Below are 72,089 nucleotides of genomic sequence, written 5' to 3' on the forward strand. Positions count from 1 at the left end.
AGAAATCTGCAAGAATAGTTTGAAATGTTTAAAAACAATTAAACCCAGAAAGTCACTAGCAAATCTATTCCCTATAACATAATCTCTTCATATCTTGGCTTCACATAGGTGCCTTCTAATTGTAACAGTATCACAGGGAACTTTACTCCTTCTTTCATCTTCCTGGAGCTGATCATTGGCCGCCGAGTCTTTGTCAGTTTGGATTTTCTTCTCTCCATTCCAATGGTCGCTTTCAGTTTTCTTCCACGTCTCTCAGGTTTTGGTGTCATTTTAAAGCATTGGAGATCATTTTGAGCAGCCTTTTATTTTCTGTACTTCTTTATATGTTTTCCCCTCGCCAATCAACATTTTTTAATCAAAAGTTTGCTGAGAGAAATGCAGTAGAAGCAGCAGCACACCATTTGCTCCTTCCTTCCTTAAAGGGATACTGTCAAGGTCAAACATGTTTTTTTCCCCAAAACACATCAGTTAATAGAGCTGCTCCAGCAGAATTCTGCACTGAAATCCATTTCTCAAAAGAGCAAACTGATTTTTTTATATTCAATTTTATTAAATCTGACATGGGGCTAGACATATTGTCAATTTCCCAGCTGCCCCAGTCATGTGACTTGTGCTCTGATAAACTTCAATCACTCTTTACTGCAAGTTGGAGTGATATCACCCCCTCCCTTCCCCCCCAGCAGCCTAACAACAGAACAATGGGAAGGTAACCAGATAGCAGCTCCCTAACACAAGATAACAGCTGCCTGGTAGATCTAAGAACAACACTCAATAGTAAAATCCAGGTCCCACTGAGACACATTCAGTTTCATTGAGTAGGAGAAACAACAGCCTGCCAGAAAGCAGTTCCATTCTAAAGTGCTGGCTCTTTCTGAAATCACATGACCAGGCAAAATGAGCTGAGATGCACCTACACACCAATATTACAACTAAATACACTTGCTGGTTCAGGAATGACATTTTATATTGTACAGTGAATTATTTGCAGTGTAAACAGTGTAATTTAGAAATAAAAACTACACCATAAAAATAATGACAGAATCCCTGTAAATAAGGGTCGGAACTCCTGTTTTTTCACAGAAAGAATGAGCTCAGTAATTTAAATCCACATTGATATGATTTGGAAGAAGCCTCAGTGGATGATGACACAGAATCAGTATAAATGACATGACAGTTGGGTCTGTAGGTTGCTATTACTCTACTAGACCTACTAGTAAATTATTTGCCATATAGAAATAGAATTTCTACCAAGAACAGTGATTGGTCAGGCTAGTGATGTTGGACTGCTATTATTCTGAACAGAACTGTAGACAGAACATAATAGATAATCTCCAATGTCTCACCTCACTAAATTGGCTGCACATTGGGCTCCTTATTGGATAAACTAATCATCTGATATCCAATATAGTCCACAGCTGCCTCCCCTTCTCAGACCTCCAGCTCAGCCACATTATTGGCCAGATTTTGTTCCCGACGTGGGTGGTGTAACTGGGCTCCACGCTTGTTACTCCAGCTCAGCAGGTACTCACAGTGTCACTCAATCTGTGTTTGTATTCACTAAAGAGGCTGCTCTGATGTTCTTCTGCTTAGGAATAAAATTAGAAACCTTTCTCAAATCTTTCCTAAGCAGAAGAACATCAGCCTCTTTCTTTCTCCTGACAACTTCCTTGACTACTTGGTGGTCAGACTGGTGGGAAAATGACCAGCGGGTGGCGCTGTTGTAACACAATTCATTCATATTAACAGTACATGTATCCCTTAATATCTTGGAATAAAAAATAAGTAAATGATGGATGTATATTGCAAAAGTGCTCAGAATAGCACTCTCATCAATTTTACATTAATTTATTTTTAAGGTTTACTTATCCTTTAAGTCTACTACTAATGATTGATTCAACGTTAATTAAACCCATTAGGGTTGTTTTGCCTCATAAGTATAAATTATATATCTTTGTTGGGATTGCGTAGAAAGGTTTTATTATTACAGAGAAAAAGGACATTTTTAAAATTTGGAATTTCTTGATTAAAATGGAGCCTATAGGAGACGGCCTTCCTATAACTTGGAGATTTTTGGATAGGTGTTTCCGGATAATGGATCCCATGATCAATAAATGTATCATTCCAATCACAAAGTTAGGTAGTGTAAAAACAACTTTATTATGGACGTCCTTCAGTGGTGAGAGGCTACAAATATTACAAGTCTTCTGTTGTCTGGTCAAGGACAGAAACCATCGCAAGTACACTAGCAATTTTAACCAGAACAGTAAAACAGACGGGGATAAAAATGTTTTTTGTTATTTTTCCTGCAATTTGGACATTTTCAGAGAATTAATGCCATTGGGGAAAAAAACGCCTTTAATATAAAAAAAAAAAAAAAAGTTCAGCGTGAGGAACATTTTTAAAAAATAGTAATTATCCTTTTGAGCCTATCGTTCATCTTAAATAAAAAGTGTGGTACTAGAAACTCATTCATTGAATTTAAAAAAAAAATAAAAAAAATGGTACTACCCAATAATAATACCATATCGAAATCTGGCCACTTGTAATGTAAACAAAAGATGATTTGTTAGTGCATTGAGTAGTGAAGAACAATCCAGAAGAATCATGAGCTGGAATGCAACAGCCGTTCAACAGACATTTTTGTTTTGTTTTTTTTCTGGTTGGCATAGATGATTGAACTGCATAGGCAATGCAACCCAGACCTTCACCCCCCTCTCACCCATTCACAGTGGGCAGCAAGGACAAGGCGACGTCCCCTCTGCCGGCGGAGTCAGGAATCCAGTCCAGAAGAACAAATATGTCAGTTACAAAAAGGGACCTTTTCCCCCCCTTATCTCGAAGTGTCTCAACAAAAGTAGAAATTTTTTTTACAAAGAGGGTAATAAAATAATAGTGCCACAAGGTTAGTGGTTATTGAGCAGAATGGCTGGAAAATTTAAAAAAAAAACCCTACTGTCAACAAAGGTCCCATAACCCAACCTGCCCAATCCAAACGTAAGCTTCTTGAAGTGGGTGGATACCAAGTCTTTTCCTGGAAAATCTGCCATCTTGACCTCCATCCTTCTAGTTGCTTTGAATGTCCTCAAGTCAACTTGCCACGCAGCACAGGACTTATCATAGGTGAGAAGAGGACCCTCCAGGGCCAGCACCAGGATGGTAGGGTGGTACAGACATGTACATGTAGAACAGATAGCCCTTGAATGTTGGCAAGAGATGGTTGTAGCCTTAATGGCCTTTATCTGTGAAGGCAATTATTGCAGAGATGGTAGGAAGAGAAGGGACCATGGATTGATCAAGTTTTGTACAGTGTTTATCGGCTCCTGATACTAGTCAACCATTGGGCACACCGGTATTGGAAGAATGAGCTACAGTTCCCATTTTTCTTGTACAATCCCTGTTTTAAAGAGAGTAACGGAGCATCGTAGATGGAAGATGCAATAATCCTGGGTTGGTGCATCGCCAAGGTGGCATATTGTTGTCTCTAAAAACCAAGTCATAAGTAGAGACCTAAAAGTCCCCACTGGAAGGAAAGATGTGCAAAAGGAGCTTTTAGAACAACACGTTCCACCACCCTTTTCCTTTAGATCTCTTTCCACCTGCCCAGTGGGTCATGTCTTTCAAACCGAGGTCTCTGATTGAAGTCTCATGACAAACTTATGAGACTTTGGGTCCACAAACTCCTCGGACAGCTTAAAGAAGGGGATCTTTTTGGTGCTGACCACGAGGCTAAAGTCTTGGCGCTTCAATTCGAACACAACGCCATCCTTCAGACCATTGGTGACCGGTTCCTCGCTGACTAATGTCCACTGCTTTGCCAGCCAGCGGTCTTTGTGGTACTGGATAGTTGGGCCAGGGCCTAGGTAACGCTCCAGAAAAGCCTGTCCGGGATAAACAAAAAGTAGATCAGTCAACATAATCTTGATGCCATTCACAACTAGATACCAGGTAACCCCTCATCTAGAACCACTTAACCATCATTCTATTTGTATGTGTCACATTGTCAGACTGGCCAACACTATCTACTAGCCGGACTGGCTCCAACCTGGAACAATTTCATATCAATCCATGCCTGTGTCCATCATGGGGCCCTAATAAAAACATATACAATTGGGCACTAGTGTTGCATGGGCTGGCCAGAAACATGAGGGTCAGGCAGGATCAGACTACCAAAACACTGCCTCGGAGTGTTGCAGATGGGTGGTGTGCCGAACCCCCATTCTTCCATTATAAGGATATGATTTGTAGGATCCTGCCAGCTCTTGTGTATTACATACATATATATTTCTATGGAGCAGTTGTATAGTGTAACTTTAAAGCAGCACAATGGGTTGTTAAATGAGCAACAAAGCAAAGAGGGAAAAATAACATTAACGCCGCCACCGAAACGCACGTTAAAGGTTTACAATCAATTCTATTTTTCAGAAGATGTGAGGTTATTGAGCTTCTCACAACCGTCTATTAAAGGCCTGGGGGTACGATTAACATGCATCTGCTTAACACAAAGCTCAGAACGAACAGAGAAGCCACAATTAAATATAAATGAGCACAATGAATATTTAATGAAATGTATCAGCTCGGCGTACAGTAAAGGCTGGAACAAAAACAGCCCTGGAAGTCCTTACAGGAGCGGGACAACAGCTCTGAAACTGATCTGAGTGGACAGCAGGTGGCAGCCACACGCTTCTCTAACTGCCGCCCGGCGGAAAGTCTTGTATCAAGTTACAAGCGGGAAGACGTCTGATTAACGAGGTTCTGCCTGTAAACCACAGCTTAAGAAACGTGGCCTACATCAGCTTAGCACCTCCATGGGAACGTTTTGATAGGGCGAGCCAATAGGCATCAGCTGGCAATGACACTCACACAAAATTCTTAGGCTTAAAGGACCAGTAAGACCAAATATAAAAATTATTACTTTGACCTGACTTACTGTTTTTAAATTAAAATAATTACATTATTTATCATTTAATGCCTCCCACAGCCCGTCAGTACTCTACTACTCTACAGATAGGAAGAACTATGGAATGCAAAGTTATCTTTATTGAATAATTATAGAATGCAATGGTATCTATATTGAATGAGACTTCTATAACCGTTCACAACCTGTTCTACTTGCATAGTTATGTGGAATCCCAACACAATTTCTACAACTCGGTTAATTTGTGTAGGCCTTAAATAGATTATATAATACACTAGAGCATTACAAATTACCAGTCCACAGATCTCAAAAGGTCACATACGGGCCAATAAGCTGCCGACTCGGTCTGTGTATAGGGACCTAAAGGGTGGCCATACACTGGCAGATTAAAGATACAGATAGCAGTCCTTTAGACCAATACGGCAGCTTATCTGCCCATGTATGGGGGTTCCGACGGGTCTCCCCGATCTATATCAGTTGAAAAATTGTCCAGATATCGATCAGGCAGGTTTGATTTTTCCTGCCATCAAGGACTTAATCGCTAGTTGCTGCAGTCCTACGACCCATCGGCGCCCATTTCCTTCGTATAATCCGATCGTTTGGCCCTAAGGCCGAATGCCCGATTTAACCCAATATCGCCCTGCCGTTGGCGGGCATATCGGGGAAAGATCGCCAAACGAGCGGATCTTCTAGTTTATGGCCACCTTAAGGCTGCAGTTTAGGGTTTGCCTATACAGAGCTCATTATCTGCCATGGGCAAAAAACAACAACAATAATAATAATAATAATAATAATAATAATAATAATAATAATAAACAAGAAAAAGTTACTTCTTCCTGCTTGCATATCATATCATCTGTGCCTCTACTTTTTTCCAGTCATTCTAGCTTGAGTCACATGACTGAGAAACAAACTAGACAAGCCCCTGAAATTTGCAAGCAGGAATTAGCTAGAACTTTTCCAAAAGCATATTTAATAGATTCATCCAACAACGCTACTCTTTTCACATTTTTTCTGGCAAAACAAAAACCCCTTTTTCTGTATCCCTTTAAAATGTAATACCTATTCCCTAGGCTGCTCAACAGGACTGTATTTAGGTCCAATGCTGCCCTAGGCACCGGACCTAAACATGCTCCCACGGTGGGCGATTTTTTTTTTTTTTTAAAGGGATACTGTCATGGGAAAAAATTTTTTTTCAAAATGAATCAGTTAATAGTGCTGCTCCAGCAGAATTCAGCACTCAAATCCATTTCTCAAAAGAGCAAACAGATTTTTTTATATTCAATTTTGAAATCTGACATGGGGCTAGACATTTTGTCAATTTCCCAGCTGCCCCTGGTCATGTGACTTGTGCCTGCACGTTAGGAGAGAAATGCTTTCTGGCAGGCTGCTGTTTTTCCTTCTCAATGTAACTGAATGTGTCTCAGTGAGACATGGGATTTTACTATTGAGTGTTGTTCTTAGATCTACCAGGCAGCTGTTATCTTGTGTTAGGGAGCTGCTATCTGGTTACCTTCCCATTGTTCTTTTGTTTGGCTGCTGGGGGGGGGGTGATATCGCTCCAACTTGCAGTACAGCAGTAAAGAGTGATTGAAGTTTATCAGACCACAAGTCACATGACTTGGGGCAGCTGGGAAATTGACAAAATGTCTAGCCCCATGTCAGATTTCAAAATTGAATATAAAAAAATCTGTTTGCTCTTTTGAGAAATGGATTGCAGTGCAGAAATCTGCCGGAGCGGCACTATTAACCGATTCATTTTGAAAAAAAATTTTTTCCCCATGACAGTATCCCTTTAAATTTAAAAAATAAATTTAGAGACACCCGAGGGCTGCCCCCCAAAAGCTTCCGCCCTAAGTGCCTTAATATAAATACGCCCCTGCTGCTCCACTGGGTGCCTGGCAGCATGCTGAAGGATCTTTTTGGACCTTGCCTAAGGGTTTCAGACTATTACATTTAAATACAACTGGCCCACTGCCTTCCGTGATGAAGTGATGAAATTTACCATGGCATACTAACCGAATATACATCTAACTCCAACCATGCCAAACTGGCTCTGAGAACTCAGACAACTAACCTTTGGAGTCATGTCGTGGGTGATGCAAAACTCAAGGTGTTGAAGGATGCTCTCCATGGTGTGGTACGGCTGCTGTTTGGTGGTCCGTAGGTATTTCTGCATGGCTCTCGCCATAGAGGCAAAGATGGCCTGAGCTGCCTCTCTAGGGTCCATGATCTCTCTGGGGTTTTTTGGGTCTTCATCTTGCAGCCGCTTGATGTGTGTGAAAGCCTCCTCCACCGCTACCACCAGCCTGGAACAAACAAGAACAATGTATATACAAGCCTAGCAGAACACAAACTGATCTCACAAAATCTTCAGGATTAAAGTAAAGTGTTTGTTGGCCTCGGATTTTGGAGAAACAACATTGGAAATATTCTCGCAACTCTGAATCCGTTAATATTCGCTCTTCTTCTTTGGCAGAGAGTGTTATTTTAAGGGAGAATGCCACAAGCCTAAGCAGAGATTAGCTCTGATGGATATCTCCTGACAGCTTGCCCCGCGGGCTTCGGCACAAAGTCTAATTGGCAAGAAAGCCCTGTCAATGGGAAAGGCCTCATTAGAGGGAGAAAGAGAGAAATGGAGAGGTCAGCGGTGCGGCTGTTTGAATGGGGGGCCTTTGTGGCGAATGGTATAAAAGGGGGAAATTTAGGGAAAATGACGTGCTGGGCCCCATGCAAGTTGTGGTTCAACAATAAATGGCAACCCACTGGTAGGAACAAGAGTGAGCATCAATTCAACTCTGTTTCCAAGATTATTATTTGAGAAGAACGAAGGGGGGGAATCAACAATCTCTTCTTTTTAGTTTTCACACAGACAGACAGAAAAAACCGACGACACGCTGAAGCCCCATTCCCGATCTGCCTGAGAAAGGTCTGAGTAATGCACCAAGAGAGACCAGTGTCTATTCAAAGCTTGTTCCACTACTGGATTCAGGAAAGCTCGGTCTCTATACTTGGCTGTTTAACCTTTCTGCATTCTGTGAATCTAGGGTTATTCACCCTAGCAGCCTGAGATCAGCCTATTAAAGGGATACTGACACTGGAAAACTTTTTTTTTTTTTAATCAGTTAATAGTGCCACTCCAGCAGAATTCTGCACTGAAATCAGTTTCTCAAAAGAGAAAACAGATTTTTTTTTATATTTAATTTTGAAATCTGACATGGGGCTAGACATATTGTCAGTTTCCCAGCTACCCCCAGTCATGTGACTTGTGCTCTGATAAACTTCAGTCACTCTTTACTGCAAGTTGGAGTGATATCACCCCCCTCCCTCCCCCAGCAGCCTAACAACAGAACAATGGGAAGGTAACAAGATAGCAGCTCCCTAAAGGTGGCCATACACTGGCGGATAAATCTGCCGATATTGGTCATTTAGACCAATTTGACAGCTTATCTGCCCGTGTATGGGGGCTTCCGAGGGGTCTTCCCGATCGATATCTGCCCACGATATCGATGGGGAAGGTTTGATTTTTACCCGACCCGTCCGAGGCCCTCGGCGTATCGTAATCTGATCGTTCGACCATACGGCCGAACATTCGGATTACCCCTGATATAGCCATGCCGTTAGTGGCATATTGGGGAAAGATCCGCTTGTTTGGCAATGTCGCCAAACGAGCAGATCTTTGAGTCGATAGCCACCTTAACACAAGATAACAGCTGCTGTAGATATAAAAACAGCACTCAATAGTAAAATCCAGGTCCCACTGAGACACATTCAGTTACATTGAATAGGAGAAACAACAGCCTGCCAGAAAGCAGTTCCATCCTAAAGTGCTGGCTCTTTCTGAAATCACATGACCAGGCAAAATGACCTGAGATGCACCTACACACCAATATTACAACTAAATACACTTGCTGGTTCAGGAATGACATTTTATATTGTAGAGAGAATTATTTGCAGTTTAAACTGTGTAATTTAGAAATAAAAACAACACTATAAAAATCATGACACAATCCCTTTAAGTTTCTAAGCTGCTTCATCCTCAGGGGAGCCCTGTGCCTCGCTGATGTCTAAACTCTAAATACAGGAGGCATTTAGACCACTTTGATTATCTACTACATCAGACCAAATGCCCTTACCAGCTGTCACAGATTCCAAAACATAAAACCAACCAATAAAATTCAAGGGAACCACTCTGCTGGCTGCATTGGTGACAACCAGTTCGACTGCCATAGTTCCTTCATGAGACACTGGTATGGTCAAAACATCACGCCAAAGTCCTAAAAACGCCATAGTCACTATGATTTTTGGGTTATCGGACAAGTTGAACCATGTTAAAGTCAATGGGATGGATGAACACACCAAATTATGAGGGATACAAACTCACCAAGACCCAGTGGGATGGCAGGGTGGTCAGTAGAAAAGTCTGCTATTGTCCCATACACTTAGCAATGGTCACACCCGAATGCCAAAATCTTTCTCATATCATATACAATATGCCCACTTTGACCCAACAACTGCCCGAGTTAACTGAGAGGAACAACTTGAGCAATACGGTCAAACCTACTTGATGTATCTAAAACAAAATCCCACCAGAGTCCGGTTTACTTACCTGGCTTTCCTTTTTCGAACCCGCCGCTCGTGCTCAGCCTCCTCATAGTAATACTCGTTGTGGCTGTTGTCTCGTCTCCTTGCGGCGGCGGCTATTACAGCTCGAGACTGCCCCGTTGAGTTATTGGTGTTGTTTTCTAAAAGCAACATTAAAGTCTTCTGTTAATAAAGTGAAGCAGCCAACTGCAATATGTGATGGAAGATGCAGATGCTAGAATCAAGGGGCCTGTTTTATATCTACTGTATGCACGAGTCAGCCTAATAAAGGGCAATTAAACGAAGCAAAACAAAATTGCCAGCAGTCACTAGTTCTAAAACGGGTACTGGGCAATCTTGAAGTGACCATTTTGGATGTCACAAGGGTGTCAATTACTTAAAGGGATACTGTCATGGGAAAAAAAAATTTTTTTCAAAATGAATCAGTTAATAATGCTGCTCCAGCAGAATTCTGCACTGAAATCCGTTTCTCAAAAGAGCAAACAGATTTTTTTATATTAAATTTTGAAATCTGACATGGGGCTAGACATTTTGTCAATTTCCCAGCTGCCCCAAGTCATGTGACTTGTGCTCTGATAAACTTCAATCACTCTTTACTGCTGTACTGCAAGTTGGAGTGATATCACCCCCTCCCTTTTCCCCTCCAGCAGCCAAACAAAAGAACAATGGGAAGGTAACCAGATAGCAGCTCCCTAACACAAGATAACAGCTGCCTGGTAGATCTAAGAACAACACTCAATAGTAAAATCCAGGTCCCACTGAGACACATTCAGTTACATTGAGAAGGAAAAACAGCAGCCTGCCAGAAAGCATTTCTCTCCTAAAGTGCAGGCACAAGTCACATGACCAGGGGCAGCTGGAAATTGACAATATGTCTATCCCCATGTCAGATTTCAAAATTGAATATAAAAAAATCTGTTTGCTCTTTTGAGAAATGGATTTCAGTGCAGAATTCTGTTGGAGCAGCACTATTAACTGATTCATTTTGAAAAAAACATGTTTTTCGATGACAGGATCCCTTTACTTAAATAAGAACAGCAGCCTTACAAAATGAGTCAAACCATGCAGTATTAGCTAAAGATTCAGTATGGCAAAATGTTTCTAAATATTATTTCAACTACATTCCAAGATGGCTGCCCTATAACCTGTTGCCTAGGTAATACTGGGATGTAGCTAAGTGAAATGAAAGATAATAGTGGAAAGAGCTGTAGTAGAAAAGTAAGTCAACAGGGGCTTAAAAGGAATTCATTTTAAAGTTAGCCTGCAGCCTCCACTTATCCTACATGTCAGCGGAGAGATAAGAGCAAGGAAAAGCTTTGAAGTGGCGGCTAACAATGTTCTGATACCCAACACACACTGCCCTAAAGCTGCAGAAAGAATTCACTGGCGCCTGCTGGTAAGAGCCATAAAATGGGGACATGCTCCTCCCTAGTGGTTTCTTCTCCATGTGCAATGAGAAAATTAATGGCCGCCTCCGACTTCGATGCTGGGAACGAGGTTATCTGGAAAAAGTAACGTCAATCTAAAAACTACTTTAATTCATAGGACTATATTGCCCCTAAATTTATGTGGCCATTTGTTCTGTATCCATCTTTTGGGCCAATCAGTAGGACAATGTGGAGGATCAGCAGTGTATGGTCAAACATCATAATAAGTTGGTTGTCCTACAATAGGGTTGTCCTACAATAGGGTTGTCCTACAATAGGGTTGTCCTACAATAGGGTTGTCCTACAATAGGGTTGTCCTACAATAGGGTTGTCCTACTTGGTTGCACTTCTCATTCCTAAACTTAGAGAGTATTGTATAAACGCCAAAAACAAGCAAGAGAGACAATTTATATACACCGGGGTGGTATCGAAGGAAAGGACGGAAGACACAAAGGTAAATCTAGGAGAAGACAAGGCAAGTCAGAGGAAGAGCAGAGCATCTCACCCTCTCCGAGGGAGTAGACCTTGAAGCCAGACATTTTCTTGGACAGGATGGATTTTGGCAGGTTCAGGAGAGCAGGGTTGTAGACAGGGAAGTCGTGATAATAGTTTTCCAAAATCCATACGGCAACTCGCTGGATACTGTGAGAGGAAAACAAACAGGGTAGGGGGCATGGGGGAAGGGAGAAACGTAAACAAGAAACAATATATCAGAAATAAGGAAAAGGGTACAAAATAAAGGAGCACAAGGCAGACACAAGGAGAGCACAGAAGGACGGCGGGCACAAATAAGGACCAAAGCACACTACACCAAACGTTATATATTGAGAATATCCTAATTTACTGCTCATGTAGGCTTAGGGTCAGGCCACACAGGGCGTTTTGGGGAGATTTGGCCGCCTGGCGATTAATCGCCTCGTTTTTGCGGCGACCAATCTCCCCAAACGCCTTCCCTGAATACGTGCCGGCTAAAATGAAAAAATTATGCGGCGATTCGTTTTCCGAAGTCACCTGAAGCTTTCAACAACTTCAAGCGACTTCGGGAAAACGAACCTCCGTGTGTGATTAGTGCCTGCGTTTTTTTCATTTTGGCCAGCGCATATTCAGTGAAGGCCTTTCGGGTGGCCGCAAAAACGAGGCGATTAGCCGCCAGGCGACCAAATCTCCCCAAAACTCGCTGTGTGGACTTAGCCTTTACCAATATAAAAGTCTTAACTTATTTACCCCAGGAGGGGCAGGAGTGTATGGAAGCCTTAATGAACCCCTGATACACCAGGAGTGAGACAACGGTGCACTTGTGCTTGTTTTCTACATTGTCTTTTGCCCTGGCACCTTTATTCTTTTATCCTTCCCTTTATTTTACCTAATAGAAAAACAGGTGAATATTTAATCACCCCCATGAATAATAAGAATAATCCCATACCAAGGAGACCAAAAATGAGCCATGACTCTGGGACACATGTAGTGGAGAATGACCAGCAATAGCAACTCCCTTTAATGATGCATGGAGTCCATGAATCAACCCTTTAAATTGCATGTACAGTAAATCAGGAAACATGGTTGCAAAGCAGCAACACACCTACAATACACTCTACTGTACTGTCTAACTTGCAACTACAACTCATGTATAAATACAAATAGGGAATGCTATGGGCACACAATAAGCTATAACCTCAAACTGGACTATCAGTGCAGACGAATATGGCCGCAAACACCCATATATTGATCAAAATGAACTGGCGTCTCTTACCTTAGATGACCAATGTTGTAGAATCGACTTGCTCCATCTGTTGACCGTACAACCTTGATGGTAAACTGAGGCTGGAGCTGCCTCAACTCCAGAAGGACCACAGCCAAATAGTGGACAAAAAGCAGAGCATCCACCAGAGACACCGCGTACTGTACAATTCCCTGGTAGTTCTTGTCCCGGGACTCCAGTATTCGTACTCCATAAAAGAGCCAGTAGGAAACCACCAGGAGGAAGACAAGCACCATGAGAAGGGCTCGAAAAACAAACACCCTTGGGAAGAAGGCTTTTGGGCGACGGAAGAACAGTGCCCAGCTGCCCAGTAGAAGGATGAGGAGCTTGAAGGCCACAGAGATGAAGAGACCCTCGCAGGCTGTGCCACATTGCTCCAAGTCCTCCCTCCATAGGATCTGGGGCAGCAGCATGAAGGCAATTGGGGTCAAGAACGAGAGGAGGGCCAAAGCCCCAGCAATAACAACCCCAAGGTGTCTAGAGCAGTCCAGCTTGGCGCTGTCCTCCATGTCTTTAGTGATGCGTGTGATATCATCATGGGATATACTGTGCTCTGAGGTTCCTGTGACAACTGTTGTGGTTTCCCCCCAGTTATCATCCTGTGGTGCAAAAGAAAGAAGCATAAATTCAAATATATATGTAATGTGGTCCAAGCACATCTGGTTGCTTATGTCCTCATCCTAAAACAGAACAGGACACCAAAAGTAGGTGCAAAACTGCACCTAAGCAATTATTTTTAAAAATATATACACATTGGGTGAACTAGAAGAAGCTGTTGGGCAAGGACTACATGGTCCTGTTGATGTGCTCTTCTCTCTCAACTGGTCTATATTGCCCATTAATATATGATTGTTTGGGACCCAGGCCAACAATCTGATCAGTCGTATCTGGCCCACCCTGTTTGGACCCCAACTCTTTCTTTATCTGGCATATAGGTATAAGGAGATTGGAGTCATCGGTTCTAGGAGGTCCAATAAAAGGTGAAGAAGAAACAACCATCTAAAGCCATATCCAGTTAGCCTTGGAGGGCCACCCAGATAATTTGTAACTGGGTTTATGCAAGTTAGCACCTATGTGAATACATTATCAAGAACATATTATATGCTGATGCCATGCTCTGGGCAGGGAGGAAGCATACACCATAAGCATGCCTTTCATTGGCATACACCTCAGAGATGAGCTCAGCAGCAACTCCCGCCCTTGACATGGCTTGGCAACAGTGACATCACCGGGCACCAATCACAAGGCCCCACCAATTATCCTTGCTACATGAGCAGCTTTTGTAGTGTTGCTGGCTCTGAGCCAAGACAGTAAAGGCCCAGGGCACATCTCATTTACACACTTGGCTGGCTAGCAGCATCATTAATGCGGCATTGTGGCAGCGACGGCACCTTTTAGGCCGAAGATGCCGGGAGAGCAGATAAATGGTGCAGGAATCAATAAGCTTTCTCGTTAATTACCTCTGCAGACACTCGCGGAAAATAATTACCTACAAGACCTGTCACAGCATCTCGATATCTGCACAGTTAAGTGTGAGTTACAGAGACGCCCCGGCGCATTCACTATAAGGATCACGGGAGCAAAGACAGGATCAGTCAAAGATATTACTCCCCTCGGAAAATAAACTAAACATTTTAGATCAAGTGAGATGACTGATCCTGCTGAATTGTGCTTAGTACAGGGGAATACCTATGTTGCCATAGTTTTATGGGATCTCTCTGTACAGACTATGTGCAAACTTGGGAATGTTCCTGCTGAATTGTGCTTAGTACAGAGGAATACCTATGCTGCCATAGTTTTATGGGATCTCTCTGTACAGACTATGAGCAAACTTAGGGGACTGTTCCTGCTGAATTGTGCTTAGTACAGGGAATACCTATGCTGCCATAGTTTTATGGGATCTCTCTGTAAAGACTATGAACAAACTTAGGGGACTGTTCCTGCTGAATTGTGCTTAGTACAGGGAATACCTATGCTGCCATAGTTTTATGGGATCTCTCTGTACAGACTATGAACAAACTTAGGGGACTGTTCCTGCTGAATTGTGCTTAGTACAGGGAATACCTATGCTGCCATAGTTTTATGGGATCTCTCTGTACAGACTATGAGCAAACTTAGGGGACTGTTCCTGCTGAATTGTGCTTAGTACAGGGAATACCTATGCTGCCATAGTTTTATGGGATCTCTCTGTACAGACTATGAACAAACTTAGGGGACTGTTCCTGCTGAATTGTGCTTAGTACAGGGAATACCTATGCTGCTATAGTTTTATGGGATTTCTCTGTACAGACTATGAGCAAACTTAGGGACTGTTCCTGCTGAATTGTGCTTAGTACAGGGAATACCTATGTTGCCATAATTTTATGGGATCTCTCTGTACAGCCTATGAGCAAACTTAGGGGCTGTTCCTGCTGAATTGTGCTTAGTACAGGGAATACCTATGCTGCCATAATCGTAGGGTTATCTCTTTGCATTTCCCCTTTTCCCTATCAAGCAGCCCTCCTTCTTCACCACAAATACCAAGGCCATTTTTAGAGAAGTACCAACCGTACCCTGTCTTCTCCTCTCGTTGACTCATTATCCAATAAGGGTTCCCCTGGCGCTTGGATTGTGACCGATTTATCACCGCGACTTCCTTCTCGGCTTTTAGATCGATGCCGCTCCCTCCGATCTCTGCAAATGTAAGAATTTCAATCAGATTACAATAAGCTGCCGGTTGTCTTCTCAGGTCTTCTTAGTGGCTCAACCTTTGATCAGGGTCCCCTTAGCCAATTACAAGGTCACACCTATAGGAAACTATTATCAGAGTTCCAAGAATATCTATGATATCAAAGGGGTTTCCTCCAACTTTTACCCTACTTGACCTTCAAGCTGGTCTTTCAGGTGTAGAAGGGTCAAGAGACATTCTACAAAGATTTCACCTTAAATGGCATCTAGACTGAGCCCCCGACCCACGCTATCGACTCAATCCCCCCCTCCCCATGGGTAGACCAGCTTCACAATTTAGGAACCACTGCAATAGGTTATTTGTATTTTACCGAGGATTCTGGGAACTGGTCAAAAACGGCTGCCAACCTGAAGGTTAAACTATCCCCTTATTCCAAGAAATCTTGTTAAATAATTAACATCATCTTTAACAGCCACAAAGCAGCAAAGTCTCTCCCTTGCCTGAACTTTCCCCAAGGAACTGGAATTAGATCAAACTTCATGTTAAGTCTTGTTATAGGAATGTTTTCCCTTAATATCATGAGCTAACAGGTGAGAGAAGCATGAACCACTGACAGGGGGAGTGATCATAAGGTTCAGAAACACTAGTTCCAGGGGTACCCAGGGTACAAATAAACACTCACCCCAAATCTCCCCCTGACCTTCAGACTGGGCCCCCTTAGCTCATAACAAGGTTACAGATATATAGAAACATTGGGGTAACAGTCACCCTGCTATAGTTCCAGGGGTACCCAGGGTACAAATAAGCACTCACCCCAAATCTCCCCCTAACTGACCTTCAGACTGGGCCCCCTTAGCTCATAACAAGGTTACAGATATATAGAAACATTGGGGTAACAGTCACCCTGCTATAGTTCCAGGGGTACCCAGGGCACAAATAAGCACTCACCCCAAATCTCCCCCTAACTGTCCTTCAGACTGGGCCCCCTTAGCTCATAACAAGGTTACAGATATATAGAAACATTGGGGTGTTACCCTGCTATAGTTCCAGGGGTACCCAGGGTACAAATAAGCACTCACCCCAAATCTCCCCCTAACTGACCTTCAGACTGGGCCCCCTTAGCTCATAACAAGGTTACAGATATATAGAAACATTGGGGTGTCACCCTGCTATAGTTCCAGGGGTACCCAGGGCACAAATAAGCACTCACCCCAAATCTCCCCCTAACTGACCTTCAGACTGGGCCCCCTTAGCTCATAACAAGGTTACAGATATATAGAAACATTGGGGTAACAGTCATCCTGCTATAGTTCCAGGGGTACCCAGGGTACAAATAAACACTCACCCCAAATCTCCCCCTAACTGACCTTCAGACTGGGCCCCCTTAGCTCATAACAAGGTTACAGATATATAGAAACATTGGGGTGTCACCCTGCTATAATTCCAGGGGTACACAATCACTATTCTCACCTGTGTTTTCGGGAACTCCTGGACTGGCCAGACTTATAGGAGTAGCCCGAGTACTGGGAATCATTGTCCATGTTTTCGGAGTACCGGCTTTTGTGGCGATCCAAGTTGGCGGGTTTGGGTCCCCCCGACCCCTGGGTCGAAGCCAAAACTGCAACTGCCTCTTTCAGCACAGGCTTCTTCAGGCCAAAAGGCACCTTCAGAAAGTCAACTTTAATCTTTAGCGACTCTATTTTGATTGGCTGTCTGGTCCCCGCTCATAAGAAAATCCGATGCCTGAGAAGGAAGGAAATGAGAGTATTAAGGGAAGAATTGTGGGACTGATGGTTGTGCACATTGTGTTGGTGGTTTATATAATTAGCAAAATAAACAATATAATTACTGATCACATTGGAGGAATCGTTAGCTGAAATAGATATAAATGAGGCAATAAATGGATAATGGATTGAGGGAGTGTCAATAGGCTAATCTGTCTGTGCTGATTGGCTGCTAATGGGAAGCCGGAGAGTGATCTCTGGTTAATCAGCCCCAACCTGGATGAGCAGGAGGAACAGGGTCAGTTCAGTTTGGGAAGGGGAACAAGGCTGGCGAAGGCAGGGCCCCAATACCATACCTCCCAACTGTCCCTGTCCCATTTTTTTTGAGGGACAGTCCCTCTTTTAACGGCTCAACCCGCAGTCCCTCGTTTGTAATGGAAAGTCCCGTTTTTCTCTGCACTGAACAGCCAGAAAAAGAAACAAAGTTTCTAACTTAATTGGCTTTTGGCAGAGAGCCCAGAACAGCCCACAGCTGCAGATCAGATACTTTTGTAACAATTTTGAGATAAGCAAATAAGTAATTGTAACAATATAAGATAACAGGTCCCTTGGGAAAAGTTAGACTAACGGCTTAAAGGGCAATTCACCTTCATTAGCAAAACTGTAATAACTGGAAAAAAAAAAAACCACAGAAATATGTTCAAACTTTCATAACCTGCCACATTTTGTAAAATGAACATGGTAATTAGGGGGTGTGGCCACAAACATGGGCGTGGTCAGAAAAATTTCAACTTTTTTAGTCCCTCTTTTTATTTCCAGGAGGTGTGTCAATAGTGGGGGGAGGATGAGAAGGCAGGGCCCCAATAGTGGGGGGAGGAGGAGGCAGAACAACAGGGGGCACAAGTGGGTGAGTAGGGTGAAGTCAGTAGCACAGGAATGGGGGGGGTGACCGGAGAAACGGGGGGGGGGCAGACGTCAAATCCCTGTACATGAGACAGGAAAGTTAAAGTCCCAACAGCTCAGTGTTTATTATTATTATTATGATTATTATTATTATGATTATTATTAATAAATAGGGATGCACCGAATCCACTATTTTGGGTCTGGCCGAACCCCCGAATCCTTCACTACAGATTCGGACGAATACCGAAATCTAATTTGCATATGCAAATTAGGGGTGGGAAGGATAAAACAATTTTAACTTCCTTGTTTTGTGACAAAAAGTCACAATTTCCATCCCGCCCCTAATTTGCATATGCTAATTAAGATTCGGTTTGGCCGAGCAGAAGGATTTGGCCGAATCTGAATCGTGCTGAAATCGGCCGAATCCTGGATTCAGTGCATCCCTATTAATAAACCCCATGTGTCTGATACAGAGCAGAATTGGGAGTCTGGGCGAGGGAGGGGCCAGTAAGTGGGCGGATCCCTCTGATCTCTCTCTCTGCCCCAACTTGCCTCCTCCCCCCTCTTCTATTTCAGCATCACACGCCGACAGTTGAGACTCATTATCTTATTTCCCAATCACCCCCGGGGCAACTTTCTGTTTAAATTTCTCTGGCACCAAATGAGACTCTTTATTTACCTGCCACCCACACTCACCTTCTTAAAGGGGCGGTGCACCTTTAAAAAGATACTGACATCAGAAAATAACCTTTTATTATCTTTCAGAACTAAATTTAAATAAATTGAATTATATTTATAATTTTGCCATAAAAGTAGTTGCCTGATACTTTTACATGACCTTTCTTACCCCCATGTTCCTCTCTGCCATATTTTGCAGCCGGAGTCCATTAGCATTAGAAGCTCTAACTGGCAGCTTTGGAAGTGACAGTCAGTTTTACGAACTTCAAGTAACAATTATTTACAAAAGCAGAACTATCAGTGAAAAACGATCAACATGACCTATAGGCAACTTTTAATGTAGATTAATATTTTTAAAATAAAATTTTTTATAGTGACAGTATCACTTTAAAGTGAGCTTTGCATATATTATAGAATGGCTAATTCCAGACCAGAATTTTTCAATTGGCCTTTTTTATTTTTGTCGAATATTTTGCCTTCAGCTTTCAAATGGGGGAGGTCACTGACCCCATCTAAAACCAAATCTTCTGTAAGGCTACAAATACAGAAGTTAAATTAACTTGTGTGTTATAGAATGGCTAATTGTAAGCAACTTTTCAATTTGCTTTTATTTTTTATAGTTTTAAAATTAAAGTTTCCAGCTCTGTAAGGCTACAAATTGTTATTGCTACTTTTTATTACTGATCTTTTCTATTCAGGTCTCTCCTATTCATATTCCAGTCTCTTATTCATATCAGTGCATGGTTGCTAGGGGAATTTGGACCCTAGCTACCAGAGTTAATTTAAAAGAGTTGCTGAATAAAAAGCTAAATAACTTAAAAACCACAAATAATAAAACATGAAAACCAATTGCAAATTGTCTCAGAATATCCCTCTCTACATCATACTAACAGTTAATTTAAAGGGGAACTGAAAAGGAGAGCAGGCAGCAGTATCGCTCCAGGGGTTGGCATTTAGAATATATCTCAGGGCACTAAAATTGGTGACACTGACCTTTTCAGGGCCGGCAGTTTTATTATATATCGTCTCTAGTGAAGGTTAGTTACCCTTTATTTTGCAAGGCTTCCTGGAATTCTGAGACAGAACATTAAGACACCCGACACCTAGTGAAATGGGCTTTGATCCCACAAAGAGAAAGCAGTGGGGTACATGGGTGCGGGTCTTGTTTAGGCCGGGTCGCCATGGAAACACCGTTTTTGCAGCATAAAAGAGACAATCCCGTCCTGCATTCTCCCAAAGAGCCGAGGAAGAGACGGGGTCGGGATGCTGCTGCTGTCAAGGCTTTTGTCCTGAATGTCGGATTTTTTTTGCCTCTATTACCATGGAAACACAAAGGCCGTCTTCTCCTTTCTTCCCTCCCCATTTTCTTTGACCACTTGTTTCCAAGGCAATAGCTTTCGGGTCTGCAAGTATTCTCCCCAGCCAGAGAATAGGAGGCAAATCTGGGAGGAGAAAGTTGCAGTAAATGGGTGTTGGGGGGGGGGGAAGAGACTAAAAAAGAGAATAAGTAAAAAAAAAAAAAAAAAAAAAAAAAATCCCATTTTTGTAACCTCTCTCCTTTTGTTCCATGGGTCGGATCAGATTTCTCCAGGGAACGTGAATATATAAAAAAAAAAAAAAAAAAAACACCATCTCCGAGGACCAAAACTCACCCAAAACCCAGCTACGCCCTAAACCCCTCCAGGGGCCACAGAGACGCTTTGTGAGAAGCTTTTAATTGCACAAAAAGGTTTATTATAAATCTTTTTTTTTTTTTTTTTTTTATATATACGGCCTATTTTTTTTTTTTTTTTAAATCCTGAAATTAATATAAAAAAATGGATCTACTTTCAGCTGTAGAGACAGAAAAGTAAAGGCCGAGTTATGGCCGGGTAAAGGCCGGCTAATGGGCAGAGTAAAGGCAGAGTAAAGGCAGAGTAAAGGCAGAGTAAAGGCAGAGTTAAGGCAGAGTTAAGGCAGAGTTAAGGCGAGGCTGAGTAAAGGCTGCGGTAGTGCTCCCGAGGCTGGGATACACTTCTTTCAACCCAAAACAGCTGACCCAGCCCAAAATCCTCTTCTACTTTATGACCAGCAACCAACCCGATTCTCTCTTGACGACTCGTATATAAGAAGGATCAGTCCCTGTTATAGAGGGGACAGCACCATTACACAGACAAAGTGCTGGGGGGCCCTGCTACCATCCTGAACCCCCACCAGGGGCTCCGCTTTGCCGAAGCTGCCGAACTTACTGCTTGGTAAAGTCAAGAAAGCGTTCCGCCACCACCAGAGGCAGAAAGTCATTAAAGGAGTTGTTCACCTTTAAATTAACTCTTTGTATGATGAAGAAAATGATATTCTGAGAATTTGCAGTTGGTTTTCATTTTTTATTATTTGATGTATGTAGCTTTGTATCCAGCAGCTCTTCAGTTTGCAATGTCAGCAGTCTGGTTACCAGGGTAAAAAATGACCCTAGCAACCATGCACCGATTTGATTGGCAACTGGAGAGCTGCTGAATAAAAAGCTCAATAAGTCAAATAATAAAAATTGAAAACCAACTACAGATTGTCTCAGAAAATCTCTCTCTACATCATACAAACAGTTAATTTAAAGGTGAACAACCCCATTAAAGCTCCAGAGGGAAAAGAAAATACAGAGAGTCCCCTTTAGGGTCAGTCCACACGAGCAGATTCGGGGAGATTTAGTCGCCTGGCGACTAATCGCCTCTTCTTCTGGGCGACAATCTTCCCGAACTGCCTTTGCGTGTCTTCCTGACCACTTTAATAAAAAGTTGCCTGTGCTAAAGCACACGCGACTATTCGTTTTCCCGAACTTGCCTAACGAGGAAACTTCGGGCGACTTCGGAAAATGGAGCGCCTCGTGTGCTTTAGCGCAGGCGAGTTTTCATTCTAGCGGACTGGAAGACACGTGAAGGCAGTTCAGGGAGATTGTCGCCTAGAAGAAGAGGTGATTAGTTGCCAGACGACTAAATCTCCCCAAATCTGCTCGTGTGGACTGACCCTTAAAGGGGAACTTTACCCAACAACTGTTCTATTACATAATGAATGAAAATAGAATCAGTGACAAGTTTTTGTGTGTAGTTCCCTTCGAATGGCCCTGACATACAAAGCTTCCCTGGGCAGCACCACACAAGGTCTTGTGATTTCACACTTTAAATATACAGTGGATAGGGATGGGCAAATTTGTCCCGTTTTCGCTTTGCGAAAAATTTGAGAAACGCCGGCACCCATTAAAGTCAACGGCACAGATTTCAAGTCTGGCAGAAATAACACTTTGCACTGGGACATGGTCTGAAAGGGAACTGGAAATACCAGTTTTGTCGTTTCTTCCTGCTACAAAGATCACATTAGGAAAAAAAAGAAAGGCAGAAGTTTCTGTCCCTCTTTCTATTTTCCAAAATGTCGGGAGGTAAGCGGCAATGTCCGGGCCTCCCAGTCTGTCCCTGTTCAAGGTACAACAGCACCCCTAACAATACCGCTAAAATGACTCCTTATTGCTTATCATTCAAGCCATTACCTGGTTGCTAGGGTAAACTGGACCATAGCAACCTAGATAGAAACAGAAGTTCCAACCAGTAGCCCCAAACCACTGGAGACCTGATGAACGAAAATATAAATAACTGAAAAACCACCCATCATGACCAACTGCAATTATTTTTTTCAGAATATCACATCATCCTAAAAGATAGTTTAAAGGGGAATTACCTCTTTAAAGGGGTGGATCCCCTTTAAGTATGTTGCACTATTCATAGCAGCATTGCAATTGGTTTTCATTATTTATAGTTTATGAATTATTTGCCTTCTCTTTCTTCGGACTCTTTCCAGCTGTCAAATGGGGGTCACTGACCCCATCTAAAAAACAAATGCTCTGTAAGGCTACAAATGTATTGTTATTGCTACTTTCTATTACCGTATATACTCGAGTATAAGCCGAGTTTTTCAGCCCCCAAAATATGCTGAAAAACTCTACCTCGGCTTATACTCGGGTCAAGCGCAAAAACGGTCGCCGGCGCCTAAGAATAGTCATCCAAAAACGAGATTGAAACTTACCAGAAGCTGCTGCATTTCTCACCCTCGGCTTATACTCGAATCAATAAGCTTTCCCAGTTTTTTGGAGGTAAAATTAGGTACCTCGGCTTATACTCGGGACGGCTTATACTCTAGTATATACGGTACTCCTCTTTCTATTGAGACCTCTCCCATTCATGTTCCAGCCTCTTATTCAAATCAATGCATGGTTGCTAGGGCAATTTGGACCCTAGCAACCAGATTGATGAAATTGCAAACTGGGGAGCTGCTGAATAAAAAGTTAAATACAGCGCTGCAAAATATGCTGGCGCTATATAAATACATAATATATAATAATTAACAAAAACAGAAATAATAAAAAATGAAAACCAATTACAAATTGTCTCAGAATATCCCTCTGTACATCATATTAAAATTAATTTAAAGGTGAAGCACCCATTTAACGTGACGTCAGTGGGCGTGTCTGGGACAACAGTGGGAGGACCCGTGACGTCAGTGGGCAGGACTATGACGCAGCGATCAGCCGATCACCGTGTCAATCAAGGGAATCCTGCCCGGTTTTCGTTATTTGGAAAACCGGGCAGGAAGTATAGACCCGGGCAGCCCCTCAAAATACTGGGCTGTCCAGGTCAAAACCGGACAGGTGGCAAGCCTAGACAACAGCTATACTTATGCCTTAAAAGGGTGGTTCGCCTTTAAGATAACTTTTAGTATGTTATAGAATGGCCAAATTATTTGCCTTCCAACTTTCGTATGGGGGTCACTGACCCCATCTAAAAAAACAAATGCTCTGTAAGGCTACAAATGTATTGTTATTGCTACTTTTTATTATACGTCTTTCTATTCAGGTCTCTCCTATTCATATTCCATTCCAAATTCATGGTTGCTAGGGTAATTAGGACCTTAGCAACCAGATGGCTGAAACTGCAAACTGGAGAGCTGCTGAATAAAAAGCTAAAGAACTCAAAAACCACAAATAAAAAATGAAAACCAATTGCAAATTGTCTCAGAATATCACTTAGGAAGCTGTCAGGTTAGAGAACTCACCCAGTTAGACATGCAGGAAGTGGGGCGTATGCCAATGGGCTTAGCACATCTCAATGCTGATTGGCTACTTGCGAGACGGAAAGCAGTGCATTGTCCTGTGCGGCTCAGCATGGGGGTTCAACAGCAAAGAAGCCATTCAGGGAACACGTCACACCTGCAAAATTTACAACAGGGATTAATATAAATTTAGAGAAAGGGAATGTCCTGGGCACATACTATTTTATCTAAGGGAAACAATATGGCAGCTTCAGCTTATACATAGAACAAATATACTGTAACTAGATGCTTGATCCTATTTCAATCAGAAAAGCCAGATAACCCCTAAATAGCCCCTTTATGAAATGAGACAGCCACACATATAGCCCTAAGCCAAGCTCATTGCTCATCCGTGGATAACATGGCACCCGCACGCTAAATAGTTGAAGAGCTGCAAATCCAGGAGACAGACGGATAACTGCACGTAAAATCCAGAGAGTCACAGGTTGCGCAGGAAGGGGCCCTGGTTTCCAGCAGATTTCGGAGGAGCCAGGGATATGCCGAGCCTTTGGCTCAATTTGAGGCTAATCGTTATTAATGACTTCCTTGCTCTGGAAAGGGAAGCAAAACACTGGAAACTCTAGACTTCGAGTCCCACGCTCACACGCACCCGTTACCTCGGCTCAACCCCTTTCACTGCACAGAGTTGTTACTGTCATTTCATACTGACTAACCGAACTGCTCACTATCTAGAGTCCAGTCCTGTCTGGCCACGTAGTGAACGGAAAGTGGCCTTTCCAATATACTGTACATAGACCAGCAACAGGCAGATCTCAGCCAAAATGCTTGGCGAGAGTTTCCAAGATTCACCTGGTATCACTCCATGGGGTGCTTTTCATTCAGTGGTATCAGGCTAAGGCCACAATGTGCCCAAAATCAACCAGCTGGTATCACAGGCCTATTTCAGCCCCTTACCAGTGTAGAATCCTCCTTTTTTTGCGTGCTGAACCCTTGTGTCGGCTCTGGCACAAACACACCGGGCAGATTTCGGCACAAAATGCAAAGTCTCACGTTTCTTCAGAGAAGTCCAGCGAGTGTGTTCGCACCGGAGCTGACACAAAGGTTCTGGACGTGAATAAAGAAGAAGAAGGATGATGATAAAGGCAGGGGCTGAAGTCGGCCTTCGGATATTATCAGGCTGAATTCGGCCCAGTGTGGCCCTAGCTTTAGGAGTGGAGATCAAAATGCCTTTATAAGCCGACCACATTTGCCACTCAAGGTTTCAAGATTTCTTGGTGACTGGTAGGTGTCTGCTTTTGGCACATCTTTCTATATAAAGCATAGGCAGCCAAATGTGCCATGGGCCTTAAAGGAGAAGGAATAGCATTTTACACTTGGGGATACCAAAAGTTAGGCACCCCCAAGTGACTACTTTTACTAAGCGGACACCCCAGGCCTGCACTCCGATCAGCAGAATATCGCACCAGCCAGGGGTTCTTCTAGCGACCACCATGGAGAGATCCTATTCCTGCTTCTTTGGGTATTCTCACAGTTGCACATGGATCGGAAAGCCCGGAATTCTAACGAAAAAGCCGGCTAATTCGATATACTGCGCATGCGTCTGCCCCGGGAAATTTGAAAACCGACGAAGCATGAAGAAGATCTCTCCGTGGTGCTCACCCCAATTGTAAAATGCTATTCCTTCTCCTTTAAGGGTAATAAGGGAGACTGTGAAATTCTCTCGCTGAAGCAGAAACACTGACAGATCCATATATTTCAAGACAGGGTTGGGTGCCTTTTTAGCAAGTATTAATACTCAGAGCAGTGTTACTACAGGTACCATAGTTTAGGGGGCCATAGTGGTGCTCATAGCTGCCCACCTAGCAATTTCTCAAGATGTTTGTCACATGGACTGTATTTAAGGAATTGTGCAGTATAAAAATAAAAACTGGGTAAATAGATAAGACTATGAAAAATGTATCTAATATAGTTAGGCAAAAATGTAATGTATAAAGGCTGGAGTGACTGGATGTGTAACATAATAGCCAGAACACTACTTCCTGCTTTTCAGCTCTCTTGCTTTCCACTGATTGGTTACCAGGCAGTAACCAATCAGAGACTTGATGGGGGCCACATTGGTCATAACTGTTGCTTTTTGAAACTGAGCTGAATGCTGAGGATCAATTACAAACTCACTGAACAGTTATGTACCATGTGGCCCCCCTTATAGTCACTGACTAACTCAGAGTTAGAGAGCTGAAAAGCAGGAAGTAGTGTTCTAATTATATTTTTATTTTGCACAGCATATTTTTACACCAAATTGTTTCTTTAAAGGGATACTGTCATGGGGAAAATATTTTTTTTACAAAATGAATCAGTTAATAGTGCTGCCCCAGCAGAATTCTGCACTGAAATCCGATTCTCAAAAGAGCAAACAGATTTTTTTATATTCAATTTTGAAACATGACATGGGGCTAGACATTTTGTCAATTTCCCAGCTGCCCCTGGTCATGTGACTTGTGTCTGCACTTTAGGAGAGAAAGGCTTTCTGGCAGGCTGCTGTTTTTCCTTCTCAATGTAACTGGATGTGTCTCAGTGGGACATGGGTTTTTACTATTGAGTGTTGTTCTTAGATCTACCAGGCAGCTGTTATCTTGTGTTAGGGAGCTGTTATCTGTTACCTTCCCATTGTTCTGTTGTTTGGCTGCTGGGGGGGGGGGGAGGGAGGGGGTGATATTACTCCAACTTGCAGTACAGCAGTAAAGAGTGATTGAAGTTTATCAGAGCACAAGTCACATGATTTGGGGCAGCTGGGAAATTGACATGTCTAGCCCCATGTCAGATTTCAAAATTGAATATAAAAAAATCTGTTTGCTCTTTTGAGAAACGGATTTCAGTGCAGAATTCTGCTGGAGCAGCACTATTAACTGATTCATTTTGAAAAAAAAAATTCCCATGACAGTATCCCTTTAAGGTGGCGAGGGACACAAACAAGCCATACAAATCGACGGCTTGTACCATTTTCGGACCATGTGTGGGTTGTCTCAATATTTTTCATACCATGGTGATCGGTCGTTTAGTCGCTCAGACAGGTTAGAAGATTTGTCAGCTAACGATAATATATCTACATGTATTGCCTGACTATATCAATGGGTCACTTCTATCTGTCAGACAGAATCTTCGTATGATTGCGGTCACAGCCAGAACATCGTCTGATTTGTTCTTTTACTACTTTATTTCATCTGAATTGTTAGTGGCAGGTCGGTAGATCAATGAACGATCCTTCGTCGTACAATAGAATAAAATCTGCACGTCCATGGGCAGCTTTAAGGCTTCTTTTTCTGGGAAACCATACACTTCTTTTCTTGTAAATGGTAGAACGCTAATTTTATTTAAAACGTATGTACTTAATGATTTTTAATTTTCCCCTCTGGATTCTCGTGCTGGCTTTATTTGCATGAAATAATTGACACTTCTGGATACGTTGAGATAAGCCAGGCTCCTAACCCTGAAACAGACCTATTACTAGGTAATTACTACTCGCATGTCATTGTATTACACAGGGACCTCTGAAGCATGAAAGGGATTAAGAATTCCTAGTACGGGGCTAAAACAATGGTCTATTATTCTCCAACTGCCAGCGCTGTAAACAACCGGAGAAGGAACTTCAGGTATGGGACCCAAACGGACAAAAAGAATATTATCTGTGAAATGCCCAAGCCAGAGCCAACGAGCCTGCCACGGGTTACAAATCACAGCTCTAAAGGAAAGGCTGCGTGGGAAGCCTGGTGAATTTGAGTAACAGGCGGCCATTGTGAAGAGGACATTCCAGGGACCTCCAGATCATTTGTCGACAAGCCTGAAAATATGTTGCTAAGAAAAAGATAAGGCCGGTTCAGTTACAAGTAGTCACTCGGCCAAGTTGGGCACAATATCTCAGGTACCTCATGCATGTAGTACAAACACAGTTGTAGAACTGAAGTCATTAGTTTGTGTGAATAGACAACACAACCTCTATACTTTATTCTCTTCTACAACTAGACTCATTTCTTGATCACTCTTGATGTCAAGGAAAGGCTGCCTTCTGTCCCTTCAGCTTTTTAAGCCTGATCCTGACCAATATTTATATTCTATGGATACCGGCAGGTTTGAGAATTCTGTTTGCCATTGCAAAATGTCCACTAGAATATTATGGACAGAGCATGAAGTAATGGAGCCTTCTGGTTTTTGATCACTGATTGAAAAGAACAATAGAAAGTTGGCCATTCCATGTGTAGCTCCTTTATGCTCTACGTTTGCTCAGTTGGAGAGCGTTCATGATCAAGTGCCTTAACACAATTTTCCTTAATGAATTTCAAGGGCTACACGGAAGACAACACAAAGCAGCTAAAGGTTGACTGTTTAGTCCATACAGTTTCCATAGGCCTGTATTCTTCTACAGGTAGATTCCAGTACCATCTCATCCTAACCTAAGAGTCCTAAACTGTGGGGCAGCACAACCTTGGAGACTCAGGCTAAAGGATAAGTAAGGTGCAAATATATTCTAGGCTGAAATCATCTCAACAGTAGGAAAGCGTGAGTTGATGAATATTGTAGCTCAGCAAGCTAGAGCACCAAAAAGGTAGACCATCTCTAACTTAAATCAAAATACATGTGGCCTTTCACATTTCAAAGGGGAGCATGACAGCAGAAGTAGGTCTACAGTTCCAGATTGTCAAGCTCAGTACTTGCTCAGGAACCAACCAACCTTCAGTCACGCAGCTTCCACTCATTGGAATAAGATATTATACACCAGAGGCTAATCTAACACAAGCTATGCCACCCAATCAAAAAAGTAGAACTAACCTTTGATTTCTAGTGGCATCCAAATGCATTTCAATGTGTGGAAGGGTTCCCACAATTCCAAGATGGAGATACAACAATCTTCTAGTTCTGGTGAGTCTGGACCCCTTTGTTAGGAGGAGATACACACCACCCTGGACATAGTAAACCTACAAACCTTAGCTGTCAACACATCATTGTCACTCTTCCATCAGAACCATGGGAGACCTTCAGATCTACAGAGAGGTCTTCTCTGAAAGTTAGTGGTCTGCAGTGAACCAGATGTGTAGCACCAGGGAAGACCACCCTGCAGATCAGATAGTGTCTATAGTGGTGATGGAAAAGAGAGAGACTGAGAACTGTCTGCACCAGCCATTTAAACAGAAATTTAGTGAAGGTAAGTGAAGAGGGGAACAAATGTCTGCTATTGAATATACAGAATATGTGAAGCAAACAAACATAGGCTTGGGTAACTCATGGAAACCATTGTGAATAACTATCATTATATTCACCGGTTCCTTACTCAACCAAACTATGCTGGGACCAAATTGGAAGGAGCTGAAAAAGCACAAAGTGAATTTATCTAATTCATTAAAGGTGTTTCTTTATGAAATTCAACTTTAAAGCTTTCTGAAGAGCAATCATTCCATTTAGCGATGACAAATTCATTCTTTCCCACAGAAATACTGGAGAAGTTCCCTTTTTCATTCAGTTCTAACACGAGACTTCTTGGCTAAACACTCCTTCCTGACGGTGATGAAAGCCCCAGCCGAGCTCTCTGCACTCCATAAAATTTATACACAACTCTTAAGGATCAACTCAATAACGTCGCAATTGTTTCACTGTGTTTTCAGTAATCACAGGGGTCATGAGAATTTGGAAGTGACAAGCCTTCAGGACCATTGTCAAAACCATCATTGTCAACTCAAGGCAAGATCTGCTGCTGTCCTGGTTGTCTAGGTTCCCACCACACAATGTTGCTTATACAACAAAGATCTACCAGGCCTTAGAGACCAGTAACGGTAGGTGAAAAGAGCAACTGAGCAGTATATATATACTGAGCCCAAAGTAACACCACCAAAGCTGGCCAAATACAGCGAGATTGGCTTGTTTGGAGCGATCACTACCTGAATTGGCCAACTCCCCGGTGAGCCAAATCGGGCTGATCAGATCACTAGGGACCTACTAAACAAAGGCTATATCAACACAATGAGATTTTATAACCAGCCTATTAGATATGTGCACCAGATATCTGGTGGGCAGGCCCTCTCAAGGACCCCATACATGGTCTTATAAGCAGCCAATTTGTTCTTAAAAGCCCAAGTATGCAGCATTTATCGGCCATACATGACCACTTACATAACCCTTTATTCAACCGCTGTCAAACCTATGGTCCTTGTTGTTGAACCACGAAGTTGTCAAGCATGCTGGGAGCTGGAATTAAATAAAGGCTGAATGGTCATAGGTTGGTCGGCGATGTTATATCCTACATTGAGGACATCAGCCCAACCAGAAGTGACAAGAGCAAAAATGTCTTGTTTTTCTTGACATCTTCTTGTCCCAGCTGGACTACACAAGCATCACTAGATCATAATATAGCAATTATATTTATGATGTCATAGTCGTTACAAGAACGTTGCACTTTATATGTAACCTGCAGACAGTGTCCGCCAATGTAATGTGCAATATGACTTCCAGTATGTACAGAAACACCAGAATGAATGACATTGAGGTCCACCTTCCCGTAACAGTAGAGCTGCTTCTCCCAGAACGTTCTCTTATCTAAATACAATCATCTGTAAGAAATGACATTTCTCTCCCCCCCACACCACCCACTGTCTGGAACACACGGCAAGGAGATTTATAAGCATGGAGCGCGTCTACATGTGTCTGTTGTTTACGCCTTGCCTAGCGTGTGAAGACATTGGGGCTCTGGGTATTTCAACCAGATTTTAGCGGCTGCACAGACGTGGCCTTTGTCCTTGGGCGCTGTTAAGAGATCTGTAGGTCAATACATTATTTAGAATGCCAGGGAATACATTAGCAAGGCCTGAAGGAGAAGAACAGAATCTATTATTTCCTATTAAACACGGCGCTTATAATAATGCGAGAACGCAAGGCGCCTCAATCGGCGTGTGGTGTATTATACACACATCAATGTTTAGGCAATAGGCCTACAATGTGCGGCCACTCTCCAAAATCCTAAGGATAAATTCTGGCCTTAAAGGCCCATTAACAAATAAAAAGAGAAATGGCTCATTTGACTTGCCGTACAGTTCACTTCTATCCGGTATATCAAAATATTTGTGCAAAGGGGATATGGAGGATTTTTTTTTTGAATTGCATAATGTTTTTTTTTATCAGCTCTGCAGTGTTCTGCCATTGTCCCTAAGCAAAGCTCCACCCTCAATAGTAGCTAAGATATCCACCATCAATGTGTATCTTGATTCAGAGCTTTATACAAAGACGTTGAGTCTGAAGGTGCAATAATTTAAAGGAGAACTAAACCCTAAAATGAATTTGGCTAAAAAGGCCATATTTTATATACTGAACTTATTGCACCAGCCTAAAGTTTCAGCTAATTACTAATCAGCCTTATATTGTGACATTTCTATTCTATGTGTACTGTATATTGTGAGTGGGTCCCTAAGCTCAGTAAGTGACAGCAGCACAGAGCATGTGAATCAGTGAATCAGCAGAAAAGAAGATGGGGAGCTACTGGGGCATCTTTGGAGACACAGATCTTTACTGCTAAAGGGTTGTGGTTGCCTTGGGCTGGTACAGAAGCACAAAACATCATGTACAACATTTCTAGCTACTTCTTTAGTTAGGCTTTAGTTCTCCTTTAAAATAAAAGGACGCCAGAGACTCCGCTTCATCACCCGAATATAAATCTTTTTTGCAAAATTTCCTGGGTGCTCAGAAATTATTATTTTGCCCTGATCCATCGGTTCCTGACCTCCTGCTTTGATTCTGACTTTGTTGCCTGATTTTTTTTTTTTTGCCTGGAACTTTATTAATCCTTCGGATACATGCGAATTGGACTTTGCCGCATACAGTTCCTCCGACTCAACGAACAAAAGCCGTTAGACCTCGACAGAAGAAAAGTTAAAGGGAAACTTGACTTGTCTTGACTGTAACTGCCAGATAACAGGATATTGTACCATTTGTCTAAATATACACATACAAATTGTATTAAGAGCAGAAGTCATCAGCAGCTGACCCAAAAGTCTAGACCTCAGTTTTCCCAGGGCATTAGGCAACAGATAAGATGCTGCAGACACCAGCCATAATAATAATAATTTTACATAAAGTAGATAAGGAAAAGTAAAATTTCCCCCGAGCAGAAATAAATGACCAGCACTTGCAGTACTAAGTTCCATCACAATATTTTGATTTAATATGACCTCATAATGACATTGAATTTAAAGGTGAACCTCCTTTTCCTTCTACCTTGAAAGACAAGGAGAATGATCAGAGACTGAGCAGGAGATAAAATATGCAGTATGGTCTCTCCCCCCTCCTATGGAAGACATGGAAGGGGAAAGTGACAGATAGAGCCGCCAGGCAGATGGGACTATTTGGTGGAGTCATGGAGAGAAGATGAAAGAGGTACAGGGGGTGATTTAAGGGATGGCAGCACCGCTCTTAGCGAATAGTAGAGATGTATCGACCAATAGCGCGAGAGAGGGAGAAGGAGAGAGAGAGAGGGAGGGAGGGGAGGCAGATTTTTATGATGGGAATTTACAGACCTGCAGCTTTCTGTGCATAATAGAAGTAAATGGCAGCCCAACCCAACAGCCTTTGTTTCCTTTATTATACATATTTATAGCATCATATTCTTTTACTTTCCATTTTGTTTAAAGGGGGATTTCAGGTTAATATTTACTGTCAGTGTGATGTAGACAGTGATATTCTAAGCCCATTTGCCATTGGTCTTCTTTGTTTATTTCATGTGTTTTTGAATGAATGGACGAGCGACCGTAGCAGTCTGGAAGTTGGTGGTTTTGTTCCACCTACGAAACACAAAGTCTATAGAATGTTTGAGTTTGCCCTTAAGTAAGGAATACATGCATATTAAGCAATGCAACATGGGTCAGGAGGGTTTGGGCAAACCAACTGCACCTTTGGAGGGTCGGGGCGGGTGATGGGCACGTAACGGTACTGAAAGAAGTATCTACCAGGCTGATATTCCATTCTTTGCACTGCTGGTTCTGATTCCCAAAAAAAACCTAGCAGAAACAATCCGAATAATAGCCTTGGAAGGGTACTGACTTCTGCTACATTGCTTCAGAACCAGAATAACTTTAAAAACACAGACATTTAATAATTGTATTGGAAAGTACAGCAGATTTGACTGCATTTTATACAAAACAAAGCCCCGAGTGTCTCCTAGAACAATATGGAGCCAGAACCACAAATACTGTATTAAAGTAATTAGTTCCAGATCCAGGTACAACAATGACAAGACGAGATCTGGTGGGCCAATGAGACTACTGGAACGCAGTTACGAGACATTCAATTAAACACAGAAATATATTGTAGCACATGGTGTTTGGCACTCGCGAGGCAGACAGGATCCATTCAACATTGTTCTACCAGACTGCTCCTTCCAACACCGAGGGGGTATGAACCTTTCACCCTTATAGAAACCTTGCTGGCAGGATCTGCACATGATTGGAAAGAACAGCATTTTATAGGCCTCCTGGCACACGAGGGCACAATAAAATAAAGAATATGACTGTTCTTAACTGTAGTGCAGAACTACTGGGTTTAGTTGGGGTGGTAACGGTACCAGGCTCTTATTCACAGGAGCACTGGCTGCCGGTCTTGTGCCGCTCTCTGGGCTGAAGATTAAAACTCTTGGCTGAGGAGGCCACTCACACACACTAGTGGTCAATCTTCCCATGGGCTGAACAGATAAACCATATGGGCAGCTCTCTATTCTTCCCTTCAATGAGGCCCATGGACTGGACAATGGGAACTATAAGGGCACCACTCAATTGTTTCCTTCAATGAGGCCCATGGACTGGACAACGGGAACTATATGAACTACACAACTCATCTGCCGACGCATCATTCTCTGGAGAATGGTCAGGATTATTGACCATTGATCAAGACCTAGGTGGGTGTGTTAAGTACATGCTCTTCATTGGGTCCTGATGAAGGAGACTAGAAGCCCACTTAGGAGCCTGGGTGGCGTAGTTGGAGATGGTTGTCTATGCAGGATTTATAACAAAGGGTAATTAAAAGGAGGCTTCAATCTCAGTGACTATCACGTTTTGTCAATTTAACATAATCTCAAGGCATGTTGGTATTGTATGCAGCCCAAACCCTATGCACCCAAGGAAAATTTTCAACCTCAACCCATCTTCTTTGGGAATACATTTTAGGTGTTAGGCAATGTACAGGGAAGAGATAGAACCAGGAGTAGGTCTGGTCTTGGCTAAGCTCCCACGCAATGAGCATGACAAAGGTAACAAAGAACCAAGGGCAAAGTGATTCTACTCTGATGCCCCACTGAGCCCACCAGCTGCCATCAGCACAGCAGAACCATCCCTAGCAATCCATCACTTGCCCATTTCTTTCCAGACATCCGCCAGAGTTTCGAGCCAACCTCGGTCCCCCCACCAATCAAGCTCTCTCCCAGGGATTGTGTTCCCACATCGCTGTAGCTCTGATACACACTAGCCTGGATGAAAGATGAGACTCAGATGAAAGGTCTTCCCTTCCCCCCTAGACAAGAAACTGTCTTTCCATTATACAAAAATACAAGCCTTATCACGAAACACAACAGCCTCTCCTCTGCTTTATACTGTGCGCATATATTTTCCTACTGGGGCTTATTAGAGGCACACACACATTTCTTGCATGCTAGAAATGTTCACTCTTGGCTTTCTAGGTCTACAAATTCCATCATTCACAAGAAAGTCATCAACCCACCTGCCCTGCAATGAAAGTCAAGTCTAAAGCTGACCAAACCCGGCCAATAAAGCTCAGCTTCTCCATACAGAGTTGGCAGCTCCTTGATAGTCCTCGAAGGAACTTACACTGGCCAAAAATCATCCAGACGTCTAGGAGACAGTTGTGTTGATATTGTACTTGTCTGACGGGTCTCCACCTTATGATCCAGTCCTTGTCTGATGGGTCTTCACAGGTCTACTTTATGAGCCAGTCGTTGACCCAAGAGCCAACAATATCATCAACCCAGTTTGGCCCAGCACCTGAGTGGTCCAATAAGAGAGATGCGATCATTTGGTGACCTCACCATATATGGCCAGCTTAAAGTTCAATCATATCCAGGCCAGTTACAATCGTTTCAGCTCAATTTGGCCAATCATTTGGGTTTTGCAATTATTCAAGAGTTTCCAGTTACATGATTTATTTAGCTAAGGAAACCAATATGGCAGCTCCCAACTATAGGCATAAATACAAACATACAGAGATGTGTATTTAGGAATCTATACCCTCGTGCTATCCTGTCTGACAAGACAAAATAGATACAAACATTTAAACTGTTATGATGGCAGCAACTCCAATGAAATCAATACTGAACCCACCTAGTAAATTACTCCAGCAAAGGCAACTGTGACTTGTTCCCATGCTGCACTGGAAAAACACCCTGCACACAAGCCATTCCTGTCTGGATATTCAGCAGCGTGTGTAACCCACCCCAGCCAAAGAGCATAGACAATAGTTGGAGGCTTATTTACAGAGTCAGAAATGTTAGATGCCGGGAGAATTTCCTGGTTAAAGGTTACAAAAGCCAGCGCGGCAATGAGAGACGTTAGGAAATGAAGGTGGGGACCCAAAGAATCTCAGGCTATGAATTCTCATGTATTATAAGTGATAATGTACCCCCTACTGTAAATGATAAGGATATTAGAAGTCACTGAGGGGTTATGTGACCATATAAATGCACAAGGCTGCAGGCTGAGTTATACAGGGAACTCCGAGTATCACTCATGTATTATAAGGGATAATGTACCCCCTACTGTAAATGATAAGGATATTAGAAGTCACTGAGGGGTTATGTGGCCATATAAATGCACAAGGCTGCAGGCTGAGTTATACAGGGAACTCTGAGTATCATTCATGTATTATAAGGGATAATGTACCCCCTACTGTTAATGATAAGGATATTAGAAGTCACTGAGGGGTTGTTCTGTGACCATATAAAGGCACAAGGCTGCAGGCTGAGTTATACAGGGAACTCTGAGTATCACTCATGTATTATAAGGGATAATGTACCCCCTAGTGTAAATGATAAGGATATTAGAAGTCACTGAGGGGTTGTTCTGTGACTATATAAAGGCACAAGGCTGCAGGCTGAGTTATACAGGGAACTCTGAGTATCACTCATGTATTATAAGGGATAATGTACCCCCTACTGTAAATGATAAGGATATTAGAAGTCACTGAGGGGTTGTTCTGTGACCATATAAAGGTACAATAGGGGGTTCTTGGTTTGCTATATAATCTTAATAAATATGAGTAGAGCTAATGTGCAGCTCCGTTCCAGAGCCCCATTATTGTTACATAGGGAGTCCATTGCCTGTGGGTGGAATGAAGCAGAGGATTAGGGTTCCTTTGAAGTTAAACATATTCTAACAAGGAAATCCTATTACTAAGTGAATGGATCTCCCCCGCCAGATGGCCTGAGTGGGATATTATTTTAGACTACACTGCCAGAGAGAGGGGTCGCACTGGGTTCCCTCCGCATCTCTCTCTGCAGTAACAGGAGTCCGGCTGCTTGTGTTGGTGCCTTAATGAGACAAATAGGCTTCTTTCAGAGGGGAGAATGTTCATTTCCAAAATGCTCATTTACTGCACAAGCTCGGTTACCAGAAGAGGAAAAAAAACAGCTTTGTCTTTAAAACATTAACATCAGAGGCTCCCAGCTGTTTTAGGCCTATGGCAGACAGGGGGCCACCAGAGTGCTTGAGGATTTAGTGACACCAAATGCCCTAAATTGTCAGCTCCTGGGGATAACATACAAATTAAAATGTCTAAAAATTCAGCATAGACAAAGTCACAGAGGCAAGTGGCACGTCATGGGCATATAGGCACAAGCACATTTGGGAATTGCATTTTTGCAACCGGCGAAAGCAAATAGGTCCTTAAAGGAGAACTAAACCCTAATAATTAATGTGGCTAAAAATGGCATATTTTATTGCACGAGGCTAACGTTTGAGCTTGTCAATAGCAGCAATGATCCAGGACTTCAAACTTGTCACAGGGGGTCACCATCTTGGAAAGTGTCTGTGACACTCACATGCTCAGTGGGCTCTGATTGGCTGTTGAGAAGCTAAGCTTAGGGCTCGTCACTAATTATCCAGCAGAAAATGAGCTTCCCTGGCTGTAATATAAGCTGATGCAACAGGTTTGCTGATTATTCAATTCTGATGCTAATTGCACTGGTTTCTGTGCTGCCATGTAGTAATTATGTGTATTAATTACTAATCAGCCTTATATTGTGACATTTCTATTCTATGTGTACTGTATATTGTGAGTGGCTCCCTAAGCTCAGTAAGTGACAGCAGCACAGAGCATGTGCAGTGAATCAGCAGAAAAGAAGATGGGGAGCTACTGGGGCATCTTTGGAGACACAGATCTTTACTGCTAAAGGGCTGTGGTTGCCTTGGGCTGGTACAGAAGCACAAAACATCATGTACAACATTTCTAGCTTCTTCTTTAGTTAAGCTTTAGTTCTCATTTAAAATCACCCCTAAGGCTAATGGTACATAGAGTTGGCTCAGATTGACTTTAGGTTGCCATTCACTTGCAGATTCTCTCTCCACATTGTTCCTTAGATTTTTATCTGTAATGACCAACATGTGCCCCAGCCAGGAACTCCCATGTCTGCAACTGAAACGACCCCCTTCTGGGATTCCAGAGTCTCACAGCACAAAGTATAAACACAAGGTGAGAGCAGCTGTAAACACATATCACAACTGGGTGTCCTGCTCTTGCCTTTGAAAGGAGAAGAAGAAGAAAAAGGAATCACAATATCACCCCATTTGGCTGCTCACCACCTGTCTTACACCCTTAAAGAGCCAGGAACCGCAAATATTGTGTTGACATGTAAAGGTTACGGCTGTTTGTCAGCCCTTATTAATAAAGTATTTCATGGCGGCCTCACTGCCATTTAATATGAGGTTTTGATCCTATAGACGTGCAGCCGCAAACGACATTTTGACCCCTGTTTATCTCCACTTAACGCAATAAAAACACTGTAATCTGCTCGTGGGTTATCTGCAATGCTAATGTGGCTCTGCACTGACAAGGCAACCCCCATGGCTATGGACATCAATTTTATTAAGAGCTTCGGATGCAAACACACCAGTGCAAACGAATATTGCTCTTTAGTGCTACTGGCCCTTTAAGCCAAAAAGACACCCCAGCAGTTAACACCCATCTCTGGCTGCTACAATGACCTCCATGTAACCAGCATGATGCTCAGAGCTCAAGTTCAAGAGCAGACAGAGGGCCCCTCCAAGAGGCGTCCGACCAGCCCAGTGCACTATGGGAATGCATTTGGATCCCTCTCAGAGGACTCTGAAGATAAACTGGATATTAAGATGGGAATCAATACACAAGGACAAAAAGTCAATGGACTATATTGGATTGGATGGATGAATGAGACTTATATGCAATTATAATGAAGCACGGAGATGACTATGAGGAATATCCTACTGACTACCCACAAGTAAAAATGTAACCATCATTATTCATAAGCTACAAGGGAGAACATTATGGAGGATGGAAGCCACATGGGCAGCCTGAGCTGTGGCCTTCGAGGTGGACTTAATCTAAGCCACTCAAAGACTATAGGTGTTCTCTTCCCCCATACCGTTAAGCTAACCACAACAATTTACAAAAGTCATCATTCACAGCAAGTTCTACAGTCCATTTGCTTATCCACTAAAGAGCACCATACATGAAAGATGTTGGCTCTCAGCTTGGACACAACTGACCTCTATATAGGCTAAAGTGATGGACTCCTACAAATGCTCTTATTGGAACTCGTTCAGCTGTCAGCAGTGAAAATTGAGATATCATGTGAAATCTGCAGGGAACTCTTCTATGATCCAGTGATTGGACCAAGGTCTAAATGATCAGTTCACAATTTGGTGAACCACCACTGAGAGCCCATCTTTCCATTCATGGTGAACTTGTACCTCTTCCATATGTAATCTTTAACTCAGGGGTCCCCAACCTTTTTTTGCCCATGATGAGTCACATTCAAGTGTACATAAGCAAGCAAAAAGTCCTTGGGGTGACAAAAAAGGGCTGTAATTGGGTATTGGCAGCTCCTATGTGGACTTGTAGCCAACAGGAGGCTCTGTTTGGCAGTAGGTACATATGCAACTAAACCTTGCCTTTAAGCCAAGAATTCAGTAATAAACACCTGCTTGGAGGTCACTAGAAACAACATCCGAGGCGTTAAAGAGCAACATGTTCCTCACAACCCACTAGTTGGTGATCACTGAAGTTTAACTCATAGATCTGAGAATGTTCCAATGATCTCCAACATATCCCAAAAGCCCCATCTTCATGGCCAGGGCTGCAGAAAATTAAGGTGTCTCAAGGTGGCCATAGATACGATATTTAGAGCGTGTATGGGGGGAGATGAGCCGACCGATATCAGCAGAAGATTTGGGTAACTGTCAGCTCGTTAGGTTAGTCGGAACATTTTTATCGGGCGCCTTTGAAGGCACCCAAACATCGGCCATTGTTTTTGTGCTGAATCGTCAGATACAAATAGAATTCTATTGTTTCTACCTGTATATCTGATGATTCAGCTCTACACGTGGAGAGATAATTTTCCAGGAAAGATTGTAATTGTAACATCTATGACCACCTTAAGTTTGTCTTCAGCAATGGGCTTTCCAAATGCAACAACCAAGAAAAAAATGTATTTCACACCACAATATGGTGTTTCCACAGAGTCTGCCAGAAAGCGATAATTTATTCACCTCCCAGCGAGGCACATCTAATGACTTGATAATTTAATTAATTACAAATAAAAAAAAAAATTGCGAAAGGTCCCCAGAGACACATTGTTCTTAGCAAAGACAAAGTTTTCTTCTTTCCCACAGTCTCTTTCTAGACGAGCATAATAGTTAGATGATCTGTTCCTTCACACTCGCTCTTGGCCTGCTAGGCAGGATTATCTAGAAACCAAATCTGTCACTATCATTACAGTCCTTGGGATTTATGTCCTGCAGAGAACCTCAACATATTATGAAAGGGGAGACCATTTTGAAAAATAACACCAAATTAGGCTGCACTGATTGGAAAGGGGGGGGGAGCACAGTAAAATGTGATGATGCCTATAGTAACTGTGGGATAATAGTCTCTGGGAAGGGAGTGTGACTGTGGGATAGCAGGTATAGTAGGGAGAGATGGTGTCTATAGTAACAGTGGATAATAGTCTCTGGGAAGGGAGTGTGACTGTGGGATAGCAGGTATAGTAGGGAGAGATGGTGCCTATAGTAACAGTGGATAATAGTCTCTGGGAAGGGAGTGTGACTGTGGATAGCAGGTATAGTAGGGAGAGATGGTGCCTATAGTAACCAGTGGGATAATAGTCTCTGGGAAGGGAGTGTGACTGTGGGATAGCAGGTATAGTAGGGAGAGATGGTGTCTATAGTAACAGTGGATAATAGTCTCTGGGAAGGGAGTGTGACTGTGGGATAGCAGGTATAGTAGGGAGAGATGGTGTCTATAGTAACAGTGGATAATAGTCTCTGGGAAGGGAGTGTGACTGTGGGATAGCAGGTATAGTAGGGAGAGATGGTGTCTATAGTAACAGTGGATAATAGTCTCTGGGAAGGGAGTGTGACTGTGGGATAGCAGGTATAGTAGGGAGAGATGGTGCCTATAGTAACAGTGGATAATAGTCTCTGGGAAGGGAGTGTGACTGTGGGATAGCAGGTATAGTAGGGAGAGATGGTGTCTATAGTAACAGTGGATAATAGTCTCTGGGAAGGGAGTGTGACTGTGGGATAGCAGGTATAGTAGGGAGAGATGGTGCCTATAGTAACAGTGGGATAATAGTCTCTGACTCTCTGGGAAGGGAGTGTGACTGTGGGATAGCAGGTATAGTAGGGAGAGATGGTGCCTATAGTAACAGTGGATAATAGTCTCTGGGAAGGGAGTGTGACTGTGGGATAGCAGGTATAGTAGGGAGAGATGGTGTCTATAGTAACAGTGGATAATAGTCTCTGGGAAGGGAGTGTGACTTTGGGATAGGAGGTATAGTAGGGAGAGGATGCCTATAGTAACAGTGGGATAATAGTCTCTGGGAAGGGAGTGTGACTTTGGGATAGGAGGTATAGTAGGGAGAGATGATGTCTATAGTAACAGTGGGATAATAGTCTCTGGGAAGGGAGTGTGACTGTGGGATAGCAGGTATAGTAGGGAGAGATGGTGCCTATAGTAACAGTGGATAATAGTCTCTGGGAAGGGAGTGTGACTGTGGGATAGCAGGTATAGTAGGGAGAGATGGTGCCTATAGTAACAGTGGATAATAGTCTCTGGGAAGGGAGTGTGACTGTGGGATAGCAGGTATAGTAGGGAGAGATGGTGTCTATAGTAACAGTGGATAATAGTCTCTGGGAAGGGAGTGTGACTGTGGGATAGCAGGTATAGTAGGGAGAGATGGTGCCTATAGTAACAGTGGGATAATAGTCTCTGACTCTCTGGGTAAGGGAGTGTGACTGTGGGATAGCAGGTATAGTAGGGAGAGATGGTGTCTATAGTAACAGTGGATAATAGTCTCTGGGAAGGGAGTGTGACTGTGGGATAGCAGGTATAGTAGGGAGAGATGGTGTCTATAGTATCAGTGGATAATAGTCTCTGGGAAGGGAGTGTGACTGTGGGATAGCAGGTATAGTAGGGAGAGATGGTGCCTATAGTAACAGTGGATAATAGTCTCTGGGAAGGGAGTGTGACTGTGGGATAGCAGGTATAGTAGGGAGAGATGGTGTCTATAGTAACAGTGGATAATAGTCTCTGGGAAGGGAGTATGACTGTGGGATAGCAGGTATAGTAGGGAGAGATGGTGTCTATAGTAACAGAGGGATAATAGTCTCTGGGAAGGGAGTGTGGCTGTGGGATAGCAGGTATAGTAGGGAGAGATGGTGCCTATAGTAACAGTGGATAATAGTCTCTGGGAAGGGAGTGTGGCTGAGGGATAGCAGGTATAGTAGGGTGCCTAGAGTAAACAACAAGGTCAAGTTCTGAGTACACAGCAACATCTAACTTGTTAGAACACATGCTGGTAAAGACTTTGGTTTCTATGAGCGTTGACATATGATGACACTCCCAAGAGTTTATATCCAAACCATGATACTACCTGACTGTATCCATCACAGAGGCTGAAGGCCACAATTTTTTACATTGCAGACTTTTTGGAAAGAATGTAGGGAGTGTAAACCAACTACCGAATAGTACTATAGACACACAATGAATTCAGCAGAGCTTTAAATTTATCAAGCTATATTAAGACTGAAAACAGGTGCTAATGGGGCACATTAGATCATGAACCTTGGAGTATAAGGATAGGGTTTCTTGAGGGCTGTTTGATTTACAAAATCCCTATGCTTGGCTTAAACTAAACACAAAGGAGTAAAATCTGCCAGTGTGTGCCTGAGGCTGAAAGAGCAGATATCTGGCTACACAAAAAGTAGTGTTTTTAATAGGCACCTTCCCCCCAGAAAAGGTCCACAAGGCTATAAAAGTAAAATATTTAGTTAATAGGGCCAGTTGTGTCTGTTAATTATATCCTGCGATGCACATTTTACTCATAAGAGGACTTGTACAAGAAATACCAAAGGGACAAATAATCCGCATTAACCTAATTCCACACACACCACCGATGCCGCTAAAAGAAGGCAGACTAACTAATGTTTGAAATATTCAGGTACAAAAAGAGTCCGTGTGGCACCAGCCTAATAAATCAGCATATTACTGCCAGAAAGACAGGTAGAAGTTAGATAACATCACCATTACCTTGGGTAATAATGGGCAATAAATTTAACAGCGCTGCTATGAAATAACGTTTCCATACGAGAATTTATTGATGTTTGAATCAGTAGTTGGGCAGCATTGCGGTTATTCTGCAGTCCCTATTCAATCACAACAATGGCACATGGGAACATTTAAGGAACTGTATCAAGCCCACTGGTATGGTAATCACCTGAAAGAGCCTGTACCACTGTATAGTGAAAAACTGCAAATTGCAAATGTCTTAGAATGGTCACAAATTGCCACTTTTTCTGTAAAGGCAGACATCCCCTATAAACAGAGGATAGTAAACATTTGTGGGCAAAAAAGCAACACAAATATTGCAAAGTTTTAAAAATGCTAACAAACCCCCCCCAATTTCATCGTTCGAAAAAGGCCGCATTGCTGAGCTTCACATTTAAATGACAGCAAGTATGTGAAAGTATACAGCCTGCTCCATTCTCCGCACACACATGGACATTTGATACAGTCTGGTAAGACGAGCTTTGGTTTGGAAAAGACCCTAGAGGGAAATAAGGGGGGTGGGACAACTTTACAACAGGTTTTCTGCACAAGCTTCCGGAAGCAGAGGTTGGGCTTTAATCTCGTGGTTTACAATAACCATATGATTGAACTCCAAGATTAGTAAGATCCAATGATTAGACTGCATTATTCAAAAACACCGAGTAGTAATATGAGCTTGTGGAGTAATGGGCCACTGCTCCAACTGGGAGTTTCACCATATACATGTACATGAGTTCTACAGAGATTGAAGTATCACTCATGTATTATAAGGGATAATGTACCCCCTACTGTAAATGATAAGGATATTAGAAGTCACTGAGGGGTTGTTCTGTGACCATATAAAGGCACAAGGCTGCAGGCTGAGTTATACAGGGAACTCTGAGTATCACTCATGTATTATAAGGGATAATGTACCCCCTACTGTATATGATAAGGATATTAGAAGTCACTGAGGGGTTGTTCTGTGACCATATAAAGGCACAAGGCTGCAGGCTGAGTTATACAGGGAACTCTGAGTATCACTCATGTATTATAAGGGATAATGTACCCCCTACTGTAAATGATAAGGATATTAGAAGTCACTGAGGGGTTGTTCTGTGACCATATAAAGGCACAAGGCTGCAGGCTGAGTTATACAGGGAACTCTGAGTATCACTCATGTATTATAAGGGATAATGTACCCCCTACTGTAAATGATAAGGATATTAGAAGTCACTGAGGGGTTGTTCTGTGACCATATAAAGAGACAAGGCTGTGGGCTGAGTTATACAGGGAACTCTGAGTATCACTCATGTATTTTAAGATAAAATGTACCCCCTACTGTAAATGATAAGGATATTAGATATACAAACATCCAAAATGGAATTCCTGTGCTATTAGAATACACAGGGACTATTATAAACAATTCTTGACTTACTAAAAATCTTCTATGACCTAAAGGGATCTGGCTTTTTGGAAAAAAACCCGCTTGACTGAGCCGCTCCCCTGCCCTACGACTCTCTGTAATAGGGATTATGTAGGAACCTGCAGACTGTCTCGGGTAAACACGACTTTCACTAGTGCGGCTTGAGAACTTCAGTCCTATTTGCACAGTGACATTTGCACAGTCACAAACTGCCCTGATCCCATTCAAGCGACTGTCACACCTACGTGTAAAGTTTTTGAAAGTGCCAAACAAGATGCGGCTGCTCTGAAGGAACAGGGCAAAAAAAGGGTTTTTATTTTTTTTAACTCGTTACATTGTTTCTTTATTTTGGTAGAGGAAGGTGATGACTCTACTCACCGCCAGAGAGGACCGTAATGGATCAGTGGTGCCCAACTAGCCATGTCATGATTAGCTTTGGAGAGAAGGAAGCAGGTAGAAGTCAGGGGGAGTATTAGCATGTTGGAACGTTGTGCCACTTTCTAGTGCCAGGAGGTTTAAAGTTGGCCATACAATATAAAATCTGGCAAGGTTCCACCACGGCCACCAAGTCCAATGAAAATTGTAGCGATGCAGGTCGTTGGATCAAGGACTACCTCAACACATGAATGTGCTCCTTGATTCAAAAGAAAAATGAATCCTGCCCAACGGATATTGGTCATTCAGGGCCACTGGGTTGAGATCCAGCATCAAAGCCTGTTCAACCTTTAAGCCTAACTTATTAAGGTCAAGCCAAGCTTTAAAGGAGAACTAAACAATACAAAGTGAATGTGGCTAAAAATGGCCTATTTTATATAGTGACCTTATTGCACGAGGCTAAAGTTTGAGCTTGTCAATAGCAGCAATGATCCAGGACTTCAAACTTGTCACAGGGGGTCACCATCTTGGAAAGTGTCTGTGACACTCACATGCTCAGTGGGCTCTGATTGGCTGTTGAGAAGCTAAGCTTAGGGCTCGTCACTAATTATCCAGCAGAAAATGAGCTTCCCTGGCTGTAATATAAGCTGATGCTACAGGTTTGCTGATTATTCAATTCTGATGCTAATTGCACTGGTTTCTGTGCTGCCATGTAGTAATTATGTGTATTAATTACTAATCAGCCTTATATTGTGACATTTCTATTCTATGTGTACTGTATATTGTGAGTGGCTCCCTAAGCTCAGTAAGTGACAGCAGCACAGAGCATGTGCAGTGAATCAGCAGAAAAGAAGATGGGGAGCTACTGGGGCATCTTTGGAGACACAGATCTTTACTGCTAAAGGGCTGTGGTTGCCTTGGGCTGGTACAGAAGCACAAAACATCATGTACAACATTTCTAGCTACTTCTTTAGTTAAGCTATTTAGCCTGGGCCACCCCATAGGTCATAACCAGGTTTGAAACATGAAACCGTTGAATAGGCCACGACTCAAAGAATATTTTGGAGGTTGAAGCAGAGTTGACCCTCAAATCTTTGACCACTAGCTAAAACAAAACATTTACAAACATATTTATTAAGCATTTAGCACTGAATTCTACTGACTCTGTAGCTACAATGTCTGAATGAGAAGGAATACATCTGGATATGATTAACCTCTGGGCGACAAAAGGGCCATTTTAAAGGTCAAATGAGCTGAACAAACCGATTGAGAGAGATCAGATAATGCTGACCCCATCATTCTACACCTCACAGAGGTCATGAAACAAATAGGTTCAATCCAGTGCAACACATTATAACACAACACAAGCATTTGATGACTAAAATAGGGAAGATATTCCTAAGGGTGTGATTGGCTCAAGCTGCCTTGAAAATATAACTTTACAAAGTTCCTATAAATAAGAGTAGAGGTGAGCACCAGACAAGTCTTCTCAAGCCTTCAAAGAGAAGTCAGTGAAATGAAGGGAGGGATTTAGAAACTACTCAATGAGGAGTAGGAATAGGCACAAGTAGATGAAAGTAGGGGGGGGCCAGAGAAACGAAGTAGGGTGCTAGTAACAAGACTAAGATCAAGAGGGTGGACAACGCAGTGGTAGAGGTAACAATCACAGGAGGCGGGTCACTCAGATCAGAGTCCTGCACAGGTCAATTTTTTGAAACCTGTACCCGACCCTGAAATTTGACCAGCATGTTCCCGCTACCGACCCATAATACGCCAACTAATATTCCGACCTGGGGAACACACAAAACCAGAAGCGACGTCCCATTTGCCCAAAAGTGATATCACTCCGGTGCCAAATCTTCCCAGAAAAAAATTTAAAAAATGGGAAGAACCACAAGGGTGGGTAGGAGGGGGTCAAGCCTGCGCCTTTATTGGGTATCCAGCTGGGACTGCCCACAGGGCCAAGGAATCGGGGACTTTTTGCCCGAAATTCAACCACTTTGAGGGTATTCCTTGGGTACTCAACCCATTTTAGGCCTCTAGTAGAAGCCCGAGACAAAGCAGCGAGAGAACACAAGAGACAAAGTGATGAGAGTGCAATGGCACACAAGAGAGACCACTTGTAGTAGCACAGAAGTGATGGAATGGATTTAACAAAGTGACAGACCAGCCAACAAGAAGCAAATAAGAGTCGAGGTTCTCAAGGGAAACTATAAAAGGAGCCACATAATGGCACAAGCTACAGCAGGAGGGAGAAGAAAACTAAGCAGCGGGCAGAGCAGATTCCTTTACCCACTAACAGCACATGTTCACACTCTAAAAATCCTAGAGAATTAGAAGCTTTCCTCCCCCACCGGGTAGCGTTGAATAAATCTGGCACTGACTGTCTGCAAACACAAACCCTGTACCGTGTTAATGTGCAGACGGCAGGGGAGGAAGCCTCCAAATCATTGATCCCCAACCAGTAGCTCGTGAACAACATGTTGCTCCCCAATCCCTTGGATGTTGCTCCCAGTGGCTTCAAAGCAGGAGCTTCTTTTTGAATTCAAGTTTGAGTTGCATAAAAACTAGTTGTATTGCCAAATAGAGCCTCCTGCCAGTCCACATAGGGGCTAGCAAATAGCCAATCACAGCCCTTCGTTGGCATCCTCAGGAACTGTTGCTTATGTTGCTCCCCAACCCTTCTTACATTTGAATGTTGCTCACGGGTGAAAAAGTTTGGGGATCACTGCTCTAAAGCCTCCAGCTGGGAGTATGGGACACTTCGGGGCACATTTATCAAGGGTCGAATTATGTTTCAAACTCCCATAAATTCGAAATTCAACTAGTCAAAATTTATTAATAAAATCTCATTTTTAATACTCTGACAACTCGAAACAAATTAGATTCGAATTACATCAAACTCGGTTCGAGTTTTTTTTCCAAAAAAAAAATTCTATGGTTTTAACGTTAATTATAAAAGCTGAAAGCGGTATTGAGCTGCTTATATTCTCTACTCTGCTAGTTCTAAAATCTAATTTTAAAAAAGTTGAATCGAGTTTGGTTAACTCCTTAGTCGAATTTGACAGTTTTAACCATTAAAAAAAATTAAATTCGACCCTTGATAAATCTGCCCCCTCATGTTTGGGGAGGTTTCTCTTCCAAGAAGGGACCAAACACCCCTCACATTTAAAGGTGGTGGCAGACAGGGGGATTAGTTGCCCAGCGACAAATCTTCTCTACTTCGGGCGACTAATCTCCCCAAAATGGCTTCCCGTTGGCATAATACTAATCGCCAGGAGGATGGCATACGAACCGCTTGGGATTTGCCCAAAGTTGCCTCGTGATCGACTAATCTCGCCGTCTGCCAACACTCCTAAGGGTCAGGGCACATGCTCAGATTCGGGGAAGATTAGTCGCCCGGCGACTTTGGGACGACTAAGCTCCCCAAACTGCCTCCCGCCGGCTAGAATGAAAATCGGCATTTTCCAAAGTCGCCTGAAGTTTCCTCGTGAGGCAATCTCCCTGATTCTGCGCGGGTGCCCTGACATTCAAAGTAGGACTACACAAGCGTTTTCCGTGTGATCCGACGCGCTGCACAAAAACGCAGGTGTCAAATCGCAGAAAACGACGGTGTAGTCCTACCCTTAGGTGGTTTCTTCCTCCCCTTAACAATACACACCCTGGCAAATCAACATACAATTCTGCTTTATTTAAAGGGGAAGTTTCAATTACATTTTCTCCCATTAACATAAACTCCACATCTGCACAGCAGTCACACCAGGAACGAGGATCCCATTGCACCATCTGCTGTGAGAAACTGACCTTATTCCATGGCTGCCCTCACTCCTCCTAATCTGCAAATCATTTACACTCAATAAACAAACAATAAATCAACTGCAGGCTCTGGGCCAAACACAGAATTGATTATTTTCTCTCTGCTTTTTTTTTTCTAGGCTCATTAAAGCAAATCACTGCAGCTTTAAAGGGGAACACCACCCAAAACACTTGTTTTCTGCACAATGAAAGAAACTTTCCATTATTGGTTAAAAACATTTCCAATGGTTTGAAGCAACTGAAAGCCATATTTGGCCACCTCTGGGGACTGTTAATTAGCTGCCTTCTGTTGCAATGTTTCAGGAGTCAGAACCAGCAGTATGGCGAATATAAGCAGCTAAATTCAGCTTTTATAATTAACATTAAAACCGTAGAAAATCGACGGGGTCGTTACTCAGCTTCTCCCCCAACACTTTTCAGTCTCGGACATTATTATCCCAAAATATACCCCCTTCTGTCCTTGAACTACAGAACCCCGGCACACAGAGCCACCTTTGCCGCCGTCATTTCTCACGTGGTTATACTTACTAAAGCCTATGTCATTATTGACACAAGGACAAAGAAAAATCATATTGAATGAATTGCAAACCAAACTTTCTGAAAGGACCGAACAATAGAGAAGCTGAATAAATAAAATGAAAGGTCTGAAATGGTGTCTGTGCCCAAAAACTGACCAAAAAAAATCACCCTTTTTAGTCGAAAAGGGGATTATTGGAGCCATCTATTGGGCACAATATGGGCCCTGGACTCTGTATAGAACCCTATAATATTTTTTTTAGGTTTGACAATCAGACAAATCCTTTACTGCTCTGGGAGTCAGTATGTAGCCATCTCTTTGAAATGGGGAGGGGTTGTAATATGTAACCACCTCTAAAGTGGGAGGAGTTAGAAACAACGTGCAGGCAGTCAGACACTCAGAACATATTTATTGTTTAGGAAACCAAATCAAGTTGGAGCATTATAATCACAACCCAAATACTGGTTTATATACCTAATACCAGTTACTATTTTTTTTTGGACATTTCCTAATGATCCAACCTAAAATTTCCAGTCACCCTTTTGAACACCAACCAGTCGAAATAAGCATTTATCCACGTCCCATAACTTTTAATTAACTTTGATGGTACCAGCTCACAAGTGATATCACAATTAAGCAATATTCTTAGCGACGTCACAATTAACGACCGCACGCTTGAAATAGAATATAAAATATATACGAGCCCACACATGAGGCATATGAATTGAATACATAGATGCTACAGAGCACATTAAATACCCCTTTTATTTCTAGATAGACACCGGAATTATCCAAAGAATGCAAATATTTTGAAACGCCCTAAAATGGCACAAGGTTCTGTGTGTTCTTTGCTAACCACGAGCCCCATTCTGCGGCAAGGAGCAGCCTCGGATGACTGCAAACCATGAAATGCAAACAACTATGAGTACAGAGGAGCCCTAAGAGCTTCCGATCCAAAGGACTTATGGAATCATAGGACGTTTCCAGCCATACAAAAGGCCTGCTCAGACTTGCTCATGCCCCATATTTTATACTCTGCTTAATCCCGACTAAGTAGATCAAGTTGCCTGACAATTGCCCAGGAATCACTTTTCAGACCTGCGTTATGAAGCGAAGAAATATGTAAAATGGGTCGACTTCCTTTAGAAAAGGTAACACTAGAGTAAATCCCTTTAAGAGGGTTGTGCTTTCCCCGCAAGCGCCTGTTTTGTTTACTGACTGTCGCTTTCAGCAGCTATTGGCCAGAACATTGCACCACACACACCTAAAATGACAGTTTCCTACAGAAGCACATGGTACTGAATGAATTATAACCTGTATGTATATCCTCATTTACTCTATGGGACACAATATGGCACCGTTCTTAATCAATCTTGTACTCATACACACAGAAGGAATGTTCTGGGCACACAACATATAGAAATTATTAAAGGGTAAATAAAACCAATAACAGGCAGAATTCTAAGCAGCATCCCGACCAACAAAAATTCTACTATCTGGAGCTGTGTTAGAGCTGCAGGGTGGGCACCCATGGGTTCAGGAGTCGGAGAAGGGATAATATGAGCCTGGAAACACTATCAGCATCCGCTTGATTTACATCTGTTTTTTATTCTATATGCTAACTAGCGATGGGCGAATTTGGGGCATTTGCTTTGCCGAAAAATTAGCGAATTTCCAACGAAATTTGCGAAACGCGGGAATTCGCGCCCACCGAATAAATTCCCCCATCACTAAGGCTAACGTATAATGGTGTAATTATACGGAATAGAAACCGAGTGTCATTGATATTGTTATTATTGGGAGGCTGTTGCATTGTTAGGCCAATGTCAAACTAGGAGACTTTTCAGCAGTGATTTAACCCAAAGAACAATAAAGCTCAGTACTCTAAGGGTTAAGTGTTATAAAACTTAATTACAGGATGGGAAGATGTCCCCAAATCTCCCCCCTAACTGGCCTTCAGACTGGGCCCCCTTAGCTCATAACAAGGTTACAGATATATAGAAACATTGGGGTGTCACCCTGCTATAGTTCCAGGGGTACCCAGGACACAAATAAACACTCACCCCAAATCTCCCCCTAACTGACCTTCAGACTGGGCCCCCTTAGCTCATAACAAGGTTACAGATATATAGAAACATTGGGGTGTCACCCTGCTATAGTTCCAGGGGTACAAATAAGCACTCACCCCAAATCTCCCCCTAACTGACCTTCAGACTGGGGCCCCTTAGCTCATAACAAGGTTACAGATATATAGAAACATTGGGGTGTCACCCCTGCTATAGTTCCAGGGGTACCCAGGGTACAAATAAACACTCACCCCAAATCTCCCCCTAATTAGCCTCCCTACTAACAAGATTACAGATACACTGAGACGTCGCTACAGTTCCTAAGATCCAGGCGAGAGTAAAAATGCTGTTTTGTGCAGTAATTTCTTAATTATCACTGGGGCTACAAACACAGACGCTAATTATACACATTCTGTCTAGAGCCGGGAATTTGCACCGTAAATACCAAAGTGAAAAGTGCAAATACTGAGCCGTATTATATTCAGCTTTCAGGACAATGTAATAAAGGGCTGGGGGAGCCAATAAAACACAGGGCTTGAACGGCCTCTCCATTAAATCCGGCCCATGACGAATAGAATGAAATAGAACTACTGAAAGCAGTAAATCTGCCAGGCTGTTTCTATTCTCTGCACGGTCGGTTCTGACACTTGAAACAATGTAGTAGAAGCAAGTGGATTAACGGACATGGGAGAAGAGCGGACTTTCTGCTACGTTGTCAGAACAGAGGGGCATAAGCAAATACGGCTTTCAGTGGATCTAGAACAGATTGTAAGCTCTTTGGGACACAATGCACACCTGTCCGTGTATGTTCTACATAAATATAATTCACCTCCATACAATGCAAGCGGGATGCCCCCAATGTCAGGTGATAGTTCAGATGGGGGTAGTTGTTTAAATGCAAATACCCCCCCCCCTCCATGCCATAAATTTAACAGGGCCGTGAATGGGACAGTGGGCAGACTATTCCATTGTGGCACAGTTCATGGGGGAGGCACATCAGAATAAGGACAATGATTAACCAATACCTTTTGTCTCCTTTTCCCAAAGAATAGAGCCCCCCTCCCTTGGTTAGTTTACATCAGGATTAGGCAGACTGTGTCTCACTGCCTTACACCCCCAAATACCCCCAACAATTATGGCAGCCAGAGCTGCAGTCAAACTACAACTCCCAGCAGCCCCTAGGAGCCAAGGAAAAAAAAAAAAAGAAACCTTGGTTTATTTAGCATAACACCTTCCCAATACTCGGATGTCAGAGGAAGAAATAATATATATCTGTTAGTGATGAGTATCACTGGCAAACGTTGAAGAAGGGAAGTGAATTGACAGAGCAAGAAATGTTTATGGGAGATCTGGCCAACCTTGAAATTGTAAGTGAGGTCTAGCGTGGCCAGGCAACTATCTGCCGTCAGCTTCTCCCGCAGTTCAGATAAATGGGAAATTAAGTTGTTATACATAAGTTAAAGCTGGTCATAGATGTTGAGATTTTTAAAAGTTCCGATAGTCATCGTAAGACCACGATTATCTCGAAACGATCATACGAATTTACCATCAACTAAAAAGCCCAATTTGGCAGGAAAACAAAGGGGAGCTGCCTGCTTGGCCCTGCAAACATAGATACATTGCACTGGGACCGACAGTTTTTTTTAACCTGGCCGATCAATTTCCTGACAGATGTCGAAAAATCGTAAGATGTAAGATCGTTCGAATCCCACTTACCGCACGATAATTTCGAAGGATTGGTCGGATTTTGCTAAAATCAGTCGTTCGGCAAGAAAAATCTTGGGGAGCGTAACTGGCTGCATAGAAGGGGAGGGGCTGTATAATCCAAACTTCTCACTTTCTGGCAGGTCCTGGTCAGAAGTTCCAGACCAGGAGCTGAGGGACATGTTCTGGGACTAGAGCTACAACTCCCTGCCCTTCCCCAAGTACAGGTCTTAAAGAGTTGTATAATTGCACCTTTAACAACAGAGCACCTTCTGGTGCTCACAGATCCCTTGATACACGATCGTGAACTATTAAAAGGACCTTCTCAAAGTCTACAGGCCTACATGATGGCCAACTCGGGCATGGACCATCTAAGGGCCTTAACCAACTATATATGGGGCCAGGAATCACCGGATTGGTCGGATGCCATGTAGTGCAAAACTGGGTTACATAAAAGTCTTTATTCTATGAGCTCCAGAGCATGACCAGGAAGCTAGCAATCTGTCAGTGCCTCTCTATACCGACACGTCCCCCCGAGGCACATCTATCTGCCATGGGATAAAGTGCGATGGAGAGCTGGAGCGTTGGGATAAGGAGCAGACGCCCACAGCAGTGTTTATTCTGTAAGTGTTCCTTCACCCACGGGAGCAAACAGGAGGTCTCTGTGCTCTTTCCACCATGGAATCCTTCAGCAAAGACCTTTAGTTGCACCTGTAAACCCCCCCCCCCGAGCCTTTCCAATGTCCCCTCTGCTGGAAACAACCTGCTGCTTATCTACTAGCCCAAAGTAACCCAGTGCTCCAGTTCCATACACCCTGCATTAAGCTAGCCATGCAAGCAGATCTTGGCCTGGTTTGGACAACCAGTTGGTGGACTAATTCAAGCACATGCCCACACACAACCACATCACCAGCATGACTTTCATAGACATTTGGCTGATCCCTAAATATATATTGGCCATCATCATCTCCACCATCCTGGTCTGATTTATGTGGCAATTATTAGCCACTGGGCCAAAACCAGATGCACAACTACAAGCAATAAATGAGAGCACAAGCAATCCTGCAGTCAAACAAGGAACAACTTACTTTACAGCACTACATAAAGGACATAAATAGCACCTTGATCATCAGAGCTTACAATCTAAAAATGAAAACCCTGGTTTTCCAGTCATATTCAAGCACTGGCTTTTGAACTATAAACGTAAAACCATCCCACAGCCACATTAGTATGTTTTATTTTCTCGATTATTCCCACCTGTTACGGTCCAATCACCTCCCCCTTTTATGGAAGGTGCCGCCTTAATGCAACCACCTAAATCAACTCCAAACCCACCGACTTCATTAATGTCCTTCTTTCATGGGTTGTTTTTTTTATATATAAGGACCATCATCTTACTTTCCCTTTGTAACTCTCTCATTCAGTGGGAAACAGCCTCTCCCCCCACAGTCCCCCGATATATTAGACTCCCCCACCCACTTTCACAGATACTTGACCCTGACACTCAATTACTGGGCTGGGAATTCATTAATGTTACGTCACACATATAAACATCACACACATGTAAATTCACAAGGATATCTATCTATATATATATCTATCTATATCTATATATACATATATACACACAAATTAAATACCCTCCCATCATTCTTAAAGGGTATATAAACACAAACTAATTCATATCTTCACATTTTTTTTTGTTCATAGCTTTGTGGCTAATTATTAAGGTGGTGCTGCTTTGCTACATTGTGGCAATATCAGGACTGCTTTCTGGCAGTGATGTGAACAATAAAGGCCCATGTGTGAAGGAATAAACAGAGAGTAAACAGGCCGGAATAGAGAGAGTGAAGTAATGGGGGAAACAATTGAGAGCTGAGCAGCCGGAGTGGATTGGGTGCAAAGTGTAACGTTGGCAGTTCCTCCCCAAACCAACCCCCCCCCCCAGGCAAGTGACTTATGACCCAGGCTGATCCGTCAGGAGAGTCCCAGGCTTGTAGGGGCCTTGCAGGGGTTTTAGTGGAATTCAAGGACTTGGGAAGGGAAATTCTGCTGCTGTTACTGTTCTCTGCCCGGCACAATAAGGATCAATCACGGACACCTCCAGCTTCTCATGGGAATGTCACAACTATGAATCTAATGTGGGGGAGAAGGATGGGATGAAAGAATTGTCAATGGGAGATATTACAGCCCCTGCCGAAATACAGCACTTGGGGGTGCTGGGAATTGCAGTAAAAAGATCTGGAGGGCCTCAACTAGCCCATGCTGGATCCAATGAATGCTTAAGAATCCGGGAGGTTGGATCTACATCCAGCAGGAGGGCAGAGAGGCAGGAGGGCAGTAGAGTAAGATCTAATGGGGAGGGGTTAGGGATCAGAGTAAGTAAAATTGGTGGAGCAGGAGGGCCATGGGTCAGATGGGAAGTCTAGGGATCAGGATAATTGGATCCAGCTTGAAAGAAGGGATGAAGTGTTGCTCCAAGGGGCCAAATCTTAGGGTAACTGAGGGCTGTATCTAAAAGAAAAGCTGGAGTGCAGGGTGGATCAGGGTAATTGAGTGTAGACTGAAAGAAGAGATGAGGTGAAGGGCGATGGACACCCAGATCTAACAGGAGGGCTGGGCACTAACTTCCAGATCCAATGGGAGGGCTAGTGATCAAAAGCTCAGAGGCACCAAATGTATTAAGGATAGGGATCGGGATAATTGGATCAAGATTAAAATTAAGGATGAGATGCAGGGCCGGGACACTGGATCTAACAGGCGGCCTAGAATTTAGGATAATTAGATCCAGATTAATATTAGGGATAGGGTGCAGGGTTCAGGGACACTAAATCGAACAAGCAGGCTAGAATTTGGGCTATCTGGGTCCAGGTTTAAATTAGGGATGAGATGCAGGGCCATGGGCCACCAAATCTAACAGGAGGGCTACAATTCTGGGTAATTAGATCCAGATTAAAGCTAGGGATAGGGTGTAATTAGATTCAGATTAAAATCAGGGATAGGGTGTAGGGTCATGGGACACTAAATCGAACAATTCATGCTAGAATTCAGGGTATCTGGGTGCAGGTTTAAATTAGGGATGAGATGCAGGGCCATGGGCCACCAGATCTAACAGAAGGGTTAGAATTCAGGGTAATCAGATTAAAAGGAAGGCTGGGAACATCCATTTCCAAGTCAGGCCTGAGGCTGTGGCCAGTGAGGTCCAGATGCCAAACGGGCGAGTTAAATCCAGTGTAGGCAGCAGCAGCAGCAGGAATCTCTGAGATGTGTATGGACATGGGGAAGCCAATGTAGCAATATAAAGGCAGGAGGAATGTGTGTGCGGCCGGCAGATAGAAACAGGCAGTTACACTGTATCTCACACTCCCAGTTACAATGTATCCAGCCCAGTGACAGCAGCATTAGAGAGATCAGGAGAGACTCACTAAGACATAAGAGAGAGAGAGAGAGAGAGAGAGAGAGATGAGGAGAGCCACTCACCAGGAGTCCAGTAGCAGCAGCAGGAAGAGTCCGGGGCATGTGCTGAAATCCCAGGCGCTGGGGGAAGGGAGACGGACGGAGGTTGTTTAAAGAAAGGAGGAGGGAGAAGGGGGAGCGAGTCTTGTGTAGGAGCCTGTGGGCCCCGCTACTAAATCCACACGATTTGAGGGTGAGGTTCGGGAGCAGCTGAAATGGGGCGCAGGCGGGATCCACAGTCTGTAGTTGTGAGTGAGAGCGGCGCCTTCCCCCCGAGCTCCGCACACTTCTATCTGGTAGTGCAGCCCGGCAAGCCCCGCCCTCTGTCTCCTCCTGCCCCTCCCCCTGCCCATTGTCTCACTTCCCCGGATCTTCTTTCTATTGAAGGGGGGGGCACAGTCACACAGTTTGGGGCTCCTGCACTCATTTACTATTTCTCTCCCTCTCACCTGCTGCTCTGCCTAATCCTCCCCATGAGCTGCTGCTGCTGCTGCTGAGCAGCCAATCATAGTAGCCCACTAGCCACTGTTAGAAGCCATCGAGCCGCTTGCCATGCAAGGGTTAATATTAATAATCTCTTTATATGACACTAATGAGATATTATTTGTGAGCCTGCGCATTACAATTAATAAGGGAAGCACCCAATCCGCTATTTTGGATCTGGCCCAACCCCGAATCCTTCAAGAAAGAATCAGCCGAGGGCCGAATCCGAATTTGCATATGCAAATTACGGGCGGGAAGGGGAAAACATTTTTTACTTCCTTGTTTTGTGAGAAAAAAAAAATCACGTGATTTCCCTCCCCGCCCCTAATTTGCATATGGTTCTGCTGGGCCGAAGGATTCGGGCGAATTCGAATCCTGCTGAAAAAGGCCGAATCTGGAACTGAATCCTGGATTCGGTGCATTCCTACAATTAATACTACTTAATGATGTCATCAGTTATAATTGATGTTTAGTGATGTCATGTATCACATGGTTCACTCTATAATAATAATAAAAAAAACAATCCTATCCATCTATAAGCAGAATACTAGAATTCAACATGGCATTCAATGACCTTCATAAAGGCACTTTATAGGGGTGCAACGTGCAAGACTGTATCCGACCCCCATCAATGTATATTTCTGGCCTCCAACACCGCCCTGCACACACACACACTCCTATGGAGCACATTTTATTTTTATGGAGGCCGAGCACAGGGCGTTCTCATTGGTGGAGTCTGGGGGTGCAGTGGAATTGTGAGACTTTTCCGGGGCCCTGCCAGTGTCAGACTGAGGGTTCAGGGGCCACTTCGACCACCTTAAAGGATTCATGATTTTCATGGTGTAGTTTTTATTTCTAAATGACACTGTTTACACTGCAAATAATTCACTCTACCATATAAAATGTCATTCCTGAACCAGCAAGTGTATTTAGTTGTAATATTAGTGTGTAGGTGCATCTCAGCTCATTTTGCCTGGTCATGTGATTTCAGAAAGAGCCAGCACTTTAGGATGGAACTGCTTTCTGGCAGCCTGTTGTTTCTCCTACTCAATGTAACTGAATGTGTCTCAGTGGGACCTGGATTGGATTTTACTATTGAGTGCTGTTCCTAAGCTTGCCATAGACTCGCCAAACGAGCGGATCTTTCCCCGATATGCCACTAAACGGCATGGCTATATCGGGGGTAATTCGAACATACGGCCGAACGATCGAATTACGATGCGCCAAGGGGCTCCGACGGGTCGGTCGGTTAAAAATCAAACCTTCCAGATCGATATCGTGGCCAAATATCGATTGGGAAGACCCGTCAGAAGCCCCCATACACGGGCAGATAAGCTGTCAAATTGGTCCAAACTACCGATATCGGCAGCTTTATCTGCCCGTGTATGGCCACCTTTAGATCTACCAGGCAGCTGTTATATTGTGTTAGGGAGTAGTGTTGGGCGATTTTCTCCCATTTTGCCAAAAAATTTGTGAATTTCCAGCAAAATTCGCAAAACAGTGAAAAATTTGTGAAACTCGAAAATTGACTCCCACGTTAAAGTCAATGGGTGTCCGAATAGTGTTGACGTGCGTCAAAAATTTTTGGACGCCTGCAAATTTTCGCGGGAGTTTCGTGAATTTATTAGCCGGTCGCGAAACACGGAAATTCTCAGCGAATTCACACCAGACGAATTTATTTGCCCATCACTATTAGGGAGCTGCTATCTGGTTACCTTCCCATTGTTCTGTTGTTAGGCTGCTGGGGGGAAAGGGAGGGGTTGATAATACTCCAATTTGCAGCACAGCAGTAAAGAGTGATTGAAGTTTATCGGAGCACAAGTCACATGACTGGGGGCAGCTGTGAAATTGTCAAAATGTCTAGCCCCATGTCAGATTTCAAAATTAAATATAAAAAAATCTGTTTGCTCTTTTGAAAAATAGATTTCAGTGCAGAATTCTACAGGAACAGCACTATTGTGTTTTGGAAAAAACATGTTTTTCCATGACAGTATCCCTTTAAGGACTCACCGCCCTCATCCCATTTGCAAAATCGTCCCCTCACCCCAATGAATTTCTCTTCTCTTCTCTTCTCTTGGGACTCCCAGCAGGGATGGTGGGCAGCAGTGGGGGCCATGAACATAGGACTATAGTTAGATTTCTGCATCATTCTGTCTCTGGGTCCCACTTGTCCTTTATTCTAGACCTTTGCCTTTATTCACCTGTTATTGAGCTACAATTCCTAGCTCTGAAGGCTATTAGGTGTTTCTGGGAGTCGTAGTTCAACAGCAGCTAGAGGACATGCCTCATCCTGTTGCTGAACAAACCAGTTTGAGCTTCCCTGCTGAGGATCCTGGGAGATGTAGTACAGAACGCAGTATGATTTATAGAAATTCTGTTCTTTCACTGGTCATCACCATGGGGTTTCCCTTTCCTACCTCAAGCCTGAGAACAATAAGAGCAAAAGCTCCCTCATCTGGAAGTCATGTTAGGGGCCCCCAATAAAGAGAGCTCTGGGGATGGTTCCCTTTAACTGAATGGGTGGTTAATAGAATTCCTTTTCCAGGCAATAAAATAATTTCATCTCCCACCCTCACACTATTAGCCCCATGTGCTAGTGCTTAAATGTGACCAAGCGCAGGGCAGGGGAATCAAACTTGAACACAGAACAATAATTCTACTTTTATTTTTCCCTCATTTTTTTTTTTAAAGACAGTATATTTATACCTATGTCTAGTTGCTAATAGGGTAGATTAACCAATTCTGAGATATCAAGGGGCTTACCAACCCCTGAGGCAGCAAGGAAAGGGTTAAATGTCAATGCCTATTTAGCAGTTCTATTTATACCCACGTCTGGTCTCTAAGGGCTCTTACTGACGAGCGGTTGTAGCTGCGCTCCCCTGCGTTCCGTTTTTCTGCGTTCAGCCGCAGGGGAGCGCAGGAATAGACGCATTACGTTTTTTCCAATGGGGCTGTACTCACACAGGCGTGCGTAGGTGCCAAACGCAGGAAAAAATGTAGCATGTTGCGTCTCAACCTGCGTTCGGCGCCTACACGCACCTGTGTGAGTATAGTCCCATTGGAAAAAACGTAATGCGTCTATTCCTGCGCTCCCCTGCTGCTGAACGCAGAAAAACGGAATGCAGGGAGCGCAGCTACAACCGCTCATCAGTAAGAGCCCTTATAGGGAAGGGTTAACTGATTCTGGAATATCAATGGATTTAACCAACCCCTGGGACAGCAGGGAATGGGTTAAGTGCCAATGCCTATTTAGCAGCTATATTTATACCCATGTCTGGTCTCTAATAGGGAAGGGTTAACTCATTCTGGAATATCAAGGGATTTAACCAACCCCTGGGACAGCAGGGAATGGGTTAAGTGCCAATGCCTATTTAGCAGTTATATTTATACCCATGTCTGGTCTCTAATAGGAAAGGGTTAACTGATTCTGGAATATCAAGGGATGTACCAACAACCAGGACAGCAGGGTATGGGTTAAGTGCCAATGCCTATTTATAAGTTATATTTATACACACTTCTGGTCTCTAATAGGGAAGGGTTAACTCATTCTGGAATATCAAGGGATGTACCAACAACCGGGACAGCAGGGTATGGGTTAAGTGTCAATGCCTATTTAGCAGTTAGGGGTTGAACTATAGAAAATGTTGACTCTGCAAATGCTGGGAACCCAAGAGGAATAGGGGCACAATAGATCACTGACTAATACGCAGTTCTTTATATGTTCATAATAAATGTCTTCACGTGTACTTTGATATATATAGTCTTGAAAACATTAACAACAGCACCTCTAGTGGCTGGAACAGATGGTGCCGCGGCAATGGAACTTTCCTATTGCAGAGACAAGCCGTATGGCAGCTTCCATTCATATGCATGTGACTGTATCAGTTACACAGTGCTCTCAATTTCCTCTGGACTGGCTAATCCAGGGGGAGAACTTTTGCTACATTGATTCAAGGATAAATAAACCTTTAAAATAAGTGAATGTAAAACTGATGAGAGTGCTATTCTAAACACTTTTGTAATGTACATTCATTATTTATTCTTTTTTCATTCCAAGATATTAAGGGATACATGTACTGTTAATATGAATGAATTTTGTCACAACAGCGCCACCTGCTGGTCAGTTTCCCACCAGTCTGACCACCAAGTAGTCAAGGAAGTTGTCAGGAGAAAGAGGCTGCTCTGATGTTCTTCTGCTTAGGAAAATAATAGAAACCCCTCTCAAATCTTTCCTAAGCAGAAGAACATCAGAGCAGCCTCTTTCTTTCTCCTGACAACTTCCTTGACTACTTGGTGGTCAGACTGGTGGGAAACTGACCAGCAGGTGGCGCTGTTGTAACAAAATTCATTCATAGTAACAGTACATGTAACAAAAAAAAGCTGGAAGCCTGCAGACCGCCAATGCAAGGTGGTGGGCGAGGAGAGCAGGAGGAAGAGCTCAACTGGACCAGCCAGATCTGCGAGGTCAGCCCAAACCTGCAGTTATCGGACACTAGTATAGGGGGCCCTATTGCTGTGGGGCCCAATAACTTCTAGTGAAGCCGCTTTATTCAACTGATCCGAATCTGACTTCCTGGTCAAAACTCTTGCAGAAGAGGACATCAAGCATTTCAAGATGATGCCCACCGACCCTTCTGCTCGATTTTACTTTTTCTGGCCAATTATGGCAATCTTGACATTATTGGGAAGCCCCAGTGATTCTGTTTGAGGGTGGAGCCAGGAATCTGGAGGTGGCCCACGGCCCACAAGAAGTGGTCAAGGCCAGTAGCTTATGTCTGTCTAGTGAGTTTTTTAAAAGTTCAGCCGCAAACCCATAATTCTCCACATGCATCCAGCACTGCTCGAACCTCCATCAAGGCAGTTAAAGTCTGGGCACTTTATCATTACATAAAGGTAAATGGTTCCAAACTTATGCCCTCCCCAGCCAGGGGACCAGCCTTGCCTCCAACTGTCAGACCATTTCCAACTATAGACTTGCATGGATTTAATTAAATGGACTATTACTTGACCTGGACCTGATACCTACACCTACATTTTTACTTGTTACCCTACACAATGTGCAACAGCTTTACCCTTAAACTCACCTCCCACTCTCCAGGCCATGCCCTGTTCCACCCAAACTACGCCCTCTGCTGTGCCCTCGACTTTGAGATATAAATTTGTGTGACTCCCAAAAAATTTGGGAGGGTTGACAGGTCTGCATTTCAGCACAATAAGTGAATGGTTTCCTCGCCTCACAAGAAGGTATTTGTGGGTCGCTTTAGGTTTGTCTAACAAGCTTTACCTGTAGAACATTCTATTTCTGTCGTGGGCTTGGAATTGCCAAGTCTACAAGTCACAGGCGAAAAGAAAGGCAACAATATCTGAGCCTCAGAAACAGTAAAACAGCTGCAGAGTCGAACTCCGAGAGGGAGCGTCAGAGCAGCTTTTGTTTGCCAAGGTATCACTTACACTGCAGAGAATGGAAAGGGAAGAACATCAACCTTGAATTAACATTACTGGTAGTCTGTAGGCGTGGGCAGAAAAATATAATATATATCAACTAAACAGCTTTCTAAGTGATTCAGTAACCTACTCTAACCCTAACCTGCCCCGTCCCAATTCACAGGCACTCCAGCATTCCATCATTATTTTTATGTCTGGTGATGTCAGAGATGGGTGAGGTGTTGTCACTGATGAGGGATAAGGTAATAATGTCAACGGAGGGATTGTTGCACCACCTGAGATGAAGGACGGTAGGAGAAATTAAGTCTGCAACTTGCATATAGTTTAGTTATTTTGTCGGCCCACATCACACGTTCACCGCACTCCACTAATCTGTCTAAACTCCCCAAGCATCACTCATGGTACTTTGAGATCTGTTCATTTGGTGATTCACCCCACACTGAGCGAATTAGGTTGATCTGATTGCTGGACTCGGGGACAATGATCAGATAATACTGATGGTCTATGGCAGGGGTCCCCAACTTTTTTTACTTGTGAGCCACATTTGAATGTAAAAAAGAGTTGGAGAGCAACACCAGCATGAAAAAGTCCATGGGGATGTCAAATAAGGGCTGTTATTGGCTGTTTGGTAGCCCCTATGTGAACTGGCAGCTACAGGAGACTCTGTTTGGCAGAACACCTGGTTTTTATACAACCAAATCTTGCCTCCAAGCCTGGAATTCAAAAATAAGAAACTGCTTTGAGGCCACTGGGAGCAACATCCAAGGTGTTAGTGAGCAACATGTTGCTCGCGAGCTACTAGTTGGGGATCACTGGTCTATGGAGACCCATCGGATGAAGATCTCATCAACATTCCTATGTGGTTAAAGTAGGGTGACAGAAAGACAGACATAGGGGAGGTGTGAGGGTAGGACCTGGAAAAGCAGATGACAATGGGTTACGGTGATGGTTGGCTGGAACGCAACTTAGCTCATAGATCCAAAAATATATCAAACTAACTGATAGTACTACTATGGAATACAACCATGAGATTGTCAGACAGGTAGCACTAGCATCAGGTTTGCAGGCGAATGGACCTCATAACCAAGCCTAGCACCTCTGATATCCCTTATATAGACATTTTGTCATCTACAACAATGCTGAGTAGTTCTCTGATACTATGAAATGGCACAATATCATTGGTCAGACAGGCAAGCCTGGGATTTGAGGGGAAAGATAACAAAAAAAAAGTACAAAAAGAAGTTGTTGACCTCCTCCCGAATAAGGGAATGAGTAGTTCTGTTTTATTCCATGTACAAATTATTGATATGTAGTAACATCAAACAAAACTGCATGGACACAGCATTTACCAGCAACCAGCTGTTATTTACCCAACAAGGGGTGTATTTCCATTATACACTTGGTTGCTTGCGAAAGGAAAACAGAAGGCAAGAACAGGAATGACCACAGATACAGAGAATAGTTGGTGTAATGACAAGAGAATGGGAATAGATAAAAGGTGAGCTGAGATAGATGGACAACTTGCAGAAGATGTAGGGCAGAAGTTCCTAGTGAAGCAGATGCAACTTTCAGATATTCCTAAAAGTCTAGCATGTAGGCTGAATGGGATCTGAGGTGAACCATTAATTTCTGTCCTGGATGAATGAATTTTTTGACTGGCCTACCAAAGTACCAAAGGACCTTCTGGTGGGCCCCAGCCAAGGCCAGCTTCCATCAGCCTTTCCACCACAGGTCAAAATGACATCTATTGTCTATATGTAATTGTGAGAGTGAACCCTCAACGTCAACATAAGGAAGGGAGGGGGTTGGGTTTGCCAAACTTGAAGGCAATCCTGAATTTAGCCTCAAAGGTAAGGTTACCAGTGCACCAGAAGATCAAACTTGAAAGGTGGCAGTTATTAAATTTGATTTCAATGTAAAGAGTTTGCCATCAGTGCAGCACAATGACGGGCATTCATTAGAAGTTGTTCAATGATCTGGTCAAACCTCCCCAATATCTGGATGTTATTTAATCACAAATGAGTCAGGCAGGCCTTTCAGAAGCCCAATAAACAGGCAGCTGTCGACTCCGAAGGGACCTAACAGGCAGCTCATATCTGTCCATGAATGGGCCACTTTACTCCGAGGTGCATTAAAAACCTTTCCAATGCTAGTACCCAGACTAGACTACAATGAGTGGTTCATTTGTGCTTGGGAACAATATTCCCTGCCTTATAAATTATAATTGTAACTTGTAACTTGTTTTATTCCTTTTAGGGGACATTTCTCCAGTTTAATGATCCGACAAAAAATTATGGTTTTTGGCTCTTCTGCTTTCCCTGGAATTCTGTATATTGCAAAACCTCAGACTATTTCTGTGTGGAAAGTGTTGGGACAAAATACAGACTCCCCCTCTTGCTGGTTTACTTCTACACTATGCTCATTTAATGAAATAATAATTATTATTAATATGTTACCGGGGCTTGGCACGGGCGTCCTTGCTTGGGCACTGAATTGGAAATGATCTTATCAGTTAAACACAGATCTGATGTTAGTTCCTAACAAAAGGAGCCCAGGTATTGAGTGTTCCTACTCTTTATGGGATACCAGTGCTGCCTTTAAAAAATATGGGGCCACATACATCTGCCTGGACACACTTCAACCACTTCCTATTACACCCAAAAAAAGTCCCAATCTGCCCAAAACCCTGGCCATTTCTCAGCAAGCCTCACCCTCTTTGTGGATCTGTAGGCCACCTACTGGGACCCTGAACTTTTGCTTGTTGCCACTTCGGTGGTGGGATCAAAGTAGTCTCCTTCCCAGCTGGGCTTGTTTAGAGAATATAGTCTTAAAGGGATACTGTCATGGGAAAAAAATGTTTTTTCAAAATGAATCCATTAATAGTGCTGCTCCAGCAGAATTCTGCACTGAAATCCATTTCTCAAAAGAGCAAACAGATTTTTTTATATTCAATTTTGAAATCTGAAATGGGGCTAGAAATATTGTCAATTTCCCAGCTGCCCCAAGTCATGTGACTTGTGCTCTGATAAACTTCAATCAATCTTTACTGCTGTACTGCAAGTTAGAGTGATATCACCCCCCTCCCTTTTCCCCCCAGCAGCCAAACAACAGAACAATGGGAAGGTAACCAGATAGCAGCTCCCTAACACAAGATAACAGCTGCCTGGTAGATCTAAGAACAGCACTCAGTAAAATCCATGTCCCACTGAGACACATTCAGTTACATTGAGAAGGAAAAACAGCAGCCTGCCAGAAAGCATTTTTCTTCTAAAGTGCAGGCACAAGTCACATGACTGGGGGCAGCTGGGAAATTGACAATATGTCTAGCCCCATGTCAGATTTTAAAATTGAATATAAAAAAATCTGTTTGCTCTTTTGAGAAACGGATTTCAGTGCAGAATTCTGCTGGAGCAGCTCTATTAACTGATGCGTTTTGAAAAAAAAAAATTTCCCCATGACAGTATCCCTTTAAGGTGGCCATACACTATAATATCCGCTCATTTGGCAAGTTCGCCAAATGAGCGGATCCTAACCCGATATGTCCACTAACGGCTGGGCAATATCGGATGAATCCATGGGGCCGAACGATCGGATTACAATACTAGGAATGGGCTCTGATGGGTCGCAGGACCGCATCAACTAGCAGATGCGGTCCTGGATCGTACGAAAAATCAAAATAGACCGATCAATATCTGGGCGATTTTTGGCCTGATATCGATCGGGAGGACACGTTGGGAGCTCCCACACATGGGCCAAATCAGTCTAAAGGACCGGTATCGGCAGCTTTAATCTGGCCGTGTATGGCCACCTTTAAGCCGAACATAGACGTACAGATTTCACTCTTGTATTTGACGAACAATTGGACGTCACAATCTTCCGACCTGCCACTAACCATTCAGATGAAATAAAGTAGTAAAAGAACAAACCAGACGATGTTCTGGCCATGACATCAATTGTATAAAAATTATGACAATTAGAAGTGACAGTCACCCATTGATATCACCAGGCAATACATGCAGAGAAATTATCGTTAGCCGACAGAAATCTTCTAACCTGTCCTATTGACTAAACGACCGATCACCATGGTACGGACCATCCACACACAGTCCTAAACTTTGATACAACTATATCTTTGAGTCTATGGCCAACTTAACAGGGGCTTTGCATGGCTTACAGGGGTGAAATTGAGCTAATGCAATCCACCACAGCCAAAGACTGCTTCTACTGGGAAAGGCCAAATGCAGTCTCCACCCAATAGGATTTTCCAGCCTTCCTGATCAATATCTGAATCAACACCAAAGTTATGAATTAGGGAGGCCAAGATTTTGGTTGGCAAGTATCTCCCTATATGGACTTACAGAAATGCCTACCACCATGTTTGGCCATGTCACATCTTGTTTCAGGCTCCCTGAGGCTCACGGGCGGGCGATGGTCAGAAGCTGGTCTTTCCGTGGTTGTGGGCACAGTCCTGGTTGGTAGTGCCCACCAAGGAGCATTGCCACTGGAAGTAACATGGTGGCCCGGGTGATCAGCCATAAGATGCTACTTTTCTCAAGGAGGTATAGGGGAAATAATCAAATTATTGGTGTCCATTATGCTCCTTTAAAGAGTCTTGAGGGCCCGAAACATTGCCCTTTTTTGTATGTATTTAGGCTAAATAAATGGATTTTGTACAACTACAACTCACACAGTGTGCTGCTGGTAATTCTTTTTGGTACAAGGTTATGGCCCTGAGGCAGGCGTGGGCCCTCCAGTACAGCTCCTGACACCACAATTTGCGTGTTCTTTTGGGAGTTTGAGCTCTCCATTAGTGATGAACGAATCTGTTCCGTTTCGCTTCACTGTAAAATTCACGAAACTACGAAAAAATTCGCAAATGGTGAAATTTTGACAGTTTTCTCTCTCCAAATGCATTAAAGTCAATGGACGTTTTTTCTTATGGCGACTTTTTTTTGTCCTAACGCATTAAAGTCAATGGACGTTTTTTCTTATGGCGACTTTTTTTGTCCTAATGCCTTAAAGTCAATGGGTGTTTTTTCTTATGGCGACTTTTTTTGCCCTAATGCCTTAGGGCAGTGACACACGCTAATATTCAGGGAGATTTAGTCGCCCAGCTACAAATCGCCTCTTCTTCAGATGACTAAAGCCCTCAGGCCGGCTAGAATCTAGATTGTCGGCGGGAGTGCTTCGTTTTCCAAAGTGCCCGAAGTTTCCTCGTGAGGCATTAGCCGCCTAAAGAAGAGGCAATTTGTCACCGGCGACTAAATCTCCCTGAATCTTGTGTCACTAGCCTTAAAGTCAATGGGAGTTTTTTCTTATGGCGACTTATTTTATCGCAATGCTTTAAAGTCAAAAGGCGTTTTTTCTTATGGCGACTTTTTTTGTCCTTGACTTTTTTTGCATTAAAGGGATACTGTCATGGGAAAAAAAAAAATTTCAAAATGAATCAGGCAATAGTACAACTCCAACAGATTTCTGCACTGAAATCCATTTCTCAAAAGAGCAAACAGATTTTTTTATATTCAATTTTGAAATCTGACATGGGGCTAGACATTTTGTCAATTTCCCAGCTGCCCCTGGTCATGTGACTTGTGCCTGCACTTCAGGAGAGAAATGCTTTCTGGCAGGCTGCTGTTTTTCCTTCTCAATGTAACTGAATGTGTCTCAGTGGGACCTGGATTTTACTATTGAGTGTTGTTCTTAGATCTACCAGGCAGCTGTTATCTTGTGTTAGGGAGTTGCTATCTGGTTACCTTCCCATTGTTCTTTTGTTTGGCTGCTGGGGGGAAAGGGAGGGGGGTGATATCACACCAACTTGCAGTACAGCAGTAAAGAGTGATTGAAGTTTATCAGAGCACAAGTCACATGACCAGGGGCAGCTGGGAAATTGACAATATGTCTAGCCCCATGTCAGATTTCAAAATTGAATATAAAAAAATCTGTTTGCTCTTTTGAGAAATGGATTTCAGTGCAGAATTCTGCTGGAGCAGCACTATTAACTGATTCATTTTGAAAAAAATTTTTTTTCCCATGACAGTATCCCTTTAAAGTCAATGGACGTTTTTTCTTATGGGCGTTTTTTCACGGCGAATCTATGGCTGGTCAATAAATTCACTTATCACTACTCTCCATACTCCGCTATATTGTGCACCTTTAGACTCCAGGACCTGGTCCCTGTTGGAATCCCTGTAGCTGTGCTCTTCCCTCCCAATACATAACAGGGAATATGGGTATGATGAGACATATGCAGAGCATTACACAGTGTCGAGCATTTATCTCCCATGGAAAATATCAAGAGACAAAACAACCAATGCCTTATTTTCCTTACAATCCTAAGTGCCATCTAGTGGCCGGGCTAGACTTTTAGCCTTTCTTTACTTCCCCTTCTTCTGGGTGATCTGAAGGAATGAGTAACATTTTGTACCTGATAGGAAGGTACTTTCTCAGCTGTAGGTGTGAACCCTGTGATTATATTACAGTCTTACTTCCCCTTTAAAGATCTGGGCAGACTATAGAGCATTTCATCTCCTGGCAGTTTGTGCCTTTCTAATTTCAGCCGAATGCAGTCGAGTGTGCACAGCCTGAGCGCCACATACATCACTGGGTGTCAGGGGCACAGTAATGGAATATGCTGATGCAGAGACCCAGCAGGAAGGCAGAACTTTTCCCTCACATCTCAGTGCGAAATGGAACATTCCTCAGGAAAGGGTTAATAATAATCTGCATGGACAAAGCCATAAAGACAGGGTATGGATAGAGCCATTCCATGTCCCAGCGGGGGGAGTCCCATACAAACCCAGCCATCCATCAATGTGAGTCCCATTCAATCCCAACTGTCGCCTTCCGCTTTTATTCAGCAGCAGAGGGGGAAGGTGACATTCCATCAGCAGCCAATCCCCTGCCTAGCTGTGAGCTTGAACTGCCAGCTGATTGGTCACATTTCAAAACTGCACTGGGCTGACGGGAAGCAGGGAGAGTTTCTTAAAGGGATTCTGTCATGATTTTTATGATGTCGTTTTACACTGCAAATAATTCACTGTACAATATAAAATGTCATCCCTGAACCAACAAGTGTATTTAGTTGTAATATTGGTGTGTAGGTGCATCTCAGCTCATTTTGCCTGGTCATGTGATTTCAGAAAGAGACAGCACTTTAGGATGGAACTGCTTTCTGGCAGCCTGTTGTTTCTCCTACTCAATGTAACTGAATGTGTCTCAGTGGGACCTGGATTTTACTATTGAGTGCTGTTCTTAGATCTACCAGGCAGCTGTTATCTTGTATTAGGGAGCTGCTATCTGGTTACCTTCCCTTTGTTCTGTTGTTAGGCTGCTGGTGGGGAAAGGGAGGGGGTGATATCCCTCCAGTGACTGAAGTTTATCAGAGCACAAGTCACATGACTGGGGGCAGCTGGGAAACTGACAATATGTCTAGCCCCATGTCAGATTTCAAAATTAAATATTAAAAAATCTGTTTGATCTTTTGAGAAATGGATTTCAGTGCAAAATTCTGCTGGAGCAACAGAATTGTATGCAGTATATATGTTGAAATAGCTCTTTATTTAGACTTCATGGGGACCCCTATACCTCCTGCACCCCCTGCAACCACAGGGTCTGCTGCCTCTGTAGTTACACTCCTGGTGCCTCCTGTAATAGCAGCATATTTCCCTATTATTTCACATTCCAAGAAAGGGAATACTTGAAAAAAGTGAGTTGTGCCTGAATTCTGATTTATTTCAGGGAGGCTGAACTACAACTCCCAGGATCCTTTGGGAGTAATAGGAAAGTTCCAGCTACAGTAGCCTACAGGAAAACAAGATGCTGCCTTATATCAGTACCTACATCTGGAAACTGTGGAAACCTCTCTCTCTCAGAATATCTAGTAAAGGTAAATCTAAAAACAACTGGACTTGCTGATTAATCAATCAGGTCTCCCACCCAGGGGCAGGGTCTAAGAACCACTTACTAGAAACACATTCCAGGATGTGGGGGCAGATTTATCAAGGGTCGAATTTCGAAGTGGAAAATACTTCGAAATTCGACCATCGAATTAGATTACTTCGAATGTCGAAGTCGAAGTTTTTTTTTTATCGAATTCGGCCGATTTCGATGAAATCCTTAGAATCGAATGACTCGAACGATTTCGTCGAGAAGGTCCCCATAGGCTAACATTGCAATTCGGCAGGTTTAAAGTGGCGAAGTGTTGAAGTCGAACTTTTTTAAAGAGACAGTACTTCGATTTTCGAAGTCAAACTTTTTACTTCGAATTGAAGTCGAAGTCGAATTTGGCATATTCGATGGTCGAAGTACCCAAAAAATTGTTCGAAATTAAACTTTTTTAACTTCGAAAATTCACTTCGACCCTTAGTAAATCTGCCCCTTAATGTATTAGACACTGTCTCACATACATTTTGCCTTATTATATACACTGTGCCACAGTTCCCCTGATACCCTTCTCCTTACTATACACACTGTCTCGCAGTTATGGTGCTGATCCCAAGAACCTTCTTATTCTACTAAACACACGTTCCAATTTCATGTCCTTCCCCTCACTATACTATAAACCAGTGATCCCCAACCAGTAGCTCGCGAGCAACATGTTGCTCTCCAACCCCTTGGATGTTGCTCTCAGTGGCCTCAAAGCAGGAGCTTATTTTTGAATTCCAGGCTTGGAGGCAAGTTTTGGTTGTATAAAAACCAGGAGCACTGTCAATGTAGTCTCAATGTAGGTTGATAATCCACATAGGGGCCACCAAATGGCCAATCTTAGCACTTATTTGGCACCCCAAGAAAATTGTTCATGCTTGTGTTGCTCCCCAACTGCTTTTTCTTCTGAATGTTGCTCACGGGTTCAAAAGGTTGGGGATCCCTGCTATAAACTAACGATGCACCAGATCCAGGAATTCGGTATCTTACAGCAGGATTCTGATTTGGACAAATGTAAGTACCTGCCCAAATTGAATCCAGATCCTTAAAATGATGGGACTTTTCATCACACAAATAAGAAAATTGCACATTTTTTAAAACGTGTAGTTCTTTTGTCCCTTCCCAGGATCAGAGCACTGGGGGGCCCACCAGGGCTGCTACACCAAGGATCCTCCTGCCAGTCACCGGGCCCCAAAACACCGGACCCAATCCCCTCCCCCGCCAGGTGCACATCATCGCATTGTTGCATGCGTCATATACTCTTTACTTTAGGGGCAGCCGACCGGGGAAGCTGTTCTAGGCCGGTGGGGGCCCACCGTTTTTTTCCCGGCCCAGTCCGACCCCTGTCCCTTCTTTGTCCTAAGGTTTAGATTTGGTTTGGGATTCAGCTGATTCCATCATGAAAGATTCAGGATTCGGCTGAATCCCAACATAGTGGATTCTGTGCATCCCTACTATACACTATATTTAATACAGACCATACACCGGCCGATAAAAGCTGCCAACAGACCGAGTCGGCTTATTGGTCCATTTGCGGGGCCATCTGACGGGCTTCCCCGATCGATATCTGAAAGTCGGTCAGATCTCGATCAGGCAGGTTAAAAAATCCCGTCGGATCGTGGCTGCATCTATGCGTGTATGCGGTCCCGTGATCTCACCGCCCGTATCGAAACCATTATGATCTGATCGTTGGGCCCTAGGGCCCACGATCGGATCAGCCCGATATCGCCCACTTCATTGTGGGTATATCGGGGAGAGATCTGCTAGTTGGGCGACAGTTAAAGTCCTTTGCCCTGACACCGTTGTATCTTTTTGTATGCATTAAATCATATTTATAGGTTTCCCTTTCCTCTGACAACCTCTGACTGATACTATCTTGCCTTACTATACATATACATATACAGACCAATACCTTACTATTTATATTTTATTCCCCAAATACATTCTCTGCTCTTGACATTATCATGCCTTAACACACACTCCTACCGAAGTTACAGTCTCACCACCATTATCTTGCCTTACTGCACACACAAATCACTTGTAGCCCTTCCCAGGACAACAGATTTCTTTATTATACACAGTCTGTCAGAAATAAGAGCAAACTTGCCTTGTATCTCTTATGATTGCCTCCATGGCTCCCTTCACTTGAGCAGGACAATAGCTCAGGTGTTCATGTTGCACTCCTGCCGAGAGATCCCTTCACTGCCACTAATTCTCACCAGCAGCATTCCCAGCTTCCCCCTTATATTCCTAAAGTACCTATATAATGCTACATAACCTTATATCTGTAGGGAAAATTAGGACAAAGCAGGC

At 43.2% G+C, this 72,089-nt stretch overlaps 1 protein-coding gene across 2 annotated transcripts; it reads right to left on the reverse strand.

Annotated features, from left to right (window-relative positions):
- Positions 1–2,133: 2,133 nt before the first annotated feature.
- vangl2.S (VANGL planar cell polarity protein 2 S homeolog) lies at positions 2,134–56,260 on the reverse strand. 2 transcript variants are annotated; one of them, NM_001090423.1, is given in 9 exon segments: positions 2,134–3,878; positions 6,993–7,224; positions 9,525–9,660; positions 11,453–11,589; positions 12,698–13,305; positions 15,259–15,379; positions 16,845–17,117; positions 23,753–23,906; positions 55,950–56,173. In NM_001090423.1, coding segments are annotated over 7 exon segments (1,566 nt in total). In that variant the 5' UTR covers positions 16,916–17,117; positions 23,753–23,906; positions 55,950–56,173; the 3' UTR covers positions 2,134–3,617.
- Positions 56,261–72,089: the final 15,829 nt, after the last annotated feature.

Source organism: Xenopus laevis, chromosome 8S (genome assembly GCF_017654675.1).
Source record: "Xenopus laevis strain J_2021 chromosome 8S, Xenopus_laevis_v10.1, whole genome shotgun sequence".
Classification (NCBI taxonomy): Eukaryota; Metazoa; Chordata; class Amphibia; order Anura; family Pipidae; genus Xenopus; species Xenopus laevis.

Bases quoted from the DNA above. Each gene is read 5' to 3' on its own strand.
- vangl2.S (XM_018231925.2), bottom strand. From the start codon at position 16,915: ATGGACAATGATTCCCAGTACTCGGGCTACTCCTATAAGTCTGGCCAG. The intron at 13,306-15,258 runs GTACGGTTGGTA...TTTGCACCACAG, and splicing joins CAACGAGAGGAGAAGACAGG to GATGATAACTGGGGGGAAAC. The intron at 3,879-6,992 runs GTTAGTTGTCTG...TATCCCGGACAG, and splicing joins CCCACGACATGACTCCAAAG to GCTTTTCTGGAGCGTTACCT.